This window comes from Solanum pennellii, chromosome 4 (genome assembly GCF_001406875.1).
Source record: "Solanum pennellii chromosome 4, SPENNV200".
Lineage (NCBI taxonomy): Eukaryota > Viridiplantae > Streptophyta > Magnoliopsida > Solanales > Solanaceae > Solanum > Solanum pennellii.
In genome coordinates this window covers 74,442,938-74,511,938 of record NC_028640.1, presented here as the reverse complement: position 1 = coordinate 74,511,938, position 69,001 = coordinate 74,442,938, and the positions used below count along the sequence as shown (strand labels likewise).

The window sequence follows — 69,001 nt, the reverse complement described above, 5'->3', positions numbered from 1 at the left end:
GATTCAAAATTTAGAGTTTATAATTTTTGAATTTTAGAACAAATAATTTTTTTGGGTTCTTACAAGATAACACTACATCAAAATAATTTGTAGCGGTAATTAATTGACGATAATAGTTCAATTGTCACTAAATATGTATTTTTAGCGGCAATAACACTTTTTATATATGTACCTAAAGTCTTTAATAACATTGAATCTAATAACACTTAACTAATGTCGATAAAGATTTTCATTAGCCCTCTTTATTAATGTGTTTATTTATTGTCGCTAAAAGTTATTTTATTGTAGTGTAATTTTTTTATATATTAAATAATTTCTTAATACAGATACAAAATTTTGCTTAGAACTATTGAATTATGACGAACTCGTAGCTCGAACCTAACTTCGTCCGTGCATGTTAGTGTCAGACTTAACATTTGATACTACAACAACGACAATGTAGCCAGTGTAATCCTACAAATAGGATCTGAAAAGGGTGATATATACCCTGATCACGCAGTTTGTGTAGGTAGAGAGGTTATTTTCGACAGACCATCAACTCAAGCAGAACTAATGGTATGATGAGAAACTAAAATCATCTACTCTACAAAAGACTGATTCCACTCAATATCCTTCTTCAATAGTGCAAATATAACAATGCAAACACAACTTTTGAACATGACCTAGTACATTAACAAGTTGAAAACTGAATCATCCTGCAAACATTCTAGTTTCTATAAAATGTGAATTTCGAACGATTTCATAAGGCATACAACACCAAATTCCAAAGGTAGAAAACAAGAACATGTTTGTACCTATGGCTTTATAAATATTCCTCTTCCTTCCTCCTCCTTCCTCCCAACCAACCAACACACACGCACGCGTTGTTTCACCACTTCACCTTTTCTCAAGCCTAGAATAGAAACACACATTACAAACTACTACTAGCAAATACAAGTTTACATACCAAAGCGCGCTTTTTATTCATGATCTATCTCTTAGTTGGGCTTAAAGAACCTGAGTTTAAGTCCATTAGTGACCATACTCCAAATTCCTCCTATCGAAAAAGCCAAGCTAAAAGCAACTCCTAACCATCCAAGGATCCAGTTGAAATACCAATTAAAGCTGTACTTTGTAGGCTTCTTTATGAGAACCCACATGAAGCAAGGATAAGCAAATGTTACCGGAAGTGTGAGTCCTCCTAACAATCCTGCAAGACTTGACAGGAACGGAAGTGCCACTCCGATAAAGAATGAAACAAATCCGAAAAATATTCTGAAACCAGAACGGACCCAAATTGAGCATGGTTTGTTGGTGCGGCTAGTGTATCCAGCTTCAAAACTGTCAAATGCTGGCATTGAGTATATTTGGAAGCTACTCAAGCAGTTGAATACGACTAAGAGAAATGTCATGGCGAGAAGTCCTCTTGGAATATCGTGAATGTGGAAGGCGTATAGTGCACTTAGCATTCCTCCAGATGGCATCTGTAAGGAATTAATAAGCGAGCGATCAAATCAGGAGATAATAAGGAAAACACATATAGTCTGAACAGAGGAGTACACTGTTCTATCAAGGATATATGGCCCGTGGAAACAAATGCAAAACGAAAAAAGGCTTGTGGATAGTCAAGTAGCAAGAGTACTACCAAAACATATACTCCCTCCGTCACAATATAAGTGTCTTAGTTTGACTAGGCACAAAGTTTAAGCAATAAACGGAGACTTTTGAATCGTATGGTCTTAAATTAAAGATGTATGTAGTCCTTTAAATCTTGTGGTTTTAAACCAAGTCAAGTTGATTATTGGAATCGAAAAACTTACTTAATATAGAAAGAGACATTCTTTTTTTGGACAGACCAAAAAGGAGGACGAAGGAAGTATTATCATACTTTAGAAAAGCTTTTTCAAACGCAAAAATGAATTATATCTTGTACTGTCAAAATAATGTGACTGAATTCAGTAGTTATGATTTGGTCGGCGGAAATAACAGAAAGATAGCTATACTTACAAGGCTTCCATAAGCCCAGAAGCCTCCAATGGCAATAGGGAACAGGCACAAGGCTATGAAGAAATAAGCAACTTTTGCTCCCTTCCACATTGGCACATGAGCTGGGTGCTTGAACGTTGACGGCATTGTTGACTGCAAATATGATAGAGAAGATATTAGTTGATGTCTTTACAATTGCAAAACGGAAATGTTTCGTGTGGTTTGCACATGACGGAAAAACGGGTAAGAAAAATTACCTGAATTTCAAGAACTAAATTGTGTCCTCTAAAGGTAAATGCTATAATACCCATGGCGTTCAAGACCGAAAAGAGAGAAGCTGAATAAGAAGGCAAAGAAATGGGTTCATATGAAATGGAAGGTGGTCGTGGTTGGCTAACAGAAAGGACCCATGCCATAGTGGCGTATGTGATGGCTGTCACTGCTCCAACGAGGGAGAGTCCAGCGATGGAGTTCAGGTTCGGGAGCTGGGACAGAACAATGCAGAGGGAAGTGAAAACCAGATACCACTCCACAGTTGTTAAAGGATTCGATGAACAGAGAGGACCACAAACAATTTGAAAGAACAGCTTCATGGTTTCTCCTCCTACGAGAATCAATGCTGTTGCGGTTCCTGCAGATAGGTAAACAGTAGGGAAGAGAGCAAGCCAAACACCCAGTCTTTCACCTGAAAAAATGTAAAATGAATACAATAATGTTATAGCAATTAAAGTGAACTATTTAAGATTTCAACCAAACTTTGTTCATTTCCTTTTTCTTCAACGGAAAATAGGAGTTATACAACTCTATCAGCTTTTCATGCATCTTGCTCATTACCAATAATTAAGCACTCTCTCCGTTTAAAATTATATAACGGTGGCTTACCAAACACGAAGTTTAAGATGTTCATTGTGACTTAGGTGGTGTATTAGTGGTAGTCAAATAAATATTCATCTATTTCAATTTGTTATCCTGGTTTTCACTTGACACAGAATTTAAGAAAGTAAAGAAACTTCTGAATATTGCGGTCTTAAACTAAAGATAAGCAGAATGTACCAAAATGTCATTTAATCTTGTGGTCTTAAACATATCATGTTATCATATGGAAGTAACTGATTTTCTTACCAAATGCTGCTTGCGCAAGTTCCACATATCTATTGTATCTTTTTCCAGGTACTGCTTCATGCAGCTGAACAAGGATCCATAAAGTATAGAGTTGCCAGAAATAAGCTATAGTTAAGGAAATTATTCCCCAGCTCCTGCATCCATAGGAAAGTTAATCGCCTTATGTTACTTTCAGAAGACTCAAATTTAAGAGTATCTGGTATATGTTGGCACGAGATTAATAAAATGGAAACTTTAGGACATCGAGCGAACGATCAGTTATTTACGACGTACACTTCAGATAATAAAAAGGTAACTTGGCTATTAAACATACAACAGTGATATGATTTGGTGGAAAATTCAGTAGCAAAATATCTCTCTCCAATTACTGAAGATGGAACATACTGTAATAAATGTACAATAGTCCACTTTGAAATTCCAGTTGCATTTAGTATTAGATCTTAAAGTCAAAGTGATAGGTCAAAATCATCAAAAGCAATTTCTGGACCAACTGTTGACTAAATTATAGTGCCAAGAATGTAACAAAAGGAGTGTGTGATAGCTACAACACAAGACTAAAAAGAAAGATATCTCAATCAAAATAGACGAGGAAAATCCTTATATATGTATTGAATAAATGACATTGCTTTTCAAAAATATCAATTTCGTGCCGAGGGTCTATTAAAAACAATCTCTCTACCTCCCAAGGTAGGGGTAAGATGTATCTTTAGTTAATATTTAAAGTAAAAAATATCTTTAGGTAAATGTACAGAACTTAAATACTTTGATGTACCATGGGACCATCTTTCTTAAATGATGTGGAAATGCAAAAGGAAAATGGAACAAAAGGTAATAGGCAGTCTTATTTCTCAATATATGATAATGAAAAATGAGAGAGGACCTAGGAGATGTATTTTAATGAAAAGGCAAAGTAGTATGAATGCCAACAATTAGTACAACTATCTTCTATACAAATTTCATTTGAAATCAATGATGAAAGTTGAGAAAAGTGAGTCCATAGAGACAGATTTAGAAGATTTCTTGTCGGTCCACAAAGCGCGATAATTTTCTTAAATAAGATATCAATAGATGGAGGGGTCCGTTTAGATGAGTGCAGTATAGTCAATCAAAGTCCCCATTTTCAAAGACAACTGATATGCATTTAAAAAAGCAGTACTTAGAGGTCACAAATAGCTGAAAGATCAAGACTTTCGAGAATGGCGGTTGGCTTTGAGAAATTTTATGAAGCAATAATGGTTTTCCTAACTAAAGTAAATCCCCAATTAGCAGAAAGAGTTCTTCAAAGTTCAAACCAAGATAAACAAAGAGTCATAGACAAACCAGAATAACTCCAAAATTTGCTGAAAGCATGCATCTTTTGTAACCAAATTCTAATAGAATTTTTACTTATTAAAACAATAAATTTCACAAAGAAATGTGAAAAAGATCAAAACTTTTACCATTAACACTATCAACAACAAGAATAACAAGCACCAAGCAGATGGAAAAGAGAGTTCTTTAAACCAACAAAGCAGAAACTTTACAGAAACACCAGAATAAGCCCAATTATTTTCTAAAAAAGCAGTCAAAAGCAGGTAGCTTTTCAATCAAAATTTGAATATAAATCTTACATGTAGATCATATAACAATAAATTCCACAAACAAATGTTAAAAAAGATCCAATCTTTAACCATAACACAATCAACAATAGCTCATCAAACCAACAAAGCAGAATTTTTATAAAACAGTCAAAAGCAAGCAAATTTGAATGTGACTCTTACATATATATCACACTACAACAAATTCCACAAGAAAATGTAAACAAGATTCAATCTTTAACCAAAACAGCATCAAGAATAGCAATAACAAATTAAACACCAAGTAAATGAAACAGAGTAAAGGGAGGGTAACACTACCATCCAAGAAAAGAGAAAGCAACAGGCAAGACCAAAGCTTGAAACCCAATACCAGCATTAAGATTATGAAAAGCAGCATAATGAGCATTGCCATTTCTAGATTCAGTAATTGGAAGCCAAGCATCTTGAGGGTTAAGCTTAGTCAAATGCCCAACTTCTTCCAAATAACCCTTCATATTAACCAACACCCTTTTCATTGGAGTCCCAATAGGGCTCAAAAACCTAGGTGAAATAAATGACGTTGGTGTCCATGACTTAGCATCTTTTGATGCACCAGTAGATGTATGTCCTCCACCACCCCTTGGTGATCTTTGACCTGACGGTGTTAGAATCTCAGGTGTTGATGCACGCGGTGTTGCTGGTATTGAAATAAGCTCTGTTTCTGGTCTTTCCTCCATCAATGGCAAAATACTAAAATTTGTTGGAAAAAACTGAAAATGGACTAATGGGGTTATGGCTTTATGAGTCCTTTTTTCTTTTTGTTGTTTAGTTTGTGTTGTTTAGCTCACTGGGGCTTTGGTTTTGGCTTGTTCTTGTCAGAGTTAATCAAGCAAGAAAAAAGGGTTTTTTTCAAAGAATATATAGAATGAGACTGAGCTGCACCACATGCAATGTGTGTGAAATTGTGCAAACAGTCAAGGTGAAGTTTGAGTCTTGGCCATTGATGGAGCAGCAATCTCGAGGAGGTTTTGGGTACTCACAGATGGTTGTTTGAGAACAGAGAAAGGGGTATTTGAGTGAGGTTTTGAGAGTGAGACTGAACAAATGACTTAAACAAATATTTAAAGCTGTTAATACACTGAGGTTTTCACATTCCAAATTTTTTTTTATCAAGTACGACTTTATATTATACTCTCTTTTCGTTTAGCGGTTTACTATATTGAAAATAGTTATCTAATAATATTTATTTACTTTGAAAAATTAAGAAATATTTTACAATATCTAAAGGGTATTATAGTAATACTGCTTATGTTATTTAATGTTTTGATAAAATATGTATCAAGTCAATAATAAACGAATATTATCAGACATAAAAAGTTTTATATATGTTGAAGTGGAAGTGGAAGTGTAAGTGGAGTTCATATCTCTAAAGAGAGTAACAATGATGAAATGAAATAATTGCTAGCATGCTACTAAGTGTTTGAATTTGGTCAAATGGTAAGAGAGATCAATCCATTGCTAAAAGTGAATATAAAAACAATAATAAATTTTTTCAATGTAATTTTACGAATAAAAATATAAAAAAATTAATATATTCTTTTATTATTCAATTAATAAAGAAATGGCAAAAAAATAGCTAAAAGTGAATATTAACACATCAGGAACTTGAGAAAAGATATAACGCACTATCAATCAAAAGCAACATTCTTCTATTTTGAAACCTAATTAATTCAAATTTTAGTTATTAAATTTCACTTGAGAGAGTAAAGCATTTTTATTTTGAAATATACTTCTTTTTTTTTGCATATGGGCGTGAATAATTGAGGACAAGAATGTAAGCCAGAAAATTAATGTTTTCTTCACTATACTACTGTTACTTTGACTGGGTGGGGTAACTGATGCCCCACTTTTTACCCATATTTTCTTTTTAAAAATATTTAATTACAGTGAATCATATCCAACTATAATTAAACAAAAATATATATTTATTAATTTATAATTTTGTGATAAATTTTTTGTGAACATACCTCTTTCTATTCCATAATGCACTAAAAAATTAGGATAATAAATTGAACATTACTTTCCACTTTTGTTGTTTTAGTTTTTGTCAAACTTTTCTACAAAATAATAATATTTTGAGTAAAATCATTACTATGAGCAATTAAATTTATTACCTAAAAAATGTAAATGAAGGGGTAAATATAGAAAAATTTTAATCTGTTATTTTGAATTTAAACAATTTACTTGTTTCGAACAATGAAAAATTCTCAAAAGTTCAATTAATGTGAAGTAACCGGAGTATTTATTGTGTTGGTGTTATCATTCGGTGCAAAGAAGTACTTATATTTTTTCATCCACGTGAATAAAACCATTCTCATTTCCATGAAGATATTTATTAAGAATGTAATTCCAGAAATAAAAAAGAATTTTAAAATTTATAATTAATCTTATTAATGAACATTTGGTTCCAACATAGGTTGTGGTGCGAAATCATTTTATTTTTAATCAGAGATTCGAATTCACCCTTAAAGATTTCAGATTCAAATCCTAAATATAGTCACCCTAAATAAACCTATAATGTACTATGCGTATTTGATCGGGGCTCCAATGTCCTTGCAAGTTTCTTACTAAGATTAACACTTATTATTGTTACGATGCATAGTTCATCCATTTCGAAATCCAAAAAAGATCAAGAAACCATGCATCTTTTATCTTTAAAATATTGCATAATCTTTTAGGTATTAGCTCCAATTTCCCTTGGTCCAATATGATATAATTTCAAGGAATATCATCATATATTATGTCATTAGAAGATTAATTTGCCAACAAAATTAACATATTTACTATCAACACAATATCATCATATGTTATGTCAAAAGAAGATTACTTTTCCCAGGAAAAGTACATAATTTAGTTACATGTTATGCTTTTGAAATAAGTTATCTTTAACTTTTATTTATTAATAATCGAACTTCTAAATATTTATCAAGATATATAAAATATAAAGACAAGTACAAAATAGGGGAAATGAACCAAATTAGAGAATACATTCGTTAGTGGAGTCGTAATGATTTTGTGTGTTAATTAATTAATTGTTGCACAAAAAAAATGGTCCCGACAACACTGGCAACAGTGTGCAATCTATATTTGATCTCATTGTTTCTTGTGATCTTTTCACTTTCTTTAATAAAAAAAATATAGTCTCCCACTATATAATTATTCTGAAAATATGCTTATAAATAGCATCAGTTTATGTGAAATACTCATATGAATTTTTTTTATCAAACTTAAAAGATAAAATGAAATGTATGATTCAGAATGAGCTAGAGATATTTGTCACGAACAAAACTAACTTTTAATGGTAATAAATAGAAACATTAATAAAGAGTGTTAATGTTTTTACATGCATTAGTTAAGTGTTATTAGATTTTGTGTCGCTAAAGACTATAGGAACATATATAAATAATGTCAATTGCTACTAAAAATATATATATTAGAGATAATTAAGCTATCATCGTTAATCAATGACTGCAGTATGTGATAATGAATAAGTCAAAAGTAAAAGGATGTCATAAAACTACAAATGAGAAGCTGAAGATTTTCTCATCGCAGTAGCAATAATATCCAGCAAGAGACTATTCAACCAATTGAAAATCTAATTATATATGTTTAGAGAATAATAACCCCTAATTAAGGTTTAGATGCTAAAATCTTTCAAAAGGATCGAGAATGGGACATTTAATTATAACTAATGTAATTGAAGTTAAATACTAAAATGATGAATAAAACATCTCACGTTAACAGCGTTCAGAAAGGACCACATCTCAAAGGTGTGATGTAGACAGTTTAACCTAATGCAAATATTGACGAATGTTTCCACTGGTACGTAATAAATTTGATCCCTACACATATTATTGTGAGGACCATAGTTGAAGACAAGAGTAGATGTGATTTGATTTTCTCTGGTTCGACTAAATGCAATTCAAACATTGGATTATATTCTTAACATACACTTAATATAAAGGTAAGAAAATTGACATAAAGTGATACTTATGGAGCCCTCATTTATCTCACGCCATGGAACACAAAAGTGAAGTCTACATAATGAATCTTGAATTATGATTTATGCTGCAACGTAACCCCACTATATATGAAAGTTTCTTCAATAAAAGTTACTTTAGAAGGTTTCGATTTTCAAATACTGCAAAAAAATATAGCAGACAAATAGCTATCATATCAAATGATATGACTAGATTTTTGGGACAAGCTTGCAATTCGAAGGATTACTATGTTTTTCTTTATTATTAGTGGTTAAAAGATTAATAAATTAACAATAAAGCTGAAAAAAATAATAGATGTGAATTTCTTGAAGCCGATTAGTGGACCATTTAGTTTAGTTGCTAAAGAAATTTTGATTAGCCGAAAGAAGGAGCTCAGAATTATTGCTTGAAAAAAAATTATAATTTAGTTGTTTCGGAACTAATATGAGTATATGAGGCTTAATTTCAATTACATAAATATACAACTTATTTTATTATACTTTTAAAATTTCCTATCATTTGAAAACATTATTAAATCATTACTTTACGTGATGTATCAGTTGGATACATCACTTTACGCGATGTATCAGTCGGATACATCACTTTACGGGATGTATGTAATGTATCGAGATGTTAATTTACGTCATCTATCAGTCGAATATATCACTTTACGTGATTTATCAGGACATAAGCGATGTATCAGACATTGAGTAATGTATTTGAAACCAAGATGTGATGTATCAGGACGTTGAAGGATGTATTTGGAACTGGGACGTGATGTATCGAAATGTTTTGGGATGTACTCGAAATCGGGATGCGATGTATTTTTGGATATATCTGGATTCCATCAAATTTAAGAGCTTCTTTCAATTTGAAAGAGTAAAAATAAAACATAATCAGCTCTTAACACTATGAGATTTGCATAAAATCTACGATAATAATTTGAAAAAATGGGTTGGCAATGTGAAAATTGACTGTCGGGTGCAATTGCTACATAGGCCCAAAAAAAAAAGAAGCCCTGCGTCACACCTATCCATTGGGCCCAGCATTTTTACCTAATTAGACCAAATTTAAGCAGAAGAAGAGAGGATAAAGCTCGGCCCACGTATAAACATGGGCTTCACAACATATACATCCGAGGTGTATAAGTAATTGAAAAAAGGAAATTTGTATATAATAGCAAACTATTAATTTAAATTAAATGTTATAAATATACACTGATTTAATTGTGCCCTTAGCAAACTATAACTATTTTCGCCACTCCCCTTGGTGGAATCTCGCTCGCCACTCTCGTTTGGTGGCAGTATCGCTCGCTCTCTCGCTTTTTATACAAACACAAATGTATAAAATGCGTTAGTGTTTGTATAAAGTGAGAGGAAATTGTATAAATACATATATTTTCATTTCCCTCTCTCCCCTCTCTCAGACCTCGCTCGCCACTCTCCCTAATATCGTTCGTCACTCTCACCTCTCTCGCTTATACAAACAGAAACGAAATGTATAAATTGCGTTTCTGTTTGTATAAAGCGAGAGAAAATTGTATATACACATGCAAATACATATATTTTCATTTCCCTCTCTCCCCTCTCTCAGACCTCGCTCGCCACTCTCCCTAATATCGTTCGTCACTCTCACCTCTCTCGCTTATACAAACAGAAACGAAATGTATAAATTGCGTTTCTGTTTGTATAAAGCGAGAGAAAATTGTATATACACATGCAAATACATATATTTTCGTCCTATACACTTATAATTATACTATAAAAATACTCCCCTGTCCAGTTTCTTTTCTTTCTCTCTTTTTCATTTTATACAAATTCAAATTGTATATTATTTCTCTCTTTCTCGTTTTATATAATTTAATTCAATTGTATATTTCCTGCCCAAGTCTCTTTTGCCTTTCTCTCTTTCTCATTTTATACAAAATCATTTTGTTTATAATCGTCCTATACACTTATAATTATACAATACAAATATTTTTCTACCCAAGTCTCTTTTGTCTTTCTCTCTTTCTCGTTTTATACAAATTCAAATTGTAAATAATTTCACTCTTTCTCGTTTTATATAATTTGCTTCAATTGTATATGTATAGCGAAATATACATATATATGTTTGCTATGGAGCGCAATTATGCAAATATTGTTCTAGCATACAAATATGAATTTTGTGTTGTTATATGTGAAAGTTGCCCTTGAAAAAATTACTAAAATACACGCCTTATGTTTTTCTTATTTCAAATGTCCTCTTCTATTTCTAAAAAAACCTCTAAAATATTTTATTTCTTTGATATATCCAAGCTACATATTATTGTATCCTGTTTATTTTATAATGTATCCGAGCTACATATTATGTATCTAGTTTGTGTTATAATGTATTCGAGATACCCTTTAATGTATTCAAGCTGCTAATGTATCGGTTTGTGTTACTTTTTAAGAAATTAATGTTTTTTCAAACTAAAAAGGGAATGATTGTAATTTCATGTTAAAACTATGTGATTACTGTAAAATTTACGTAGTAATTAAGTACTCCCTCCGTCCAAAAATGTTTGTCATATTATGTTTATCGAAAGTCAATTTGACTAATTTTCAAAGGTAAATTAGATCACATTAATTCGATATTTTAAACAAAAAAATTAGATATTCTAAAACTATATGAAAAGTACAATAAATTATAATTTTTTGCATATTAATATGATGAAAAAACACATCTTAAAATGTTAGTTAAAATTTTTATAGTTTAACTCTAAAAATAGAAATCATAACAAATAATATCGGAAGAAGGGAGTAGTATATACTTGATATTTTGATCATGCTATAAACTAGGTGACTAAAGAATATATTTACCTAAGTTTCCCAAATTTTTGTATTCACCGACGCATTTATTAGCTCCTTTTTATTTTCATTAATTATTTTTTCTCTTCACCTTTTGAAACATTACAGCCAAGTAATATTTTTAATCAAAATTCATTAAGCTCTCTAAAACTTCGAATGCATAAATATGGTAGTTTCGTTACCAATTCTAAAGCCAGGATATAATGTGTATCACAATATAATTTATTTTTTTTACTTAATCAAGTATCTACGGATTAATTATTATTGCATTCATAGTTTGATAATGTGAAAAGAAGATATGGAATTATACACACTGTCTCTAATGATAATGACATTGACATAGTCAATTGAAAAATATGTCAAAGCATTATATCTTGAATATTATTTCAATTTTATTGATTTTCGTCATTATCCTTGTAAATATTAATTTATATAGATTTTCTTCCACCAAACTTAAGAGTATTCTATGCCTTTTTATTTATATATAAAAAAGTGTTTTTTCCCCAATCAATTACACTAATTATGTATTATTAAATTTAACTTTATTCAATTATACATATAATTGTTTATGAAATCAATAAATACTAAATCTTTGTCGAATTTTTTCTGATTGAACAAATCAAATCAACTCATAAAAAGTAAAATTACGAGAACACAAAATATAATAAAATAACAGATACATTGTGTTTGCCCACCAAATAGACTTGTACACCTCTTTCAAATAATATATCGTAAATTTTTAAAAATAATTCTTAAAAATGGTGATTATTTTAAAAGCTTAACTTATCATTTTAAATATTGTAATTCAGACATTAATAAAGATAGAATAACAAAAGAACTTCTTTTTGATATATTGTTTTAAAATAAAGTACGATAAATAATTTGAGATTGTGATAGATTATAGCCAAATAATAAGACAATGAAATTCAAAAGTATGGTTTGACTCTGACAATATTTTGGTTTTATTCCATTATTAAATTACTGGCTGATGTGTGTGCTTCCATCACTACTTCATTATTAAGCACTCATACTTCTAAAAAAAATAATTATTTATCTTATCCACTTTATATGATAGTAATAATATATTTTTATTTTATAGCTATTTTTTATATCTTACATTTAAGCGAATAAATATTCACATAAAATTAAATGTTGAAAAAAAAATTGCTTAATATATTTTGATTTATATAAATTAATTTTTGATAATGAATTTGTCTAAATATATAATAATTCAAATCTAACTCACCAATTACATGAATTGATGAACTGACATTTTAAATCTTTCTTAATTCTATGTTAAATTTGAAAAAAAAATATAATAATTACATTTTATTCATTTAAAGAGAAAAAAACGTTTAAAGATTGACTAAATTATAAAATAAATCAATCAGATTGCAATATGATATTAATAAGTGCCTGTCTCTAGATTTGTATTGATCAACTGAAATTGTTTTTCTTGTATATTTTCTTTTATTTATTTATTTTCTTTACTACTTACTAACATTATTTTTGTTTAGGTTCCTATATTTTTTATTTACGTAAAATTATAATATTTTTTTTCTTAAGTTCTCTAAGATGAAGAAGCTGGTACCACGTGCAATGAAGTTAATTTATAGGAGTTGACCATTTATAATTGTATATAATTAGAGAAATTCAATTTTTTGTTAAGTATTTTGAATAGGTCAAAACATATTTTAATTTTTAATTAGGAAATAAGAAATAAGCTTGCCAACTACTTACTAAAGAAAATAAATAATTTAGTGTCTGCCAACTCAAATCTTGATACATGACTGGCAACATTTTTCGTATTTGTCAAAAACAAAAACTATATTATTGTAAAATAATAGCCTAAAAATTTAGTCAAAAGTGGAGATAAAGTCAGACAATTAATTTACCAATAGAGGAGTACAAATTGGTGGTACGAATAAGAATTGCGATGGAATGACAAATATTTTTTTGATTGAAATTTTAATTATGATAAAGTAAAGTACTTTTTTTAAATCTTTAATTGAAATTTTGATCGCGAAGGAATGATAATATTTTTTAAACTTTTAATTAAGATTTTGATCATGATAAAGTACTGATTGCTGAGTAAGTTTTTATTTTTTATGAAGATTTTGGATTAAGTTTCTTTAGATAAGAGATTTATGTTAGAAAATGCTTCGTTCCCTAAAAATATTCATTGAAGTGGTATGTTTGGATAATTTTAGTTTTCTAAGTTAAAATTGAACTTTCGAAAATTTTATTGGAGATGCATATTACCTTCCAACTGCAACTTCAAAATGAAAAAAAGTTTCAAATTCAAATTAGAATTTTATTCTCATTTCATAAATATTGCAGTATAGTATCTTATAAATTTATTTATTTATATAAAAAAACATTTTTATTTGCAAGTGCAGATCACAAATTTATCTCGAATATCTAGTTTTTATATATTTATAAAGAAATTAAAATATTAAATATTATCTTTTTAAAAAATAAAGTGATCAAGAAAAGTTTTTTTCCAAAATTAATTTGAAATATCAAAGTATTATTCGATATTTTTAAAGATCAAACACATCTTAAATGAAGGTCTAAATCATTCTACATTGGAAAAATATATTACTAATAACCCTCAAATTAAGAAAAATATTTAGAAAAAAAAGAAACATGAAATTACATCAAATTATAATAATCTTAATAAATAACATCACTAATAAGCACTGAAATTGATAATATCAAGAAAAAAATTATTACAATTTACACATTATAAATTTAAATTAATCGAACTTTAAAACGAGTATCGTACAACACATTTTTTTTTTATAAAAAAAAAGCAATTGGCTACCTTTTTTTCTTCCTCAAATTGTGTATATTCCAAAGTTATGGCATAAAATATAAGAGGAGAAGCACACAAGAAACCCACACACAACTACCTAGTGGTTACTAACTAAATAAAAGTATAAGAAGATTGCTATTTCATTAAGAACTTGCCCCCTTTTAGAAACATATTTCCCAAACTGCCATTATTGATTTATCTGTATTTAATCGCCTTTTTCATTTTCACTAATTGAAAAACAATCACTTTTAACACGACGATTTATTTAAAAGTAAAAATTTTCAGTGATAATTCGGATTAATTGGAAATCAATTTCTATCATTCTACCACTACTTAAGTCTTAGATTTTAATTTGAAATAATAGAAGAATTTTAAAGAAAAATAAAACTCCAAATTATTATTTACATTAAAATTTTCATCGATTTGTCATCTTATTTCACAAAAATTAGTTTTACCTGAACGCCGGTTAAAGCTAAACAGAAAGTGGACAAGAACCCGCAGGTGAGGGAGTGGTATTTTCGTAGTTATTGTAACAAACAAGGGCAGTTTTCTACACAACAAATAGCCGCCCACTATTATTACCCGAAACCCTTGTCAAAATTTTCGACTTCTTACTTTCCTGGCATCTGAATACCCTCCGCTTTTTCTACGGCGAGTTCTCGCCGGCCGTCGTCGAGAGCAAAATCATCGTTTCCCTTTTCCGTTCACTTAATACCCTTTTGAGAAACCCTAATTTTGATCCGATTCTTTCAGTTTACCGTTCAATTCTTTACCTCATTCCGTTGACCTAACTTTTCAATTCACCGATTTCTTTTCCAATTCTCTGATTTCATAAATCCCGATGGCATTTCTTCGCTTCTTGTAAGGTTTTTACAGCCCTCCCCGTTAGTTTCCGAACCCACAATTCTCTACATCTTGCTCGGTTTATTACAATTTGTAGTTATGGCGATCCGGTTCACAGTCACCTATTCCGGCTACTTAGCCCAAAACCTAGCTTCATCGGCTTCTTCGAAAGTCGTGGGTTGCAGGTTTTTTCACGAATGTACTGTCCGATCTCGAATTTTCCATCCACCAGCTCAAAAACCCGAATCAAATTGCTCCGATTTCCGCCGGACAAAACCGAAACCACGACCGGTGAGTAATACTTACTCTTCCCGGTCGTTTTCGTCCAGTTCAGCGTGTTCTTCGTTTGCTTCTGAGCTTTTTGGCGGAAGTTCGAATTCACCTTTGGTTGTTGGATTGATTTCGCTGATGAGGTCTTCTTCTGGGTCTTGTACCATGAATGCGTTGGGGATTTCGCCTTTGAAAGCGTCTTCGTTTCTTCCATTTCTTCAGGGCTCGAAATGGCTTCCTTGTAATGAGCCCAGTATTGGGTCCTCGGGGAGTTCCGAGGTGGATAAAGGTGGAACTGAAACTAGGTGTAGTGAAAGTTTTGTTCGGTCGGAGCCTTTGTCCAATGAAATGAAGGTTTCCAAGAGCCGTTGGGTGTCAAAGTTGTTGAACATCTGTTCTGATGATGCAAAGGCTGCTTTTACAGCTTTGAGTGTTAGCATAATGTTTAAGTCATCTTTGGCTGAGCCAAGATCAATTCCATCTGCTTCCATGTCCCCTACTCTGGATAAGGGTGACCGTATAATGGCTGAAAAGGTATATTTAATTCTCCCTTTTTTCTGAAGTTTGTTGATATAGCTTGAAGACGTAGAGATAATGGCAAGTAGCTTGATGAGTATATTACTGTTTTTCATTGGCAAATAACTGGCCTGAATATGTGATGGATGCTTACCAAGATATTTGATGTCTTGAAAATCTAGTATTTTCCTATTCAGTTTTCAGAGTCTTACTAGAATTATTTGATCTGATGGCACTTTTTAACTGAAACATGAAACATAGTCAATTGGTTGATTGAATATGTTATCCAACCTGAGCCTAATTGCTTACTAGTTTATTTGGTCTATCAATGTTTTTGCGAAAACATCTTTTCGTTTCCTTGCACCATAATAATTGTTTTAGACGGTTGATGTCTTCCTTCTCCATTTTTGTTGTCAATGATGTTGTTTGGACTTCAGAAATGTTGGATGAATGGCCATTGTATTATGACAAATTCAATCTTTTATTGAGCTGATTTCTTTAATTAAGAAGTCTGTCTTGCATCCAACTTTTTGAGAGTACAAGTAGTGCTAAGCAATCAATTGTCCTTATTTAGGAAAGAAAGCTCATTATGCTTATGATTAGTTCTATCTTTATATCTTGATTCCATTCATGCAACATACGCGTTTACTGCAATTGTTAGTGAAACTTTGACATGTAGGGATTCTATACAATAAAGATTCTTTATGTCCTGATTGTTTACACTTCTTACTGATTATTATGCTTCCTGTTGCATTCAGGTTTCATATTTTTTTCGGCAACCTGACATTTCAGACATAGTGATATTTAAAGCACCACCAATCCTTCAGGTACGCCAGAGTTGTCTAGATTGCTAGTAGTGTGAGATTTTTACTCTGCACATGCATTTATCAACAGGCAGTTTTCTGTATCTTGCAGCATATTTTTGGTTGTAGTGCTGGAGACGTCTTCATTAAAAGAGTTGTTGCATTAGCTGGGGATTATATTGAAGTAAGTTCTTCTTCTCTTACCATGTTTTGCAAGTAGCTTTGTCAAATGTGCTATATCTTATTCAAGGATTACACTTTATGCAGGTGCGTGAGGGTAAACTGTTTTTGAATGGTGTTGCTCAAGATGAAGATTTCATTTTAGAGCCTATTGCCTATGAAATGGAACCAGTGGTAAAGCATATATTTTGTCTATATGCAAGGATGTGTATATGATGTGATCTCTTCAAAGATCTAATACACTGCTTTGTCATTTTATAGCTTGTTCCTGAAGGCTGTGTGTTCGTGATGGGGGACAATCGCAATAATAGCTATGACTCTCACAACTGGTGAGCATTGAAAGATCTAATTTATTTTTTAAATAGAGAAGTAACAATTTACTGCTGAGGAAGAGCTGCTGTAGTAATGTTCAACCTTGTCTTCTGCCTATGGCCTCCCCTGAAACCAAGCCTTCCATTAAATACATTTAAAACATTCCCTTGTTTGTGAGTGTGGTAATCCCATTGGGATCACTTGTCCATGGTGGGTTAGGAAGCTGAAACAATAAGAACCAAGAAACAGTGGTGTCTCATGTTCTCCACAGGAACCCTTCATAGTTGGAATAACGAAAAAGAACCCTTAAATCATTTGTGTTCTTGTTTGTTTATCTCTGTGCAGAATTTTGATCTCATCTTTACTGTCTAATTTCTCAGGGGTCCACTTCCCGTTGCAAACATTGTCGGTAGGTCAGTATTCAGATATTGGCCCCCATCCAGGGTGTCGGACACCCTGCATGGATCAGTAATGGAGAAGAGAGTAGTTGCAGTTTCTTGACCCTGTCTAAGATGGAGGTGTTCTACTGACTTCTTTCATCTCTTTATTCTTTTACTGATCATTCTCTGCCTTCTGGCTCATTGGATCAGCTGTATAATCTTTCCCATCCCAGCTGCTGTTGTTCGACCCACAATTTGAACAACTTTGAGGATGGATTATCTTAATCCGCCTGTGTGATTGTTTTTCTCAAGGGGCCCTATATTGTGTTTTTCTGCAATTTTATGTAGTGCAAAGTCTCAGAGATAAAGCTGATCATTGGAATTAGCAAACTCAGTTGTCATGATCTGAAGAACTGGAACATTTTCCCTTTCTCCTAAACCGTGGAGTGGAGAACCAGATTAGGGAGACACGATGGTGTATCCAACAAAGTTTCAGCTGTAAATCGTGACACAATATTCTGAGGCTGAACATGTTTAATATTTGCTTGTATTCCTGCTGAATGTAGTGAATTATGAAGTATGGTCTCTATGTAACAATTTTCTTCAGTGTTAGAAGTGTTTATGAACGTAAGATGTCGCATATATTGTTTTGAATTTCGAAGGCAATTAGCCTCAAAGATTTTGTTATCCTTTTGGGATGAGTTTTATTTGCTTCTTTAGCGCTGCCCTTGTATCTTTTTGGTTATTCCAAATTCCATTATCTATGACTGAGCTCTAATAATATAGTGAAACGAAAGTTCTATAAAATAATTGTAAGCCAGTAATGTTACATACTTAAATGTCATGCAAACAGTCCAACAAGATAAGTGGGCAGATACATGAATGCTTATATGGCTGTGATAGACATCAAATACACGTAAAGTTGATGACCTATTGTGTCGATCTTAGACCTCTTCCTCACTCAAATTTAAGTGTGTAATCTATTTTTCGGGACAAATTTAGGAGGTTTTGATGTTTTTTTCCAAGTTTAAGATGACGATAAAATATGTAATTGAATGAAAAATAGGATAGACATAACATTTGGCTATATATTGAATTGCTTTTTTTTTAAAATGAAAATAGCAATTTCAAGTCATTACGGGTAAAAATGAAGAAATTTCTCAAAAAAAAAAGAAGGTAGAACAAAAAGTTGAAATTTGTTGACGTAATTAGTACTTCTATTAAAATAAAACTTAAATGAAGCTACATCAATAATAATAAAGAATCACATTTCTTAACTTATTGACTTGGTACTACGCATAATTCATGATGTACAATTATGTAATGCAGTGTCCCAAATAGTCATTTTCCTTCTTCCTTCGCAGATCTAATTGTTCTCTGCAGAAAAAGCGAAGCTTGTTAATCCCATCGCCATTGCGGAGGAAACTTAGAGACTGACAATGATCCATATCCTTTCTTCTTCTACTACTACAAGTACTTTTCTCATACTCTTTTTGGTCCTTTTCACTCTGTCTCCATTTCCAGTTTCGATTGCCACTTCATCTACCGTACCTTTCAACATCTCCCACTTCCTTTATCCAAGAATCAACTACGAGGAATATCCCCAATCTTCACCTAATCCTCCTTCATTTCTAGAGGTTTTGTTCAATTACCTAACTGGGTTTTTCCTAATTGCTGTTATTGTTCTGATTCTCTAATGGGTTTTGCCTATTTTCTGTTATTTGCTCTGTTTCTCTAATGAGGTTGGCCTAATTACTGTTATTGGTTCTGATTCTCTGATTGGGTTTGCCTAATTCCTGTTATTTGTGCTGTTTCTCTAATGGGGTTGCCGTTTGCCTAATTGTTGTTAATTTTCTGATTCTTCAATGGATTTTGCTTTAATTACTGCTAGTTGTTCTGTTTCTCTAATGGGTTTTGCTTAAAGTTCTGTTTTTTGTTCTGTTTCTCTTATTTATGGTTCTATTTGTTTATGTTATCCAGGACGTGTTAAAGGGAATTGCTGAGCGAGAGAAATGGGATTTGCAGCACTTGAGAGTTTCCAAGTTGGATGTGAAGAAATCAAAGTTTGGGACTTTGAGGAGGTATGAGTTTCGGGTCAGAATTGGGAAGACGGAATTGGTATTCATGATGGCAGATGAAGTATCTCAGTGGAAAGGCCTTCACTTTCCTAACAAGAATGAATCCAACTTCGAGTCTTTGGTCAAAGAGATTGGTTCCAAAGCCACTCTTGATGTCCTAAAAATCCAAGGGCCATTCGAATTATATGCTACTGGAGATGATTACCTGTCCTTGACCTTACCCGTATGTTCCCCAAATCTTTTAATATTGCTTTTGTTTGTTGCAGTACATTTTGCAAGTTACACCAGATGGTTTTTCTGTAGATGGTCTTTGCTTCCTATCTAATTTTGTTTACTGCGCTGCATTTAAGTCTTGGATTTGGATATAATTAGCTGCATACACCTGGAAGGAGTTCTGTTGCATCCAAATCAGCTCGTGTTTTATGCATGTAGTTGAAATTTTCTAAATACATATGCACAATAAGGCAGCATCCGTTGTCACAAAGAATAGTGTGTAGCTGCTTTATCTATTTAGTCGATTTTTTTTAAATGTATACATGCACCAAGGTTTCACCCGTCATCATAAAGGAGTAGCGGGTAGCACCCAGTTCAGTTGTAGTTCTATGTGTATAGTATAAAAGTGTGAACTTGCACCCACTTTTAAGAAAGGAGTGGTGGTACTTAACACCCGCTGACTTGAAATCACAGATCCACCTCAGATTGGTTGCAAATATTTAGATTGTATTGTAATTGAACTGTGGAACTATCCTGAAGATGTAATATTTGGTTGTTGATCCTTATGTTGGAGTGCCTGGTGAAATAGACAGTTAAATGAAGCAAATCTTCGCCCATGACACTAGTCCCCGCCAGGCGTATTTTCTGCATTTGTTAAATCAAATGACTCTTTGCATATCAAGGTATTACTGGCCAAAACTTCGGAGTGCTTAAGTTCCGCATATTTATGGAGTGCTAACCCACTTGATGTTTCAGTTGACTTATTTGATCTCTAGAAAGGAAGCTGCAATTATATCAGCAGAAGTTGTTATATGCTGATGCAGTTTAGTCCAAAATAGAGCTGCTGCATATGCAAGGAACTTCTTTAGGTGCAGCTTTTCTAGAACTTCGACTCTTGCACAGGGAGAGAACATCAAATTTGTTGTCGCATTGTATATTTGTTCAATGCATTGCCTGTGTATTAGGGAGAAAATGTTAAACTAGCATATGTTCTCCATGAAGGATCTTCTATGTATTATGTTTCTCTGTGTATATGAATATTATCATGTTGTGAAAATCTTTTCTCTGTGCCTGGACATGTTGACATATGTAGCCTGTTTGGATGTTGATGTTTGACATATTCTCTTTAAATGGATATAGATTTGTGCTTTGATCTCTTCTTGCTAGTTTGCAGCTAGTTGCTTAAATGTGATCCGTCATGAGTTGATGCATTATGTGTTATATTCTAGTACTGGAAGTGAGATTTTACTAATCATTATGTGTTTTCGTGGTAGGCTAACACATTTTGTTAATTACCTTTTTAACAGCTGAATTCTTCTTATACTGGGTTGAAAAAGATCCTTGTTGATGAGGGCATCACTGTAGAAGTTAAAGGTGCTGATGAAATATCAATGTTCAACATCTCTGATTTGCTTAAATTAGTAAATGGAAGCATGTTGACCAAGTCAGGAAGCGGTCAATTTAGATATATGTTGCAATCGTCCTGCATACCACTACTTCCCGTACATGTAAAGGGACCTGCTTCAGTACTTGCCTATATCACCAGAAACCCCGACTTAAGAATTGAAACTGCGTTTGTATCCAGAAGATCTATCAAGTTGCTTTCTGAAAAATGTTATACAAGGCATATCTACGGAAAGTGGAGCTCGTACAATGATTTTCTGAGCCAGAAGATAGCATTGCTGGAAAAGGTTCTAAGGAGGTTTCTTGGTGGAAAAACCAGTCAAATTGGACGTTACAATCTCTTAAAAGTGAAAGTTAAAGACTTGACCCTTTTCCGCTTCCAGTTAGAGCTGGAAAGAGGTATTCAAAACAACGACACATATTGGACTACTTTGGGGGAGTGGAGAACAAGGCCAGCTGTTGAACATTCATGGTTTGAAGTAACAGCAAGGTTTGAGGCTGATATCTTGAAGCCACGTCTGATTAAGAAGGTCAGCCCTTTTATTGAAGTAGATTCATCGTCTTGGAGTAATTTGATGTCAAATATGTCCTTTACCAAAATTTCTTCTTTTCTTGTCCCACCAGAGCCCTTAACATTGGATGTTAGATGGTAGGGATTATATCTAGTCCTGGCCTGCTGTAATTTAGATTCTTTTCTTCCTTACTGTGAAAATTGAAAATGGTTACGTAATTTGTACATCATATCCTTTGTATATTGGAAGTCGTTGGAAAGGAATTATTTATGAAACAGTGGTTGAAAAGGAACGAGTTACCCTGCTTTATAAATCTGAAGAAGTGACAATTATTCGAGATTGAAGATGAGTTACCCAGCTTTATGAAAGTTCATCACTTGCTCTCCAAATACTAAATGAATGCATAGATTAAGAGGTTCATGTGAATTTCCCTAATTACATGAACTAGCTAAAGGAACCTCTAAAATGGTAGTCTCCTCTTTACCTATGTCCCAAGTTCACATCAGATAATCCTTGCTCTACTAGCCTTTAATTTGTGCTCTCTAACCTATCTTTTAAGGGAAATGTTAAGTGGGAGGGATTGGCCCTTAGGATAGAGCCAACGTGTCTTTGAGAGTCTGCAATTGGCTTGTGGTCCAGTTAACAAGGTCCTGCATCATGATCTGGTGTTTGCTCCATTCATCCTGGGTTACTAGCAGATGAGGATGTGATGCTGCTTATTTATGTGCGAGAACTTAAATTCTGTCAGTAGAAAACCCAGATTTTAAAGTATGCAATTTAGGATGTTAACTGTCCAAGTACCCTTGATTTTTAGCACGTTTACTTTGTCTGTGGGATTGCCGACACAATCCACTTTGTCACAGTCCTTATTCTTTTACGACCAGTTAATTGCTTAAAGTTTAACTTAGCTACTTTGTCCTAGTTCTGGTATTTCAAATAGGGGGTACAGAAGAAGAAAGAATGCATTGTAAGATGAAGTTCTTTCAGTTTCAGTGACAACTAAGTAACAAGACATTTAAAACTAATTATAGCAAGGAGTGGTTTAGCAATGCATAGATTAGAATGGTTGGAATATATTACATTCTGCTGCAACAGGGTACTTACATCAATTAACAGTTCAAGTCTCAAACTTACATGCCAGAATTTATTCTCCTAGAGATATATATGGTTTGCACCTTGGAATATTTGATCAACTAAAACCAATGATGCAGGATTACTTGGACTATATGTGATATGTTCACAACCACAATATTATTATATGATATGATTTGGATCAAACATCAGTAATTCCCTTGGCCTTCTCATCAGTGATATGATCTTCTTGCTTCAGTTCTGGCTTCTTATACTTGTACCAAGAAGCGCATAGTAAGTAGAAACCAAAGTTAAGCACACTGACTCCTGCTAGCAACCAATAGAAGTAGTCGAGCTTGTCTCTGTTCAGATTGTTATTAGCTAACCAGCCACCACTCACCTTGTTAATTACACTCACCACTATTGAGCTTGTGAAGTACCCAAATGCCATCGAAGACCAAGAAATGGCCATACTCAGTGATTTTAAGCCTGATGTGCTCTCTGCATAGAAGAAATTCATCAATCCCACTATTGTAAATATTTGAGCCATTGCAGCTATTACAAATTGGTATCCTAGCCAGAACACGCTCATAGGTAATGGACTGGCTGAGTCAACCATGTTATGCTTAATGGAAACTGATTTCCTGTGACTTTCTACAACTGCAGCCACTGCCATAGAAACTGCTGAAAGTACTTGTCCAACACCTATTCGTTGAAGTTGTCGAATCCCTGAAGGGATCCCTGTGAATTTTCTTGCTATTGGAACAAAGATACGATCATAGACCGGGATCAGGAAGAGTTGGAACAATTGAGGAATTACAGGTATGGAAGGTCCTGGGATTTCAAAGTTTTGGATTTTCCTGTTCATTGTCATGCTTTGTTGGATAGTGAAGGTCTGGAATTGAGCCATACAAGTGTTCATGAAGACAGTGCTCAGTATAATTGGGAGCATTCTGACTACAATCTTTGTTTCTTCAACTTGTGAGATAGTACAGAGGCTCCATGGTCCATGGGCACTCGTTGTAGATGCTTCTTGGTTGTTCCTCAGTATGGCTGCCCTGTCCAAAAATCTGTACATAGTATGGGGATTTGGTTAAGTAAAGCAGTATGCCAACAAGAAACTGAAACTAAAAAGGTGTTATTAAGTACTTGAATTGATCAGTCCTTTGAAGAATCTCAGTTCCATTTTCAGGTTCTCCACTTCTGATCTGATGTAAATCATCTTTGTTCTGTGGTAATGGGAGATTTCTGTTTCTAAAAGCTGCAACAAAAACCTGTGGTATGCGCATCAGAGGGCTTCCTTTAGGAACATTGCATCTGTAAAACTGCTTTCCCATGGTCAAGAGTAGGATTGACAAACCAACTGCTACAGAGCAGATACCAAATGACCAATCCCATCCCTGATTGTCACTTATCCAGACTAAAACTGTAATACCAAGTATGGCTCCAATGGTGTTGTAGAACAGTAGCCAATTGAAGTAACTTGATAGCTTAGCAGCCTCTTTGGGATCCTTTTCATCAAATTGATCAGCACCTAATGATGGCAAAGCCGCTTTGACTCCACTGTTTCCAAGTGCTATCAGATAAACACCTCCATACAAGATTGCCAATTGACCTGCATCTGCAGATTCACATCGATCGTTTTGGCTTAAAGGTACATCCTTGCAGGGAAATGGTCTCAGTTGGCTGAAATGCGCTTGAACTCCTAGCAGTGCAAATCCCTAAGATTGAAAGAATTATCAAAGTCAATTCTTGATCCTGCATGGACATATGAAATATCTGTTGTTTTTGTTTTCTTGCATAACCAAGAAGATGTAAAAAATAAACAAGTACCAAAACTTTAATGATGCCAAACAGAACACAAGTCTTGAATCTAGAGAAGTAAGTATCTGAGAGAAAGGCTCCAAATAATGAGAGCAAGAATGCTGTTCCCATGAAGTTTGTGACAGTATTAGCAGATTTTGTTAAGCTGAAGTTCATGTACCCATTGAAGTAAATCACCAGACTCACACCATTTGAAATCAAAGCCATGGTATTGATCCCCGCCATAGCTGCATGATCAGAACTTCAAAGTTAAAGATCAATGGTGGAGCCAGGAATTTTAACCCCTAACCATCATCACATATATTAGTTTTTTTTCGACGAATAGTCTTCAATTGAATCTCCCTCCTAAAGAAAGTTAAACAATTAGATACTTGACTTACCATAGACAAAAAGAGCTGCTCTAGTTCCCCCCTTGCTTTGAAGTTTGTTTTCTTCAGTCTTGACATTTCTGCAAATTCCCTGCAATAATTATCAAATAAAACTATTTACTATTTGGCCAAACATTTCATAACTATGGAAAATACAATACTTATATAACATATGCTAAAAACATACAATTACAAAGGCAGCTTACCATTTCTATTATAGATTCTTATTTGCAATCCAAACTTAAATGTGACAAATTATCTGGTATATATATATCTATGTTTTGGCAAACTCAACTTGAGAGTAGTTTTCCGTTAGCTTCTTGTCTTGTAATAAATAAAGGAAAAATCTCACATAAATAAACTACTAATAATAATGTTGAACTTTTTAGGTAGCCTCTACTTTTGTTCAATTTTCTTTTTCTCATGCAAAATCATTGTAACGAAACTTTCATCAAGCAATTTATTTTGAATATCTTATCTTTGCAAAATAATATCCAAGCACTCAACAAAAAAAGTAAAAAAAAGATTCAATAAAAAGGAGGAAACGTTAAAGGAAAAAGCAAAACACAAAAAGTAAAAGGAAATTAAACATTTTTCTAATCTAAATGGCACGATAAAACCCATGATTGATTATCATTAATTAATTTGATTCAACGAAAATGAAGATGAAGTATAACAAGACGAAATATATCATTAGTTGATTTGATTATCGTATAGTTTTGAATAGTTAAATCTTTTATTTAAAATATCGAATTAATGTAATATAATTTTAACTTTAAAAATTAGTTAAACTTACTTTTGAATAGTACTACATAACAATTAAAAATGGTCCGAGAGAGTAATTAAGAATGCTTGAAAGGAAGTGTTTGGTCGATCCAAACATCATTATCATCAAAGAGAGCATTGACAAGCTGATCCTGAGTTAGCCCCTTAGGGGTTGCTGTATTAACCATTATTCTCTAATGAGTTTTATGATTCTATTTGTATGTGTTAAAAAGATATTTTCCAACAGGATTACTTGGACACTGTAATATGTTCACAATCACACATTTTATTATATGACATAATTTGGATCAAACATCATGAAGATTCATATATTCTAAACAACACACATTTCAGTTTTTCCCTTAGGCTTCTCATCAGAGATAGGACCTTCTTGGTTCAGTTCTCTCTTCTTATACTTGTACCAAGAAGCACATAGTAAGTAGAAGCCAAAGTTCAGCACACTAACTCCTGCGAGCAACCAGTAAAAGTAGTCGAGCTTGTCTCTGTTCAAGTTGTTATTACCTAACCAGCCACCACTCACCTTGTTAACTACACTCACTACTACTGAGCTTGTGAAGTACCCGAATGCCAGTGAACACCATGTAATCGCCATACTCAGTGATTTCATGCCTGATGTGCTCTCTGCGTAGAAGAAATCCAACAGCCCTATCAATGTAAGTACTTCAGCTATGGAAAATATTACAAATTGAAATCCAAGCCAGAACACACTCATAGGTATCTGACTGGATGAGTCAACCATGTTATGCTCAATGGCAACTGATTTCCGGTGACTTTCTACAACTGCAGCCACTGCCATAGATACTACTGAAAATACTAGTCCAACACCTATACGCTGCAGTTGTCGAATCCCAGAAGGGATCCCTGTGAACTTTCTTGCTATCGGAACAAAGATACGATCATAGACTGGGATCATGATGAGTTGGAATACTTGAGGAATTACAGGTATGGAAGGCCCTGGGATTTCAAAGTTTCGGATTTTTCTGTTCATTGTCATGCTTTGTTGGATAGTGAAAGTCTGGAGTTGAGCCATACAAGTGTTCATGAAGACAGTGCTCAGTATAATTGGGAGCATTCTGACTACAATCTTTGTTTCTTCAACTTGTGAGATAGTACAAAGGCTCCATGGTCCATGAGCACTTGATGTAGATGCTTCGTGGTTGTTCCTCGGTATGGCTGCCCTGTCCAAGCATCTGTACATATTGTGGAAAATTTGGTTAAGTAACACAACGTACATGTCAACAGGAAACTGAAACGAAAAAAGGTGTTATTAAATACTTGAATTGATCAGTCCTTTGAATAATCTCTATTCCATTTTCAGCTTCTTCACTTCTGATCTGATGTAAATCTTCTTTGTTTTGTGGTAGTGGGAGATTTCTGTTTCTAAAAGCTGCAACAAGAACCTGCGAAATACGCATCAGAGGGCTTCCTTTAGGAACATTGTTTCTGTAGAACTGTTTTCCCATGGTCAAGAGTAGGGTTGACAAACCAATTGCTACAGAACAGATACCAAATGACCAATCCCATCCCTGATTGTCACCTATCCAAACAAACAATGTAACTCCAAGCATGGCTCCGATGGTGATGAAGAACAGTAGCCAATTGAAGTAACTTGATAGCTTAGCAGCCCCTTTGGGACCCTTTTCATCAAATTGATCAGCACCTAATGATGGCAAAGCCGCTTTGACTCCACTGTTTCCAAATGCTACCAGATAAACACCTCCATACAAGATAGCCAATTGGCCTGCATCTGCAGATTCACATCGATCGTTTTGGCTTAAAGGTACATCCTTGCAGGGAAATGGTCTCAGTTGACTGAAATGCGCTTGAACTCCTAGTAGTGCAAATCCCTAACATTGAAAGAATAATCGAAGTCAATTCTTGATCCTGCATGGACCTTTGAAATATATGTTTTTCTCTTTCATAGCGAAGATGTATAAATAAACAAGTACCAAAACTTGAATGATGCTAAATAGGACACAAGTCTTGAATCTGGAGAAGTAAGTATCTGAGAGAAAAGCTCCAAATAATGAGAGCAAAAACGCTGTTCCCATGAAGTTTGTCACAGTGTTGGCAGATTTCGTTAAGCTGAAGTTCATATACCCAGAGAAGTAAGTCACCAGGCTCACACCCTTTGAAATAAAAGCCATGGTATCGATCCCCGCCACAACTGCACAATCAGATATCAGAATATCAAAAATCCATACTCAAAATCAGTGGCAGAGTCAGGATTTCTTACTAGTGGTTCGGTTAAGAAGTCTCACATTGGTAGAGGGATGGGGAATTTGCCTCCTTATATGGACTTGGACAAATCTTCCCTCATGAGTTAGTTATTGGGGGTCGAATTAGGCTTAGGTGTCACATCTTTACACGCAAAACAAATTTCAAAAGACCATGAGCAAGAAGACAAACGAGAAACACACTAAAAGAGACAAACTTAACAAGGTTCGGTCAATCAACAACCTCAACCAATTCGCTCAGAATACCAAATTCATATGTTATATCTTTGCAATTATAATTGGGGTTGAGTTAGGTCCATATGTTATATCTTTATAGTTTCAAACCTACAACTCAAAGCATGCTATATTACAGTTTCAATTGAGGTTGAGTTAGGCCATGTTCTAACCTGACCACTAGAATATAAAAGTTCCCCTAACATTTAATCTCACCAGACCATCCTTCGTCTAAGGTGGCTCCGCCCGTACTATTCCATATATAAGCATAAGAGAGTTAAACAATTATATACTTGAAATATGCTTTACCATAGACAAAAAGAGCTGCTCTAGTTCCCCCCTTCTTTTGAAGTTGCTTTTCTTCAGTCTTGACATTTCTGCAAATCCCCTGCAACAATTATCAAAATAAAACTATTTATATTTTAGCCAAACATTTCTTAATTTTGAAAAATACTAATACTTCATATTCTAAAAACATATAATTGCTAATTTAACATACCATTTAGATTGTAAGCTTCTCTTTTGCTAAGCCAAACAATTTGTTTTAGCTTCTGTCATATAAATAGACTACTAACACTAATTATGTTGAGTATCTTCTTTTGGTACATTGGAAAATACTTAATTAAGTTTTTAAAAAATCTTTCATAATGTTAGTTGTATCCAGAAAATCACATTAATTATTTGTTAGTTGTTTTTGTGGTACCATCACTCAAAACAACTCTATAATTAACAAAGTAGTTGATACTAATATTCCGTGCAGAAATCATTGTTATGTAGATTTCACAAATCAATTAACGCACTCAACAAAAAAAAGTAGTGATAAATAAAAAGAGTAAATGGAAGAAACGAATAGAGAAAAAGCAATACACAAAAAAGAAAAAAAAATCAAACAGTAAAACCCAATTATTTGATTGAAAATGACGGGTGGTTTGATATGCTGGACAAGTATAAATAGTTTTAAAGATAAGAATTTAATATAGCCTTATTCTTTAGTAGTTATGGAATAATAGTATTGAAATTAATTATCCCGAAATAAAATAATAAAAATGACAAAAACACTCATAAGGTGAAAGATACTTATGTATATAACTTTTTAAAAAATTTGCAAATACATACTTTTTTAATACAAAAAGATCAAGTAGTCAATAAAAAATATCTCAAAATAACATATCCAAATATAACTAATTACAACATAACTCGTCTTTGGAAATATAATAGTAATGATTTTATAACTAATATTATTACCTAATTAGTGGTGAATCATGTGACTTATATTTTTTCCCTCCTCATCCTTGTTTTAGGGCACAAACTGTGCTTAATTGCGACGCAATTTTGATGTTGAAAATGACATTTATAAACTCAGAAACCATTAAGAATGATTTTAATAGTATTGTCCTTAGCTATAGCCTATGGTTCAAATAATGATTGTTAATGGGAAATATCATAACCTTTTGGAAGTTTGATCAGTTCTACGGAGCCAGGATTTTGAATATGAAAAAGTGAACACACAAAAATTTAACAGGATTTAACATTACTGTATATATAAAAACTAGTTTTAACGACTATATAATATTTATTTGACGAAAACATTCACATAAACCACTTGAAGCCCTAAAACATTTGCAAGTTTGTGGTTTACAATACCTTTCAACTGTTTGTTTTCTTTTTTTCCTTTCGAGTCTTTATGATCAAACACGGGAGAGATTCATGATTTAAGTTTTATGGTTCAATCCTAGCTTACGTCTAAACTTTGTGTCGAAAATACTGAGTTTCTGGTGAAAGTATTTAGTGTAGTAGAATATAGTCCATGAACAATGCAGGAAGCATAAAATTTCATATGATTATGTGCTCTCAGGGCACATATTATTAACACTAAATCAACCAACATTATTATGTAAAATTTCTAAACTATGCTCATTTCATCTTCTGGATTCATATCTATCTTCTTGTATTTATACCAAGAAGCACAGAGTAAATAAAACCCGAAATTTAGCACACTTAATCCTGCTAGCAACCAATAAAAGTAATCAAGCTTGTCTTTGTTCAAGTTGTTGTTAGCTAACCATCCACCACTTACTTTGTTCGCTATACTCACTACTATTGAGCTTGTGTAGTATCCAATTGCCAGTGAAGACCAAGAAATCGCGGTACTTAGTGCTTTCATGCTTGATGAGCTCTCTGAATAGAAGAAATCAAGTAATCCCACTAATGTGAACATATCGGCTAGACCAAAGATTGCGTATTGGTAGCCTAACCAGAATACACTCATTGGCAATGGAGCAGCGGATTCAACCATGTTGTGCTTAATTGCAATTGATTTCCGGTGTTTTTCTACAATCGCAGCTACTGCCATTGATACGGATGAAAGTACTAGGCCAATACCTATACGTTGCAGCTGTCGAATCCCTGTTGGAATCCCTGTGAATTTCCTTGCTATTGGAATGAAAACACGTTCGTAGATAGGGATTAGGATGATCATAAAAAGCAGGGGAATTGCAGGAATTGAAGCCCCTGGAACTTCAAACTTGTGGATTTTTCTATCCATTGTTGTGCTTTGTTGGATGGTGAAAGTTTGGAGCTGAGCCAAACATGTGTTCATGAAGACAGTACTTAATATAATTGGAAGCATTCTGATTACAATTTTCGTCTCTTCAACTTGTGTGACAGTACAAAGTTTCCATGGTCCATGTGCATTTGATGTGGATGCCTCCTGATCAGTCCTGTTTATCGCTGCCCGATCCAAAAACCTGAAAATATTTTAGGGATTCTATCATTTATGCTATATAAATGTAACTTGAGAAACTGTAAAATGTGTTAACATACTTGAATTGTTCAGTTTTTCGAAGAATCTCAGTATGATATCTAGCTTCCTTGTCCTGAATCTCGTGTAACTCGTGTTCATTCTCTGGCAAACAAAGATTTCTGTTTCTAAGTGCTACAACAAATACCTGCATGATACGCGTAAGGGGGCTTCCTTTTGTGACATTGTTTCTATACAATGATTTTCCCAATGTTAGAAACAGAACTGCAAAGCCTACTACAATACTGCAGACAGCAAAAGACCAATCCCATCCTTGATTCTCACTTATCCACACGACAAACGTGACACCAAACAAGGCACCAGTGGTGAGAAAGAACATAAGCCAATTGAAATAGCTTGATAGTTTAGCAGCCTCTTTAGGGTCTTTCTCATCGTACTGATCAGCTCCTAAAGGCGGTGCTGCTGCTTTAACTCCACTTGTCCCAATTGCAACTAGATAAAGTCCCGCGTACAAGATTGCCAATTGACCTTTATTTGCAGACTCACATTGGTTCATTTGGCTCAAAGGTACATCTTTACAAGGAAACGGTCTTAGTTGCCTGAAATGTGCTTGCACTGCTAGAAGTGCATACCCCTGAAAAGTGAAACATCCACTTAAGAGTCTGTTTTGACTTAGCTGATTAAAAGTAAGCGTTGAAACTGATAATAAGCAGGGGGTGGCGGGATGGAAGGTTAACTTACAACGACTTCAATGCAGCCAAACAGAACACAAGTCTTGAACCTGGACAAATAAGTGTCTGAAAGGAAGGCACCGAATAATGATAGGAAGAATGCTGTTCCCATGAAGTTTGTAACAGCAGTAGCTGATTCTGTTATGCTGAAGTTCATAAATCCATAAAAGTAAGTCACCAAGCTCACACCAGTTGCAAAGAAAGCCATGACATCGATTCCCGCGATAACTGCATGGTTAAAAAAATTACCAAATATTATCAACACTCTGAAAACTAGTTGTTCATATTACATCAAGTTAGCCTTTGTTTTTACCATATGCAAATAAAGCTGCTCTATTTCCCCCTAGCCTTGGTGGTTGTTTGGGTTCAGTCTTGACATCTCTCCACATTCCCTGCATACAAGTGAACACAAAACTAATTAGCCATAAGTTCCATGCATGATTTTGAGCTATGTTGTCCGGACTTTTCAAAAATGTCAACATGTGCGTGTCAGATCCTCTAAAAGCATTGTATTTGGAGAGTCCGAGCAACGTAGATTTTGAGTCGTTCGAAGATTTCTCTAGGAGTGCTTACCATTTTGATGTTGGAGTGTTCCTTCAAGCACAAAAATGTGAAATATGAATATTGCTAGTTTGAAAGGTTTCTATGAATGTTTTTAGTATATTAGTATTATAACTCTTCCTTTATATAGTAGAATGAAAAGATATAATCTTTCACATAGGACAAGAAAAGATATAAATGGAATCAAACTGCATCTTCATATTTGAGAATTAACTAATGAGTTTGTATAAGATAAACAAACACCTTAATCACGGAGTACTGTTTGACTAAGTTTATAAGCTGATCAAACTGATGTATAAGAGCTTCATATGGCTTATATACGAGTCTGGTCATTAGTTAGTTACCGTTAATTCATGACTTTTCAGCTTATACACACTTTTAGTTTGACCAAAACATTTACTATTTCATTCTTAATAATCCAGAAACTCTAGTGAAAAATAACATCCCAAATACTAGTTTATTTTTTCATTCATTTGCAACATGGAGTTAATCAAACAAAATGATTGTAGACATTTCTATTCTCATTTGGTCAAATGGTATCTTAATCTGAGCAACGGGACACTAAGTATCAGATTAACATTTGGTCCAAATTTGTTTTTTTTTCTACCGTAAAACCTTAAGCATGATTATGTCAACAGTGTTAATCCCCTATTAGAATTGATTTGAAAAAGATTAAAGTCAGTGTAAGCAAATTATTAGGTCAACTGGACTCTGATGCTGAATTGTAACTAAGCATTTTGACACTCACTTTAGGACAAAGACTAACATTATAATGTTAGAGATACATAGATGGCAACATATATATATACTTAAAAATAATTTGACCGTTGGTTTTTAAAGGAAAATCAACGCCAAATCATCGGCTTTGCATTCGTTGCTTATTTACTTGGAATTGAATTGAGATATTTTCTTGGACAATTCCACAACTCGATCACACATGCTCTTTAATGAAATATTTTCGTAGTTTTTATGTTTTTTTAGTTGTTTTACACTGTAGATTTGAACTTAAGAATGTACAAAAAGAAGATAAAAATTGTAAACAGGGGAAATTTGTTGATAGTTAACACTATATTGCCGGTTTTTGTCTTCTACCAAAGGCATAAAACTCTTGAAGGTGCACTGGAATATTTAAGAATGAAGCTCAACTTGATCAATTTTTAAACAATAAATATTCAAAAGTTGACTGCAGTATACATATTAAAAGATAATTTAAGATGGAAGTGTTAAAAGACAGAAACGTTTTAACTAAAACTGAAGTATCTCAGAGTTTGGTGAAACTGATGAATCAAAGTCGTCAGCTATTTTCTATTTTCTGCCGTTTTGATACTCACCTCATTGAGTATTTACACCAAACTGATTCAACTTACTATGATTAAGTGTTTTAATAAAGTAAAAACGTTCATTAATTAACCATGATTAAGTAAGGTACGTGCATGTACAAACATAAATTTGATATGGAAAATGCCGGTTTAAGAATCTGATTTTTTCAAAGTATCAGTTTCAGAGAGATTGGAGAAAATAAATCAAGGCTTGAGTGAATAGCAAGCGCCTGAACGTTTTGAATAATTTTTTAAAATTAAATATTAATTTTTATGTTTAAGGTGCTGACATATTTTGTTTTTCCTGCTCTATTTGATGCATTCTACATCCCAAAGTTCAAATTCTCATACACTGCGATGAAACAAGTTATAAGAACAATGATGGAAATGGGATTGACTCTTCCTTTTGATAAACACTGCATAGAGCTCACTGAGATTGTGAAACGTGAGGGGCCATTCTTTGTTAACAGGATAACACAAAAGGCAATTATCGAAGTAAATGAGAAGGGTACTGAGGCAGCAGCTGTTACTGAGGGATCAGATGATGACATGGAATGTTCGAAGTATGAGGCACCAAGATTTGTAGCCGATCACCCTTTCTTGTTCATGATAAGGGAAGAGGCTTCAAGATGGGTGCTTTTCACTGGAGCTGTACTAGATCCATCAAATGATCATTCATCAAGTGATTTGGATGATTAGTTTCTTATATTAGTATTTGTTTAAGAACTTTAAGGTTTTATGTTTAAATTTAAGTGATGAATTGTGACCTTTAAAGCTGATGGCAAGTGTCTAGGTATTGGTAAGAAAGTATTTTTAGATAGTTAAAATGATACAATAATTCCAATACAACCGGAAATAAATTTCGTTAATGATTTCTGTAAAGAATATTTCAACTCTTGTTCAGTAACACTTGCTTCAACTAATAGTTAGAAGTAAATTTTTGTCAACTTTAATTTGAAAAAATAGTTTCTCCGTTCCAATTTATGTGGCATAGATGGTTCATACTTCATATATATCAAAATATCAGTATTGTTGCTGCATTGGTTTGATGTAAACATCGAAGAGTATTGTTGCGCTGGTTTGATGTAAACATCAAATGCAAGTAAGACTAGATCTAATGATGAGAAAATATGTTCCAGTTATGTGTTTATGAATTTTATTAATTACTTTCTAGAGTTAAGAGTGCTAAAAAGTATACCAAATAAGATTTTAAGGTTTTCATGTTAACTAAACAAGTTTTCTCTGAAGAAGTTAAATGTGATTCGAACCTGGTGTTCTCTCCTCTGTCAATTCAAATAATTCTTGGCTTAATCGCCTCCGGCTCAAACGAACCAACTAAGAACCAACTACTCTGTTTCCTTAAGTCCAAATCCATTGATGAACTTAATTCTCTGTATTCTCATATTGTCAACAACGTTTTTGCTGATGGAATTCCCATTGGCGGTCCGACTTTTTGTCCGTTGCTAATGGTGCTTGGATCGACCAATCAACGCCTTTTAAACCTGCTTTGAAGGAGATTGTGAAGAAGGTTTACAAGGCTACTTCAAAATCTGTTGATTTTCAGAACAATGTTAGTCCTTCAGCTTGTTTAAATGGTTGCTACATAATGTATTGTTTTATCCTGTATTATATTGTACTGTGTTGTATTGTTTGTTGTGAATAGTCGCAAAAAAAATCGATTTGACTGTATCCATTATATAATGGAGTGAGAAAAACGTGAGGTAATTTCGTCAATCTAGCCAAGCTTAGGTGGACAGAGTCAGGGAGGTAGCCATTACTTGTTGGAATAGTTGAGGAGCGTGTAAGCCGGCTTGACCGTGTATTCCATTGAATGGAAATTAATTTTTAGATATTTGTAGATTGATATGGACATGAATTAAGCATAATTAATACTGATAATTCATGTAGTCAATATCAATTAATATTTAGATTATACTGTTGTTAATCCATCAAACTGACTATGAAGTTGTACTTTTTGTTGAATGTTAGTTATAAGATTTTTGAGTATATATATATGTGTGTGCGCGCGCTAATTCTTATCATACTCTGTTTGTCTTCATCTCAAAGCCTACTGAGGTTGTCAGTGAAGTCAATCAATGGGCTAAAAAGAAAACAAATGGCCTCATTGAGGAGATCCTACCTCATCGAGCAGTAGACAATATGACAAGGCTTGTTTTGGTCAATGCACTCTATTTTAAAGCAGTATGGAATGAGAAGTTCAATGCTTTTAAAACGAAAAACCATAAATTCCATCTCGTCAATGGAAGATCTGTTCGAGCACCCTTCATGACTAGCTTGAAGAAGCAATACATTAGAGTCTTCAAGGGCTTTAAAGTGTTGCTGCTTCCCTATAAAAGGGGCATAGACACCACATCAGAAGTTAAGCATGTATTTTATTCTCCCTGATGCACATGACGGATTACCAAATTTACTCGACAAAATCACTTCAAAACCTGGATTCTTAGATCACCACACTCCGTCTAGAAAAGTCAGTGTGGCCAAGTTTCTTATCCCTAAGTTCAAAATATCTTTTGGATTCGAAGCTTCTAAGGTTCTAATGGGACTCGGCCTCACATTACCTTTTATTGGTGGTCTCACTGAGATGGTGGACGTGGATGAGCCTCTGGCAGTTTCACAAGTTTTTCACAAGTCGTTTATTGAAGTAAACGAGGAAGGTACAGAAGCTGCTGCTGTTACTGCTATGATGCTGGAGGGTGCCGGTTGCTCAATGAATGTTGAAAAGGAGATAGACTTTATTGCTGATCATCCCTTCTTGTTCCTAGTGAAAGATGAGACTGCTGGTGCTGTTTTGTTCATGGGGACTCTGTTGAATCCTCTTGCTGTTTAGCATGTTGCTTCACTACTTCCATTCGTCAATTCTAGTTAGTTACATTGATGTTACCTTTTATTTTAGAATGAATCTTACTATCTTAACACAGAAGTTGTGTACGTCTCAGTTTGTCACTTGTTATAGTATTCGATTGGTATATGAGTATTGGTCATGTAATTTTACTCGTGATTTCTTGTTATTTAGAAAATAAAGGAGTGGAAAACGAGTGATGCTACCGATATGAAAGAGAGAACATTTCACTTATTTGACAGGAACTTTAACAATTCATGTTATACCAGTAGACCATAAATAAAAAAGAACAAGAAGTATCTGCTTAATTTTCAAGCTACATGCTTATCCAATCAATAAATAACAACATATTGACTCTACTTAGCTTGTTGAAAGTGAGTGTTACGTGTATGAATGCAATCTTCTGAGAATCAAGATTAATAATCAGTCATTTTCTTTATTCGCCATTTCTCGATTCTATGGAATTGATTCAAATACAAAATTCCACATGTTAAGTAATAGTGATTGTTATTTTAGTGTATAAATTCTTCCAAAGCTTTCACCTTTGATATCGTGTGTGGTGCCATATACCCGTCATGGGACTAACTCACTCTCGCTCTCATCATTCTCATTCTTATTCGTCTAGTTCTTTCCATGATCAACATATGAGTGAATCAATCACCACCCAAACGGATGTTTCTTTCATTCTCGCAAAGCATGTCTTTTCCAAAGAGATTAAAGGCGATACCATCCTAGTGTTCTCTCCTCTCTCGATTCAAATGGTACTAGGCCTGATTGCTGCAGGCTCAAAGGGGAAAACTAAGGATCAACTACTCTGTTTCCTCAAGTCCAAATCCGTCGATGAACTCAATTCTCTGTATTCTCATCTTGTCAATATCGTCTTTGTTGATGGAAGCCCCAATGGAGGTCCACGTTTGTCCGTTGCTAATAGTGTTTGGATCGATCAAACACTGCCTTTTAAGCCTTCTTTTAAAAAGGTTGTGGATAACATTTACAAGGCTGCTTCAAATTCTGTTGATTTTCAGAACAAGGTAGGCCTTTTTGTAATTTGTTTCATTGAAATTCCACTTTGTTAAGTTAAGCATAGTGCTAATTCTGTCGTAAAATCTGTTTGTTTTACTAATTGATTAAGGCTACTGAAGTTGCCAATCAAGTCAATCACTGGGCTAAAATGAAGACAAATGATCTCATCAAAGAGATTCTTCCTCATGGTACAGTAAACAATATGACAAGGCTCATCTTTGCAAACGCGCTATATTTTAAAGGAGTGTGGAACGACAAGTTCAATGCTTCAGAAACAAAAGACTATGAATTCCATCTCCTCAGAGGAGGGTCTATTAAAGCACCTTTCATGACCAGTAATAAGAAGCAGTATGCAGTAGCCTTTGATGGCTTTAAAGTATTGGTACTTCATTACAAACAAGGTAGAGACACTACGCGTCATTTCTGTATGTATCTATTTTTGCCAGATGCTCGTGATGGACTACCAGCTTTAGTAGACAAAATCAATTCAGAACCAGGATTTTAAAACCACCATGTTCCGTTTGAAAAGGCTAAAATGCGCAAGTTACTTATCCCAAAATTCAAAACAACTTTTGGTTTTGAAGCTTCTAAGGTTCTAAAGGGACTTGGTGTCACTTCCCCTTTCACTAGTGGTGGCCTCACTGAGATGGTAGATTCCGCGTTAGGTGGCAGGTTGTTTGTTTCACAGATTTTTCACAAGTCGTTCATTGAGGTAAACGAAGAAGGAACCGAAGCTGCAGCTGTTACAGCTAGTGTAGTAATGACTAAGTCCTTGATAATTGAGAAGGAAATCGACTTTGTTGCTGACCATCCATTCCTTTTCCTTATAAGAGACGACGCTACTGGTGTTGTGTTGTTCATAGGGAGTGTGCTGAATCCTCTAGCTGGTTAATTAGAGGTGTTACGTATCTAATGATTCTGTATTTGCAACTTAGTTTTAGGTAACAGAATGACACTAAATCTTAAGTACATGTTTAATGGATGGAGCTTTCATAATTCTTATTTAATCAGAAGAAGTAAACACTATTACTTAAAGGTAATATGTCATTTTCTCTTTATTGTGCTCATTCTTCTTTAGATATTATATACATTAACATCCACCTGGACCTGACAGTGATTTGATCAAAACAACTTAATGAAAAATAACACAAAAGCCTGTTGACTAAATGAGTTAATTTATCACTCAACTAATAGTTATATCTCGGAAAATCACTTTTTTGAAAAAAAATTGAAAAAAGTTGGAATTCAGAAAGAAATGTGACTTTCTGATAATAACTATTACTTGTGTGACTCAAAACCGGAATAGAGATACAAAATGTCACCATTAAGTGTTTTGAAGTCAACCCCTGGTGGGACATGCTCTACTTTCCTTCTCCGCGTCAATTTGGTGTTATTTCCATCTAACAGTTTTACTTAAGAAACAATCAATTGTACAATTAATAAATATTGAGAATATAATAATTGCTTTTGTTGTGGAAAGTCAGTGCTATGTGTTCCTTTCATTGATTTCTTCCTGTGTATGAATGTGATCTTCAGAGAAATTAAAAGTCTTTATTTGTTGTTATGTGTTTTACTGAATCAAATTCAAATGCAAAACCCCACCTGTTAAGTAACAGTTTAGTATATAAATTCTTGCAAACCTTTCAACTTTGTGATCATTCATTCTACTCACTAAGCCTCCTTCTTCTTCTTCTTGTTCGCGTGCAAATATGGATCTTCGAGAGTCAACCACCAGCCAGACGGATGTTTCTTTCATGCTTGCTAAGCATGTTTTCTCCAACGCGGTTAAAGGCGATACCAACCTGGTGCTCTCTCCTCTTTCAATTCAAATAGTTCTTGGCCTTATTGCTGCTGGCTCTAGTGGACCTACTCAGGATCAGCTACTCTCTTTCCTCAAGTCCAGTTCCATTGATGAACTCAACTCTCTTTATTCACATATTTCCAGTTTCGTCTTTGCTGATGGCAGCCCCAATGGAGGTCCGCGATTGTCCGTTGCTAATGGTATTTGGATCGATCAAACGCTGCCTTTAAAGCCTTCTTTCAAACAGGTTGTGGATAATGTTTACAAGGCTGCTTCAGAATATGTTGATTTTCAAAACAAGGTTAGGCCTTTATTAATTTCGTACTCTCTCCGCTTCAATTTCTTTCTCGTACTTTTTAAGCCTCCAAAAGAAGGGAGCCTTGGTGTGGCTAGTAAAGTTGTTGTCATGTGACTAGGAGGTCATCGATCAAGCTGTGAAAATAATTTCTTGCAGAAATGCTAGATACAACTGCATGAAATAGACTTATGGTCTAGCCAGTAGCCTTTCACTGTACCACGCACATCAGGGGAGCTTAGTGCACCGATTTCCCTTTTATAAGCCTCCAAACGTTAATGACTGCAATTACTAATATGTAATGTCTAATTCTATCATTCCATGTTTGTCTTGCCAATTTGATTAAGGCTGCCGAAGTTGTCGATCAAGTCAATCAATGGACTAAAATGAAGACAAATGGTCTCATCGAAGAGATTCTTGATCGTGATGCAGTGGACAACATGACGAGGCTGATCTTGGCTAATGCACTATATTTCAAAGGAGAATGGAATGAGAAGTTCGATGCTTCAGAAACAAAAGACCACGAGTTCCATCTCCTCGATGGATTGCCTGTTCGAGTACCCTTCATGACTAGCAAGAAGAAGCAGTACATAGCAGGATTTAATGACTTTAAAGTGTTGAAGTTTCCCTATAAACAGGGCACAGATACACGTTGCTTCTCAATGTATTTCATTCTCCCAGATGCACATGATGGATTGCCCGCTTTATTTGACAAAATCAGTACAGAACCTGGATTCTTAACTCACAACGTTCCATTTAGAAAAGTTAGGGTGGGCAAGTTTCTTATTCCTAAATTCAAAATAACTTTCGAGTTTGAAGCTTCCGACATTCTAAAGGGACTTGGCCTAACGTTACCTTTCTGCGGTGGTGGTCTCACTGAGATGGTTGATTCCACTTTACCTGAGAATCTATCTGTTTCAAAAGTTTTTCACAAGTCTTTCATTGAGATAAATGAGGAAGGCACCGAAGCTGCAGCTGTTACAGCTGGTGTAGTAATGGCCATGTCTCTTAGAATTGAGAAAGAAATCGACTTTGTTGCTGACCATCCATTCCTGTTCCTTATAAGAGACGACGCTACTGGTGTTGTGTTGTTCATAGGGAGCGTGCTGAATCCTCTTTCTGGTTAATAAGACCATATTGCATGATTATATACAACTTTGTAAAGAAGGACAGTTCACAGTTTCCTCACTTGTGTTTCTGTTTGATGAGAGATGCTATGTATCTAAATAACCAGTTTCCTGATTTGTGTATTAGTTTGATGAGATCTTCTACTGTCTTTTGCACCTTATGTAATTGACTCTTCTATGGTTAATATGTATGTTTATTTCGACATGATATAGAGTTTAAGAAAAACTTGAAAGAGTGAACTCTAGATTTGAATTTCATTTATGTCCATAACTGATTTACTTGCTTTTCCTACATAATCTTTTCATTTACTTGTAACATGTATGCATAGAACTTTCTTTGTTTAAAAAAAAATTGGAATACAGATGAGTGCGATTTCTTGAGATAGTAACTGTTTATGAGTGACTCAAATCCTTAAATAGAGATGCAAAATGTCATTATTATTATGTGCTTCGGCAACAACAGGTTAACTCTGAAGTCAACCCCTGGTGGCACATGCTCTACTTTCCTTCTCCGTGTTATTTTGGTGTTGTTTCCGTCTAACAACTTCTGTTGGTCCCAATCAATCAACATTATTGACCATATAATAATTGATTTTTGTTGTGGAAAGTCAGTGCTAAGCGTTCCTTCCATTGATTACTTCCTGTGTACTGAATCAATTCTAATGCAAAACCCCACCTGTTAAGTAACAGTATAGTATATAAATTCTTGCAAACCTTTCAACTTTGTGATCATTCATTCTACTAACTAAGCCTCCTTCTTCTTTTTCTTCGAGTGCAAATATGGATCTTCATGAGTCATCACCTCACCAGCCAGACGGATATTTCTTTCGTGCTTGCTAACTATGTTTTCTCCAACGCAGTTAAAGGCGATACCAACCTGGTGCTTTCTCCTATCTCAATGCAAATAGTTCTTGGCCTTATTGCTGCTGGCTCTAATGGACCTACTCAGGATCAGCTTCTCTGTTTCCTCAAGTCCAATTCCATTGATGAACTCAACTCTCTTTATTCACATATTTCCAGTTTCGTCTTTGTTGATGGCAGCCCCAATGGAGGTCCACGATTGTCCGTTGCTAATGGCATTTGGATCGACCAAAGGCTTCCTTTTTAGCCTTCTTTCAAGCAGGTCGTGGATAATGCTTACAAGGCGGCTTCAGAGTATGTTGACTTTCAACATAAGGTTAGGCCTTATTCTTTCATACAAATATTAGTCTCTCCGCTTCAATTTGTTTGTCTTACTTTTTAAGCCTCCAAACGAAGGGAACCTTGGTGTGGCTGGTGAAGTTGTTGTCGTGTGACCAGAGGAGGTCATCAAATCAATCTGTGAAAACAGTTTCTTGCAGAAATGCAAGATACAACTGTGTGAATAGACTCTTATGGTCTAGCCTTTCACTGTACCACGCACATCAGGGGAGCCTAGTGCACCAATGTCCCTTTTATAAGCCTCCAAACGTTGTGTGATAAGAATACAAATGACTGCAATTACTAATATGAAATGTCTAATTCTATCGTTCCATGTTTGTCTTGCCAATTTGATTAAGGCTGCTGAAGTTGTCGATCAAGTCAATCAATGGACTAAAATGAAGACAAATGGTCTCATAGAAGAGATTCTTGATCGTGATGCAGTGGACAACATGACAAGGCTGATCTTGGCCAATGCACTATATTTCAAAGGAGAATGGAAAGAGAAGTTCGATGCTTCAGAAACAAAAGACCACGAGTTCCATCTCCTCGATGGGTTGCCTATTCGAGTACCCTTCATGACTAGCAAGAAGAAGAAGCACATAGCAGAATTTAATGGCTTTAAAGTATTGAGGCTTCCTTATAAACAGGGCAAAGATACGCGTTGCTTCTCAATGTACTTCATTCTTCCAGATGCACATGATGGATTGCCCGCTTTATTTGACAAAATCAGTACAGAACCTGGATTCTTAACTCACCACGTTCCATTTTAAAAAAGTTAGTGTAGGCAAGTTTCTTATCCCTAAATTCAAAATAACTTTCGAGTTTGAAGCTTCCGACATTCTAAAGGGACTTGGCCTCACGTTATCTTTCTGCGGTGGTGGTCTCACTGAGATGGTTGATTCCACTTCACCTGAGAATATCTCTGTTTCAAAAGTTTTTACAAGTCCTTTATTGAGGTAAATGAGGAAGGCACCGAAGCTGCAGCTGTTACGGTTACTCTAATAATGCCCATGTCTTTGTTTACTGAGAAGGAAATCGACTTTGTTGCTGATCATCCATTCCTGTTCTTTATAAAAGATGAATCTACTGGTGTCGTATTGTTCCTTGGAAGTGTGATGAATCCTCTAGATGGTTAGCCTACTCAAGCAACGAAGAAGAGTGAAGTGGTGAAAACACTCCAAACTTGGCGTCCCTGTGCCTAGTACTAATTAAAACACTCCTAAGCTTGACTAAAGGGACTCGGCCTCACATTACCTTTTACTGCCGGTCTCACTGAGATGGTGTGCGAGAATTTGCCTCTGGTAGTTACAGATGTATTTCACAAGTCGTTTATGGAAGTGAACGAGGAAGGTACAGAAGCTGCAGCTGTTACTATAGCTACGAATTCGTTTGGGTGCTCATTGAGGATGTTTAAAGAGGAGGAGATAGACTTTGTTGCTGATCATCCCTTCTTGTTCCTAGTGAAAGATGAGACTGCTGGTGCTGTTTTGTTCATGGGAGCTCTGTTGAATCCTCTTGTTGTTTAGCATGTTGCTTCACTACTTCCATTCGTCAATTTTTGTTAGTTACATTCATGTTTCCTTTCCAAACATTTTCTATTTTTTCTGGTCATTTAGCACGTTAAAATACTAATTTTTATCAACATGCCAAATAATTGCTCCAAAAATATGTACTCCACTATTATAATAATCAAACCAATATGCTCAAACTCAAATGTTTCGATAAACTAATTTAATTGAAGATAACATTATTCCTTTCTATAAACAATTTTCTTTTTTCCTTTTGATACCGTGGTACAAATTCCATACTTCTATGCTAAGTATTTGACTTTTAATACTATTTCAAACTTCATAACGTGTATCAACTGTACCATTTCTTTTTTGTTGACTCTTAAAATTCTTCACTCACAAAACTCAAAAATCTCCATAGCAATGGACCTTCAAGAATCAATCAGCAACCAAACAGGCGTATCCTTGACGCTAGCCAAACATGTTTTCTCCACTGAGGTTAAAGGGGACACCACGAACATGGTCTTCTCCCCTTTGTCGATCCATGTAGTGTTGGGTCTCATAGCAGCGGGTTCAAATGGCCCGACCCGTGACCAATTGCTCAGTTTCCTCAAATCGAAGTGTACTGATGAACTAAACTCTCTTTCTTCTCAGATTGTTGAGGTTGTCTTTGCTGATGGTAGCCCTAGTGGTGGGCCTCGACTTTCGGTTGCTAATAGCGTCTGGGTTGAACAGACTTTGCCTCTTAAGCATTCTTTCAAACAGATTGTGGACAATGTTTATAAGGCTACTTCTTCTTCTGTTGATTTTCAGAAAAAGGTTAGAGTTTTAACACCCCATTTTTATTTAGTTATTTTCTTTCAATTTTCAAATATAATTGGTTGATTCTGTTATGAAATGCTTGATGAGATAACTCTTATATGAGGAGATCTGTTGAATTTGAGTTTTGGAGTTGTTTATGGGGAAATTTTGATGTTATTCAGTTCCGAGTACTCTCTCCGTTTTAATTTATTTGTCTGTTTTAACTTGATACGGAGTTTAAGAAATAGTAACAAATGGTGGAAGATAAACCAGTAAACAAGGGAAATAAAATAACAAAAACTCCTAAAATGGTGGAACAAAAAATACAACCTATGCAATAAAACAAGTACTAACAAATGGTGAAGAAAGGAGCTTTTTGGAAGCTGTATGGTGAGAGCTTCAGCCAACTGGGTGGAACTAGGAAGTTGTTTTCTTGATGACCAACAAACTCAAGTAAGGCCAAGAAAACTAGCATAACCTGTGGTAGAATTTCGATCAGTGAGTTTGCCAGCCCAGTCAGGATCAGAAAACACCGAGAGATTTAGACTGGTGCTTGGAGCAATTCGAAGGCCATAGTTAGCAGTGCTTTTGAGATATGGAATGAGGCATTTAACAGTCTTCCAGTGAGCATCAGATGGAGTATGTGTAAATTGAGACAATTTGTTCACCTAGTAAGAAACATCAGGCCGAGTAAAAGACAAGAATTGCAACTTTCCACTTACTTTCCTTGTATTCGGTAGCATCAGGAGATGCAGGATCAGCCAAAGTAGTCCTGTTTTATATTTTGTTACATAAGAGATTCAGTTTGATTAATGTTTATGCTCGAGGGATTGTCATTTCTACTTTTAGCTAAGATAAGACTTTTAGTGAACTTCATATTTTTGACATTGGAAATTTAGCGGCTTCGGCTTTTATCTTTATTTGTACCTTTTCCTTTTAGCTGGAGACTGAACTATGAACAGATTGGGTATGCATTTACACTAGTGATAAACAGCAGGCCAATAAATGGTGTCTCATATATTTTCACTATGCTTATCATTCACTTTAATCTCAAATACTGATGTATCGCTACCCTCTTTGGAGATCGAAGAAGTTCTGCGTTCATTGCTTAAAAAACTGGCTATACTCTTCAAACATTTCTGTTTCTCTGCAGCCTTAGCATGGATAGTTTTACAGTTATACTGACCTATATTAACACTTAGTCACCCAGCAGTTGGAGCTAGACTCATATTAAAAGGATAGCATTGAAGTGAATATAAAATAAAAATAATCCTTTGAATTAATTCTTATTACAAAAGTTTGGATGGTTTGTAGGCTGTTGAGGTTGCCAATCAAGTGAATCAATGGGCTGCAAAGGAAACAAGTGGGCTTATTAAAGAAATACTTCCAGCTGACTCAGTTGACAGTTCAACAAGACTTGTGTTTGCAAATGCATTGTACTTTAAAGGAGCCTGGGATGAAAAGTTTGATGCATCAGTGACCAAGGAAAGTGAGTTCCACCTTCTAAATGGGACATCTATTCAAGTGCCCTTCATGACTAGCAAGACGAAGCAATATGTAAAAGCTTTTGATGGTTTCAAGGTGTTGGGCCTTCCGTATAAACAAGGTGAGGATAGACGCCGTTTCTCCATGTACTTCTTTCTGCCTGATGCCAATGATGGACTGCCAACTTTGGTAGACAAGGTCAGTTCTGAATCCCGATTCTTGGAGCGACACCTTCCATATCAAAAGGTTGGAGTTGGTGAATTCCGTATCCCCAAATTTAAAATATCATTTGGATTTGAAGCTTCTAACGTTCTGAAAGGGCTTGGCCTGGTATTACCTTTCTCTGGTGATGGCCTCACTGAGATGGTAGACTCCCCCGTTGGCAGTAACCTTTATGTTTCTAACATCTTCCACAAGTCCTTTATTGAGGTAAATGAAGAGGGAACAGAAGCTGCAGCTGCAACTGCTGGTGTTGTTAAACTAAGAGGATTGATGATGGAAGAGAAAGTAGACTTTGTTGCTGATCATCCATACCTCTTCCTGATTAGAGAAGATGCAACAGGCGTGGTACTGTTTGTTGGTAGTATGCTTAATCCTCTCGCAGAGTAAGTCGTATTCCACTATATTGAGGTTGATATATGTTGTTTGTATCTTCTTTGTATCCCTCAGACTACTTTAGTACCCTGAGTTAGCTCAAACCACCTTCTTGCCCTTCTATCTCAACCCATACTGTGAGTTCAATTTACCAACTGCTCTTTGTATGTTTGAAATTCAGTGTGACTTGTAATGCCCTACAGTGTACTATGAAATAATTGACATCAAAGGTCTGTCTAATACTTCAACTTAGATGTATAATATTAGTAAGTTTTGTTTTAATCATCAATGAAGTCCATAATTTAAACAAGAAAGGTACAGGACATATTACAGTCTTAAATATCCATTAAAAGAGCTTAATACATTCTTTCTGGCTTAACCTTTACTAGAGTTGATTTTGATATATAATGTATCACTACTTCAAATCAGGGACTCTGGGCTTCCTTTAAAATTTAACATCGATAGTCCGTTGCACTAATCTTTCATTGTGTGTGGGGTTTGAGAAAGATCTGAACTATATTTGAATCGTATCGTGATCACACAACGATAACTTTTTAGGAGTTGGCTTTTTTTTGTTGAAAAAAGTTAAAAATATGACCTATTATAATCGAGTGATCATCAGAGAAATCAATTCCAATTTTAGCATTACCTCCCTTCACTTCTTTAAACTTTATTGTAGTGAATTTTATTTGAAGATCTCTAGTGTGAACTATAAATATATGACAAAAGAGTCTATTTATGGAATTTGAGTGTCATTATATTATACCTTATAAAAGCAAATCAAATACCACACGACTTGAATTTAATTAATACAATTTGTGTGCATGTGTATGTGAGCAAAGGCCGGTGCCGACCTTTTAGTACAACTTTTGAAGCAAAATTTGTGTTTTGACTTTTAGCTGAATTTTCAATTATCCCATCAAATATTTGTCATTTAAAGAAATTTATAAACAATTTCATTCCCTTTCTTTGTCTTCTAAAACAAAACTTGCTAAAATCAAAAAAGTGAAAATTATAATGAATCTACTATTCTAGTCCTCCAAATTGAGAAGGAAAAAAAAAAGGTTATATACGATGTGTTTGGTGTCTTCTAAAAGTCATATTTTGATTTTTGAAAAAGACCTGCTATATAAATGAGTTCGGAGTCTAAAGGGTATAAAATATTAACAAAAATTTCAAAACGGTATATAAAGTTTTATATTAACCAAAACGGCAAAATCGCTGGTACAACAGCGATTTACTCCACCGGAAAAAGCAAAATCGCTGCCACCGCAGCGATTTTGCAAAATGTGAATTTTTTTTTAAAAAAAATCAAATCGCTATCCAGGCGATTTNATAGTGTCAAAGTCACATATTACATTTTTATTTTGTTATAAATTGATTGAATTGTAATTCACATACAAATGGTGTAATTGTTATAATTTGACTGAATTGCAATTCACATGCAAATAATATAATTTTTATTTTGTTAAAATTGATTGAATTGTAATTCACATGCAAATAATGTAATTTTTGTTTTGTTATAAATTGATTGAATACAATTCACGTGCAAATAGTGTCAACTCGGAATGTTACACTTTTACTTTGTTATAAATTGATTGAATTGCTCATTCAAATTGCATTGTAGTTTTTCAATTTTCCAATATAGATGGCTCGAGTTTAAGTTATAATCGAATATGATGTCTGCTAATAAAGTCACATACTTACTATCCGTTAGAACTTTTAACATGATAATAAATGTTTGATTCTAGTGGAGAATCTGATTAGATTTCTCAAATTCGATAACTTTTTATCTTTACATGAATTACCATTTCAAATACGTATGGAATATTCAAAATTAGAACTAAACGTAAAACTCCAATTGAGTAAACGGGTAATAGTTATATAATATATGATCAAATAATGTGAATAATAATTTATAAAAAGTGAGATCCAAAGTACAAATTATTCCAAGTACACCATACGAATACCACGTGCTGGCGTGAAGTTTCAAATCGTATTATTTACCCAATTTGGAGCTGTTTTTGTTGCAAATTTACAATTTAACGCCATTACTAACATTGTCATGAAATCAATAGGGAGAAGTGCTGGAAAATCGTCTAAATTTGACGTAAATTATTAGTTTCGTCTCTGAATAATTAACAGATTTAAAAATATATTTTTACTTAGCTAACTAAATCTAAATACATTTTCAATCATCTCCGATTTATCATATAACATAACAACTGATTTCAAATTCTTATATAACATGTGACTCTTAATAAAAAAAAATTAAAAAAGTACTAAACACATTAGTAATCTTGATGAGATTAGGATTTAGGAGTATAATACTCATATTGCAAGATTATAATTGACGTGTGTAATTTAAGTTCACTGATCATTTCATGTGTCGTATCAAATTTTTTAATGTGATTAATGCTAAGATATGTTTTGTGAATTTGATGGAAGAGTTTGGGTAATTAGGAGAAGATAAGTCTCTGTCTTTATTTGCTAATGGCAGACACTTAACAGGAAAAAAGTACTTAAATTAGCTCCTAATTTGTTTTCTTCTCATTTTCTTTGCCTTTAATTATTGCCCCTAGCCCTTACACCATCATCATTTCAATTCAAACTAGAATTATTCAAAAAAAAACAAAAAAAATTAAGAAAATGATGGGTTTTTTTTTATTGTGCGACTATTTTCTTCCATTAAAGCCCTTTCTATTGTCCTAATTAAAATTTATTTATATCAATTATTATTTTAGAGATCAAGCATAAATATCTCCTAAACTATAATGATGAAATTATTAGGTAAGATTTTATATTCTAAATTTTTTATTATTTATTAGAGAAGTATTGAGAACACCCTTAAAATTTAACGCAAAATATTAGTTTTGTTTCTCAATTGTTAACAGCTTTAAAATATTTTTTATTTAATTAACTAAATCTCTAATTTGCCACTTGACGTATCAAATGGTCTCAAAGTGTTGTGAAAGTCTGAAATTCTTAATAAAAACTAAAAGAATTATTGAAAATAACCATAAACATGACGAGAATTTTCGGGAGTATATATTCACTCAAGTCGCAAAATCGATTTAACTCAAATATGAAACTAATAATTTGCGTTAAAATTTTTTACAAGAATGTCAATGTCGTAAATAAGTGAAGAATCAAGGGTACTTAGAAAGTATGACATCGAAGTTCGTGGAACCCACGCGGGATGTCTCCTTCGTTCCCATGCTATGCGTTATGTTCCTCGAAAATAACAAATACCTTAACCAGTTTACGTTAAAAATGTAGTCTTTTTCCCTCCTCTTATCTCTTGTCAGAAATAAATAAAATTATATTATATAGTACTAAAATTTAAAAAAATAAAATAAAAAAATGGGGTGTCTATAATTTGCATGTTTCAGTACTTATTAATCTCAAAATCTGATCTTGAGTATTTAAATTCCATTTACTTACTATAGTAATTAATGCTAGTCATTTCAAGAAAAGGGAAAAAAGACTCAATTTTTAAGCTCAGATTTCATGTCGGTGCTGATTATTGAAAACTAACTAAGTTTAAAGATTCAACCTTTAGCCCTATCTTGTAGATTTTTTTGAGAGAAAATTATGGGGGAGACACATAATCATGAACACAACCACCAGCCACCGCCGCAACAGGCGGCGGCGCCACCAGCAATGCCACTTGGTTCAGCAAGAGGACCTATGTTTCCTCCGGCAGAGCAACTACTTCAGCTTCACTACTGCATACACTCAAATCCTTCTTGGCGTTAGTATTCTTTTTCATTTCTTTAATTTTAGCTATTTATAGTGGAATCTATATATGCCTTACTGAAAAGATAAAGAGGAAAAATTGACACTTTGTTTTGTTAAAGATTGTGTCTTTTTCATTCTTGGATTTGGGTGAATTTTATTATCTTAAAGTATTGGGATTGAAATTGATGTTTTTTCTTGTAAAGTTTTTGTTTTTAGTTTTTTGGTTGGGGTGAATTTTAAAATCTGGAAGTACTGCTTGTAATATTAATGTGTTTTTTTGTGCTGAAGAAGAATCTACTTGTAAAGTTAAAGATGAAAAAATTGACACCCGCCTTTTTGTGAAGTTTGTGTTTTCATTTTCATGGTTTGAGTGAATTTTAAAATCTAAAAGTATTCCTAAAGGTTCAACCTTTTTATGTTTTTTAAAATATGTTTCAGTTTTCTGATTGTTGGAGTTTGTGTGATAGTGTCATCTTTGAAAAAGTAAAGCTTCTTTCCAGCAGTCCTTCTGTTCCTGTTCTTTGGTATAAATTGATGCCAATTTTCCACATGGTCTAGCGTTGTTCGCTCTTATTGCGAGACAATCACAAAAACAGAAGAGGTTAAATTGTTCCGGTTATAGTAAGATTAACTGTCAGAATGATGAATTGCTGAAGAGCTAAGTCTCCCTTCCGACGGGGAGAATTGATAACTTGGAGGTTTCCTCAAGCGGGATAGAATGGGATTGATCACATATACGCCAATAATGTTGCCAAATTGAGCTAATCCCCATACCGTGATCCTATAGTCCTATATTGACGTCGGTTCCCAAGCTTTACTCCCATTACTCACTCAACTCATTTTTGTCATCAATAGTTAATGTGAGCTATGTATTCAGTGAAGATTCCATTTCATGTGCAATAGTAGAATCAGATAAGCCTGTTGGAAGTTTTCTTCTTTTGCATGGGATGTGACGTTGCATGGTTGGATCTACACTTTCTGCTGCACTTTGGTCGCAAATTTTAATATGGCGCGTTGAGTACTATACAGACAAACAAATTTAAAGCTATTCAGATGAGCCAAAGATTAGATAGATGAAAGGCCGCTACCTTCCAAAAAGAGGAGAGGATGAGGGAGGCACTTTCTGAAACGACGTAGGCCATCTTAATTAGCTTAATCGCTTCTAAGGGTAGTGGGATTCGATGATAATGAGGAAAAGGAAGAGTCTTTGCAGACATTATCGATTAAAATTCATTATAGCTTCTAAATCGTCCGAGACATGTAATGGTCACTTTTTCATGTGAGTCAATTGGTGCTTATGCTTTTTGACTATCGTCAGGTGAAGGAATTGGAATCATAGTAGCATGGTGATTTTAGAAAGCTCCCCGCTCCTCCAATGTTTGGAGTTGAGATTGCTCTGACCGCCGAGTTAAATTCTTTTGTTTCTAGTATTGAGTTGTAACATGTTCTCTTTTTCTCTTGGGGGAGCTGTCTATCATCGGAAGACTTAAATCAAACTGTTTATGGGGAGTTGAGTGGTGTCAAGCTTCTTTCTTAAGATGCAGAATGTATAATGGAAGGCTTTCCATAAATGTGAAATTTGCATTCATACAATATATAATTTTCCAACCAAAAGGAGTTTCAGTCTCTCCATGGAATGACTGAATTCTCATAACGACAAAAGATCCTCTTAACCATTGCTAGATTGCCTCGACATCAACTGTTATTTAGCTGAAGGACAATTCTTGTATTTTACCATCCGGAGGAATATACTTTGATAGAACAAAGGTTTCCCTATTGAGCAATAAGATCTGGTTTGTAGTTGCCTTGTTTATGCTGCATATGGCCCACTTGAGCAATCACTTCTCTGATTATTCGCCTTGTTCCTGTAAATTGGAATTTTTACTTTGTTATCACATAAAGAAATAAAAGAATTTCGGAAAATTGTGGCCGTAACAATTTCATGATCTAACTTATCCTCCCATAAAATGATTGTATGATTTGAAGTTTTCACCACCTGTAAATGAGTTGCTGATTCTGAAACCTGACTATGTTATTGGTCTTTTTCTCTAATCAGTTGCATGATTCTAAATTTTGCAGCACAAACTGTTTTGCTGGCTTTTCAACACTACATAGTTATGCTTGGAACAACAGTAATGATTGCCACCGTGCTGGTACCTCAGATGGGTGGGGGTCCGGTATATCTCTACCATTTCCCTTGTTTGTATTGGAGTTACCTTTTCGATGTAATATTGACATTGTGAGCTCTTTATCTTTATGAGCAGGGTGACAAAGCTCGAGTTATCCAGTCTTTACTTTTCACTTCAGGAGTGAATACTCTTCTGCAAACGCTTTTTGGCACAAGACTTCCCACTGTGATGGGTCCGTCATTTGCTTACATCATATCAGCTCTGTCGGTCATTAACGATCTCTCGGACAGTAATTTCAGGAGTGAGCATGAGGTAATAAAATTTATTGTTTTGGTATTACCTCTATTACTTGTATAATGTATTTTATGGAGACCTATCATTTTTCTTTTATCGCACCTTTAGTAGGTCCATCCCCCTATTTCAGTGATTAGACACTGTTGAAGAATAATTTGATGTTGTAGTAAACCAAATTTTTTTCAGACTTGATATTATTAGTTTATTCATTTCATGTCTAAATAGGATTTGTAGTCAGAATTATACAGAAGGTTTTTATATTAGAAATACGGATATTGCTAGTTATTTTCATAATGCAGAGAGTAGTGGAGAATGGAAGAGAACTCAAAGAAATGTATTGAGTTTATGAATAAATTATCTTCCGTCAAATTAGTAGCAGAGCTTCTACGATTTTGATAGAGAATCAAAAACCTTGCACTGTTGGTGGACGGTACTAGCCAATATGTGTTGACCGTCTGGCCAAGGATTATGTTGGTGAACTCATAGACAATAGTCATCAAAGAGTTAGATTATTTATAGGCAGGTTCAAGAATTATGTTGACGAACTCTTGTCTGGTCTTGTTCTAATTTTCCTAAGATCATTGATTACTCTTAAAGCATAAATTCATTTAAATCATACGTCACCTTACCTTTAATACTCTAATATTAATTCTTTGATATTGTATGGTGGATTTTGACTTTCGCATTTCAGATTATACTGATAAAAGATCCAATTTAAGTCGATCAAAGATTTAAATAAAAAAAAGTGGATATCTAAAGCAATCTGCTGATAATGCAAAACTTTCATTTCTTTGTATTCCTTGATCTTAGTGGGGAAATCTCATCTGAAAAATATAGTTTTCCTTTACTTGTGCAAAAGAGAGGTTAATGGAAAGCAGTACAGTATAAGACAAGATATTCTCATATACAAAAGTGCTAATAACATCGTAGTCGTATCAATTTAAGTTAAGCAAGCCCTTATTTGGGGGATAAGCTTAATATTTTACATGACTGAGCGACCAGATGACTACTTTTTGTTGGGTAAGTAGCTTGTTCCGAGATAGGTACTTTGTTTATAGAGGATATTCAAAGACAAGATGTTCTCCCGTACAAAGAAAGGCTGATAGGTACTTCACTTGTAATTTGAGCAGAAGCATCATAGTGGAAGACAAGATTATACGCAGAAACACTGATGAAATTTAAATCTCATTTAAGAGTTAGGATAAGTCAAAGCCACAGTTTGAAGAATCAAAAAAGACATTGCGTCTTAAAAGGCTTTTAATGCATGTTCTTGGAATTACAGAGTGCATGAATCTTACAGTTGAAGCATGCTACTTCCATGGATCTACCTCTCGTGATGAAACAGAAAAATTAATTTAATCTGCTTCTCACATTCACCATGTCCCTATTGATTAAGCACCCTGGTTTCAGATTTTGGCTTTACTTCCTCTGTGTTTTACCTCAAAGTTTGGGGCTTTGTGTTGTTAATGTGAAGTATGTTGTCAATGCTCATACAGTGGGTAATTGCAGATGATATCTCTGATGTATTACCCTGATATTGTTGTTTGTAGAGATTCGAGCACACTATGAGAGCTATTCAAGGGTCACTTATAGTGTCGTCCTTTATCAACATAATACTTGGATATGGCCAAGCGTGGGGAAATCTTACAAGGTAAGTTGTGTTTTCTGCTTCTGAATACTTGTTACAAGAACCATTAGTTTTGGTTTTGAACTTCGGAATCGTCTTTCCATTGCCTTCCCATTATGTTTCATCGTTGTATTACTTTTCCTGTTGAAAGAATGACATGTCATCCTCCTACTTCTCTGCAGGTTTTTCAGTCCTGTTGTCATTACGCCACTTGTCTGTGTTGTAGGTCTTGGTTTGTTTGGTAGGGGTTTTCCTCAGGTATTACCCCAAATGTCTATCTAAAATCTTCATTGCTCAAAGAGTTGCATAAACATCATCCAGTTTTCCTTATGATGCTATAATTTGATCAGGTGGGTGATTGTATAGAGATTGGCCTTCCCATGTTAATTCTACTTGTCATTTCTCAGCAGGTAATATATGATTTCATTGACTGTATTTTCGATTTTCTTTTGCTTTACTGGAAGATTGTAATGTTGGTCAAGTCATCTGCAGTATATGCAACGTGTTCATCCAGTTGCCCAATCCATACTTGAAAGGTTTGCTTTGCTACTCTGCATTGGGTTTATCTGGGCTTTTGCTGCTATTCTTACTGTTGCCGGTGCTTACAACCATGTGAAGGAGCAAACTAAGATGAACTGCCGAATTGACCATTCGTTCCTCTTGTCATCGGCTCCATGGTACTCAGCTGGACTAAATAATGACAATGTCTTCAGCTTTCTGTCTTCTTCTGACATGTATGTTTTGCTGCGTGTAGGATCAAAGTTCCTTACCCTTTTCAGTGGGGGACTCCTATATTCAGAGCTAGCAATGTCTTTGGAATGATGGGTGCTGCACTTGTATCAGCAGCAGAGGTTCACTTTTAATTTTAAATTTTGTTCATTCCCCTTTGTATTAAATTTTCTTTTAGTAACACGAGTTTTAGTATTTGGTTCCGCTAACAAATTATGGGTTTAGAGAGAACCACACCCCATGATTGCTTTCTGCTATAATCACTTGGTTTCCTTTCCCTCTAGCTAATTAGTTCACCTTAAAGTCTTATGTGTATATTCTTCTTGATCTTGCATTGATCCGAACCTGAATTGTTTGTGGCATTCACTAAGTTGTTATGATCTCTTTCAAATTTACCTCAAATATTTATTTGCAGTCAACAGCAACTTTTTATGCTGCATCAAGGCTTGCAGGGGCGACACCCCCTCCGGCGCATGTTGTGAGTAGAAGCATTGGCTTACAGGTGCGACATCCACCAAGTGATTCAGCAATGCCTTTTCACTTGAGCACAATTTTTCTTCTAATTTAGCCCCTCCAATTAACTCTTCATTAGAAAGTTGTTCAGTTGTGCTTTGCTTCTTATCCAGGGTATAGGACAGCTCTTTGACGGGTTCTTTGGTGCTATTGTTGGTACTACTGCATCTGTGTAAGGGTTTTGATCAATTTGGTTGATATATAGTATCAACGGCATGCTTCTCAGTTAGATTTAGTTTATCTTGTTCTAAGTCTTTTACACTACATACCATCCGAGAACTCAGGTGTAGGCTACAGCCTAAAGCTACTTAAGTTTTAATATTGTGGCGCTTCATTCCTAATTTACGCATCATACAAAACTGCAGTGAAAATGTCGGCCTTCTGGGACTAACTCGTGTTGGGAGTAGAAGAGTTGTTCAGATTTCTACTGCTTTCATGATCTTCTTCTCCATATTTGGTATTGACATTCTCTCTCCCTCCATTTCTCCGCCACCCTGTCCCTTTCTTTCTTCATCTCAAACTATGTTTTACGACTAGCAGTGACTAACATAAGTTGTTATTATCTAGGAAAATTCGGAGCATTCTTTGCTCAAATTCCTTTGCCCATATTTGCAGCTATCTACTGCATCTTATACGGTATAGTAGGTAAGTGATTTCTCCCTTAGCAGCTTGTTAATCTTCGCGTCATCTTATTAACAATAACTAAAGAAGGGATATGTTTTCTGCAGCTGCTATTGGTATTTCCTTCATCCAATTTGCGAACAAAAACTCCATGCGGAATATATACGTGCTCGGTGTCTCTCTATTCCTCGGTATATCTATACCTCAATACTTTGTGATGAACACAGATATTGCTGGTCATGGACCTGTTAGAACTCCAGCTGGATGGGTAAGAACCATTACTCTCACATGATCCCTCGTTTTTAATTTTGCGATATGCATTTGACAGTAGATTTTAGGATAATAAGTTGTACTTGCAATTACCTAATGAATCTTTTACACCATCATTGACAACCTAAAACTTGAAACTTGACCGATGTTTTTTGCAGTTCAATGACATATTGAACACAATATTCTCTTCACCTCCTACTGTTGCAACGATTGTCGGGACAGTAGTAGACAACACACTCGAAGCAAGACACTCATATGACGATAGAGGTATTCCGTGGTTGGTTCCTTTCCAGAGGAGGAAAGGAGATAGCAGAAATGAGGAGTTTTATAGTTACCCTCTTAGAATTAATGAGTACATCCCAAGTAGATTTCTGTGATAACTTATACATCCATGTATATGACTGTATCAAAGCTGTATGACAAAATTTCTTTTTAGCTCTCAACTTTAGTCCATTGTTTGTTTGTTTTTTCATTTCAATTCTTGTCACATGAAATTTTTGAACATCAAACATTTAAAGCCTGCAAGTTTTGATGATGCATAACCAGTAGGATTAAGTTTTAATTTATATTTCTCATGTTATTAACCAACGTTTATACTGTGGATTTATGTCAGTATAATTGTACTACATAATTATAGCGAGACGTTGACTAGAATGGCTCTTGGATACGTAGGTAGGTAGACTTCACCTGTGGGATTATACTGTGTTTGTTGTTGTGAGGCATTAGAATTGTCTTAGCTACAATTTCATTCAATTCCTTCGCTTGCTATTATAAAACTTTTTTAAGGATATCTCGAGAAGTCTATGAAGATCGAATTAAATCTAATGAGAATGTGGTTCCTTTGTCAACTTACCTTATGAAAATGAAGTCATATAAGAGTGGTTAACTAAAATGACATTTGTGCTCTATGTTTATGGGTCAAAAATTCTTTGAAAGCAATATGCTGGATGTGAACACTACCAAATTTTGGTGGAAAATTTATCAAATTCATTGAACAAACCTCACTTCTTTCCCAATCATCTCAAGAAGAAAAAACAAGCAAAAGGTCCCCACATTTAATTTACTAAATCTTTTTGAATTCCATGAACCTCATTAAATAGTGTCTTTACTTACTTAATTTCAGTGATCATGATAACTTATTAGCACTTAGCAGGGTCCACACGTTTACTTCAACTCTCATTTTCTGCTTCATGATGAAAAAAAAACTGCTTAAAATTTTAAGTTTATAAATTTTGAATCATACCTCTTATCATTGAATTTCTTACGATGGATTCAGAATTTAAATGTTGCTCGAGTTATAGCAGATAACTCGCCCTAGTCTTGGCTTACCTTTTGTAATTTTGCTTCCAGCATTATGGTAAAGTAAAAGGAAAGATCAGCTATTGAGAAGTAATCCATCTATATATTTACATGTAGCTATATATATTATTTACAAGAGATATAAGGAACCCCATGTAAAGGGGAAAATACAGAACTGGAAAATTAACTGAACCTTGCTATATTTACACAAAAGAAGCCCAACGTAAGGGAATTGAAAACTTTGATTACTGAGATAGCCAGTCAAGAGTATGGCACTCCTCGGCAACCTGTACACAGAGACCTGGTACAGCCTTCTCAACGTCTTTCCATTGACAAAAAACTTCATCGTCACAGATAACACAGCGTAATGATTCAAGAAAGGATAGAGCGCTAGGCAAACTGTCGATTTGAGGGCACTCCCTCATATCGATCTTCTCTAAGTTTCTACAGCAACCAATTGCTTCAGGGAGACATCTCAAACCAACACATTGTGAAATGTCAAGGTACTTCAGCTTTACCAAATGACCGATTCCCGGGGGAAGCCTTTTCAGATGTGGGCAGGCATATATCCTTAAAACTTGTACAGTTTGTAATTCACCTAAATCAGATGGAAGTTCATAAAGACTATCACAATTAGTGATACTCAGGCTGTTGAGCTTATGCAACCGGCAAATGCTTGATGGTAGCTTGTTGAAGTTGATGCAGTGATCCATTGTGAACTCCGAGAGCTGTGGGAACAAACCAGGGAGGTCTACATCTGACTCATCTAAGCTGTTTTTCATGTCACAAAGCACTAGAGATATCTTTCGCAGGTTATTGAGAGGATTTGTGGAGTCAGATAAGTGAGTGATGGATATCTTCTCGAACCAAAGGCTTCTCAAGTTGGTTAAATGACTGAATACAGACATGTTATGAAGAACGGCATTGCCAGCACTATAGTTTATGATTATCAATGCCCTTAGCTTTGGCATGTTCTCCAGAAAAGGAGGCAAGAAGTATTCAGATGAGGCAAAGTTGAGAATCAGTACTTCAACTTTCGGGCAATCCATTCTGAACCAGTCCATTTCTCTCATTTCATCTACATTACAGAGAAATATTTATGTTTATATCACAAGAGAAACTTTTCATTACTAAGCAATCAGCATTAACCAAGGATCTAATACCTGTATGCACAGAGATAACTCGTGCATGGAAAGGTTCGTCCACATTTCTTTCCCATTCTCTTGGGAAGCTTGTGTCTCTTCGCGGCATAACCAATCGCTTTCTCTTATTTATATCATCACGGTTGCTCATATGAATTGCTAGGTCTCGTAATACATCATGCTGAAACACCGATATCTCATAGTAACTTGTATACATGTCTCCGGCTCTGCCACATGAATAACACATTGAAGACTATCAACATATTGATTTTTTCCATAAACAATCACCTTCTAACAAAAATTAAAAGATTGTTTGAAGAGATTTGAATCCACCACTTACCGTGCATCTTTGACTAGATTTAGGAGATTTTTGTCTGAAAGTTCAACAAGAATGTGAAAAGCCTCCTCCTCATCAATATCATGTAGCTCCACCCACATGTTAATTAGAACATCGAGAGGAATCCTCTTGTCTTCTGGGAAAGCACCCAAGTCCAGGAAACACTCTCGCACCTTCTCAGGCAAACAGTCAATACTCAATTTCATTCGCTCAAGCAACTGCAGTTCATGAGACTCACAGACAGGTTGGCATCGTGATAATCTGTTTTTTGCACTTGTCCATAACATCTCAGGTTTTCCCTTCAATGAAGATCCAATGACCTTAAGAGCCAAAGGAAGCCCTTCACATTCATCCACGATCTAAAAAGTCCAAGAAGCTTTAGTTAGCTTAACTCAAGTATAACAAGAAGTTTTTTGCAAAGAAAAATTAACATGCTGCCAAAAACATACACTAATACCTCTTTGACAAGCTTTTGGCTGAAACCACGCGGAAAGGAATTGTGTCCAAAAGCAAAATGGCAAAATAAGGACATAGCTTCATCTTCCCTTAACAGCTCTAAATCATAAACACAGTCAATGATCGATGGAGGAAACTTGATGCGCGATACAACTAGGATCTTGCATCCGGGGATCTTGAAAACTAGTGGCTCTAGAACAGATGCAGACCACAAATCATCAAGAATCAAGAGTACCGGGGATGCAGATTTCGTATTCCATTGGTACTGTAGGTTCCACTGGGGAAACATCTCCCCGTATCCATAACCATGGAGATTACACCCTGATATCTTTTCCCAAATCATTTTCCTTAATTGCTCCACATTTGGAGATTGAGAGACAGTAAAAAAGAAAATCTTGTCCTTGAAATAACCTGGAAAAACATGGCCCAGATACCATACCATTATTTAAAGAAAAGGTTTTTTTAAGACCAATTTAAACTGTACTCCAATCAAAACTTTTTATGAGTCATTTACATACAAAATTGATCTCTATTAGAATTCAACTGATAAATAGAGATAATAGCTAATAAAGTTTTCAACTTTTATCCACTGTTTCATACGCAACAGAAGAGTAAAAACAAAAAACTCGATCATCAGCAACGCAACATAGGAGTTGATTTCACAGATGGTCACTCAACTAATAGTTTATATCTAACAAAGTGACTTTCTGTGCATCAGAATCAAGAAGGAAAAGTGATTTTCTGAGATAATAACTATAAGTTGAGTAACCATTCAAGAATTCAACCCCGCAAAAAGCTAAAATACTCTACATGAGAAACTTTTCTGGGATTAATTACTTACTTTTAACTTGATCATCTTTACAAATCTCTTTAGCCAAGGTAGTTTTGCCACTACCCCCAATTCCACAAATCTCAAACACACCCCTATCTTGTTCACCCATCAGCATCTCCTTCACCTTCCTCTTCCCCAATTCAATCCCAGCACCTAAATTTACAAAACTATCCTCAAACCATTTCTCATCTTCTTCCATTCTTTTCACAGCTTCCCCTAAACACCCTCCTCCTCCACCACTTCTATCGTCAACTCCGATTTTTATAGCTTTAAGCCTATGCTCAAGCACATCAAATCTCTGCTCCATATTAAACCTAACATGATGAACATCAGCTAGTACATGAGCTTGCATTGTAACTTGCATGAACCTCGCTACTCTTTTCTCTAACCTCTCCATTTTCCTAGCCAACTGTAGGTTCCTGTTATTAATAAGGCATAATATAAATTTAAGTACTCATTTCTAACAATAACCCTAATTTGAGCAGGAAGAAGTTCAATTCATTGAAATTAGAGTCGAATGAGAAGGTGACACCTGTACATATTCCAACGGCCGGAGTGGAGAACTTTTCCGGCGAGTTCGTAGCCATCTCGGAGAAGCTTGGAGAAATCGTCGAGCTGAGTTTGCCGTATCTGTGGAAGTTCAACACCGGTTTGTTTGATTTCTTGGATGATTGGAAGAAGACCATTGATATTGTCAATGAGATTCTCTGCGCTTGAACGGCATAAAGTGGATTTTTTAACTATCAACAGCAGGTATTTTATGAGTTCGGTGGTAATCTCGCCGGCGAAAAAGTCCGTCACCGCCATGTTTGGAGACTTCGAACTGTTTTTTCACATTCTGTTTGAAGAAGTTGAAGTTTTGAGTGATGTTATTATGCTAAGGAAGTACCATGTCAAATGACAAACTTAACCCTCTCAATTTTTTTTTTTAATTATATATTTTGTGTAATTACAATAACAATATATAAAAACAAAAATTAAAGGTCAAATACGTAAACAGATTCCTAAACTTATTGGTTTTTCCCTCAGATAATTCAACTACGTCATTTTTCTATTTATTATTGAACCAAATATAATTTGTTTCTTTAAAACACTATTGATTGATTTTGATCGGCTTTTCTATTGTAAATACCTTCAATTGTGTTAGAATTATAATAATTTTGATTAAATGAATGAAGACAAACCGTGTTAGCCTCATTTGTTTTCTAATGTGTTCAAATGACTTTAAAACACAATTATTCTCGAACATTTTCATTATCAATTGGACTAATGAGTTGTGGAACAACATATGTATCATCTATCAATATCCCTCACAAATTTGGTTCCACATCAGACAACGGTGTTTGTTCAAACGGAATAAATTATGAGAAATCTATAATTCAATAGGAAAATGACGTAGTTGAGATACCTGGAGGAAAAAACTCAATAAATTTAGAAATCTGCTTATATATTTGGCCAAAATAAAAACAAGACTACTCCTATAAGAATATGTTAAGCCCTTTTTTCGTTTAAATTAAACAATATAAGAAAAACAACAATTGTTTACTGATTTCACGTAAAATAATGAACTCTCCTGGATTGTACTAACTTATTTATGTTTAATTTGATATAACGATTAAAAAAAAAATAATCGTAATATATCATTTTTAATTATTATAAATTATTTAAATGATGAAAATGATCAGTACTCAAAAATAGATATAAAATAGTATTTACTTTTGGTTATTTAACTGAACAAGTATTTATTTTGTCTTAACAATAATCATATATTACTAAAAGCATGAACAAAAAAAATTGAAAGTTGAATTACGATTTTACCCCTATTATAAATTTAAATGTTATAAATCATTTGATTATTTAATTTAAATATTAAATTCTATTATTTTAATTAAAATGTTGATGACCTTTACACTTCCTTAGGTTAATTCCTAATTAAAATATCTATTCTCTATAATTTATATGTATAAAATAATAAATAAATAATATCTCTCTCTATATATCCATTCATATTTATTTTTTCTCTTTTTTTTGAGATTTTAAATGTCTAAATAGTTTAGTTAATATTTTATTCTCTATCTATAATTACTATACTTAAATTAAATTATATTAAATTGACTAGGAAAAAACTCCCTCTCCCACGTCTGGATATGAGTATTTCATTAAGTCTTCTTATACAAATTATTCTAACTTTTCATCTTCTCTTTATGAGTTATGACATTAATAGTCTTTCCTCTCTCTAAATCAATTGTAGAGGTAAAATTATTGTCACCTTTCATAATTCCTATAAATCTCTAACTAATGGAGGAATATTTTTTGTTCACCAATTGCTTTCTTTTGATGAGATTATTTCAAAATTTTCAGGTACTATTTAATTTTTTTTTAAAATAATAAGATTTTGATAATGATATTTTGTATCTTACTTTCATGATAATGACTATTTTTCAACTGGCTTATTATTTTAAGAAATTCTTAAATTTATTTGGAATCTGATCTTTGTATATTGTATTTTGCCATGTTCTCGTATATTGTTTTATTCTTGTGTTAGTTTCTATTCTTATGTTATTTTTTTAATTTAAATTTTAAATTTAAATTTCTCAATTATATTGATGAGATGAATTTCATTGTGTAGAATTTCATTTTTTCTAAGAATATCAATTTTTCTAATTCATAATGTATCATCTTACGAATTATCATAATATACATTATTCTACTTCTTTTATTAATGTGAATTTTAGAGACACGTACAAAAAAATTATGATTATTGATGGAGTAACTCGTTCTTCGTATTGAGATTTTAGTAGCTTTAGTTAATGATTATTCATGCATGATTCTGCTTGATATCTTGTTTGTTGACAATTTATATTTACTTCTCTTTTAATCTTATTTTTTTATTTAATTTATTTCTTAATTGATGAGCTAATTTTTAAAGATTGAGATACTTTCAAATTGATGTATGTTCAAATAGTTTACGTTATCTATGTATATCATGTTGTGGATTTGTCAAAATATGTGGTATTCAACTTTCCTATTAATGTGAAATTTGGGAGAAGACATCAATTAAAAGATTTATGATTTCATATTCATCTATTTTTTCAATTCTTTGTCCTTCATTGCCTATTATTTCTGTAGAAATTTTTTTTTTTTTTTTTTATATTTTTAACATACAAAATTTAAAATTTCATGTTACAAATCCTTCGTGGTAAATAGCACTAAAGTGAAGTTTATACAATAATGACTTAGCCTTTTTCAATGTAGCTTTTTTGTTATCTTTTATTTATTTTTTATTCTATTTTAGGTACTTACATTCTTACTAATTAACCATAACAAGAAAAATCTAAAGGTAGTATTTCCAAAATAATTGAAGAATTAAAAAATATTGTTAAGAAATTCCTAAGCATAGGATCTTAATATATTTCTTTTATTTCAAATAATTTTTCTAAATAAGAGGTTCCAAGGCTAATAATTGTGTATTTTAAAAAAAAATTATATATTTTTCTTAGCAAGATCACTAATTGCATTTGCATCAGAAATTGACATGTCATAAGCATTTATTTATTTGTATTACTTTAAGTATATATTATAAGACTATATTAAAAAGTGTTAGAATTTATAATTCTTTAATTTATTTGAAGATTGAAACTAAAATGTTATTTTAAAAGATCATGAAACTAATAATTTTTTTCATACCGCATGAAGCATGGCAATGTGTAGTAGCTAATAATAAATATAGTAATAATAATAACAACAAAAACAAAAAATTTTACATGATTAGTCAACTTTTCTTCTTCTCATAACATTTTCCGTAACTCCTCTTATAAACAATGTAATTTATGTTGAGAAAGTATTATTCTTTATGATAAATAAAGAAATTTTATAATTTAAAAGGGTGCAAATTTGCAAATTAGCGAGACACATTATTTGTTTTAAATATTCATATTCATAACTCATATCTAATTACATATTCAATTTTTATACTTATGATATCCATAGCTCTCATCTCTTCATATTTATAGTTTCTAAATATTTAATCTAAAATTTTAAGATATCTTTTGGTATTCCTTCATTTCTTATTATATAAATTCAGTCTTTTCATTTCAGATCTCCTAACAAGGTTATCAATTTTATTCTATAGTTAAAGTAGACGAAGAAGACTCTTGATTTTGATATGATATTGGAGAAAGAGTCGATAAGAACTCGGAATATTATGTACTAATATTGTATTATTTTTTCATTTATATTATTATCGATCAACGTCTTATGAAGCATGTATACATTGTATTTTTTTTCTTTCTCTATTTTTTGTATTTTTTTCTCTATTAGACTTCTTAATTTAGTTTTCTATGAATATTTTATTGTCGTAAGTCTAAATACTTATTTGAGCTCAAATTAGCCACTTGTGACTTTATTGAAATATTGCTAACTATTAACCAAAGTTCAAAAGTTATAGTAGGTTGCTTAAAAAGAATTAATTTAAAACATCAAAATATGCCCTTTATTTGGTGTTTTTTAATTATATTATTAAAGATTTATTTATGATTTTTGTATTATATTATTCATTACATGTTGTTCACATATATGTTTTCATAGCATTTTAGTCGTTCTAACATGTCTATAAAAATTCAAATGGAACAAACGTGCAAAGCACGTGTCCAGAAACTAGTATAATTAATACATCTGAGTTGGTTACCAAAGTCTGATAATGACCATTCTGTTAAATTTCTTAAGAATGTTTTTGGACTAATCCTTTTTAATTACTTTCTTTTGTTATTGGCATGTACTATGTTGCTTCATTGTGTAAGGAACAAGATTAGTACATCTTACCTAAAAATCAACATTATAATAAAGTCTCTAAACCTACTATCCGATTTAAATTAAGTTACAAATTCATCTAATAAAGTCTATGTTTCAATTATTTTATCTGATTGTATTTCACTTCTCGAGAGTCGAACGACATAAGTCATCAACTCGAGCATAATTGAGTCCAGTCCAAGTCTATGAGCAAATTAACAATAGTTGAGCATAATGGAGTCTAGTCCACCAGAAGAAAAACAAGTAAACAAGAGAGTTGTAGTATAAAGTTCAAAAAAAAATCAGAAATTAAAGAAGGTTCTCATGGCCCATTGGATGGGGGGGGGGGCTAATGTGTAAGGAAATTACAACGTTAAAAATTGAATTTTTATCAATAATATAAAAGTTTATATAGTCAATCAATTACGCTATCAAAATTTCTCGACAAATATCATAACATTATTCAATAGATATTTGATAGATGCTAGTTTGTTTTTTTTGAAAAAAAAAAACAAAATTAGTGTTAGGTAGATCTCCTTGTACAAGGAAGACTTATTATATTAATATTTATAATATAAATTATTTTATTTTATATTCACTGAAAAATGACAGTTCTAAATATTTTTCACATAACTTAATGGAGCTGTTTTGTAAGTACAGAAACAACCTACACAACACGGTTATTTGGGCCCATAATATCAATTGTCATTATCTTATTTAACAACAATCTGTAATTTTGCATAATTTTTTTTTTACTATAATTAAATAATTTCGGATGACTTCTCCTTTTTAATCTCCAGTTCAGCACAATAAATTCAATATTTATTACTAATTCAAAACTCAAAAAAGTCTAATCATATCACTAATCATAAATTATTATCTCCTAGAATTTAAGATATTGGCACGATTGAGCTTGAAAATTAAGTCCACATTCAAAACGCAAAAGTCCAAAAATCCTAATGACGCTTATGTCTTTTTTAAAATAAATAGTTTATTGATTTGAAAAATCGATTTATTAAAATTCAAGATGTACTTTTTTATCTATTAAATATTGTAGCGAAAAATAAAACGATATGATTGAGAACATAGACTTTGTGTCTCACCTTTATTTGAACTACTAACTAACTAATTGTCAATCCACTACAGAAGGAAACTACGTTTACAAATGGTTGTACTATGAAAATGAAACATGGAAGTAAAAGGTAAGCAAATATATTGATAATCTTTCGTTGAGCGATAAGTGTTGACATAGCCTACTAAATAAATTAGACTCCAGTTATTTATGTGGATCAATTCGAATTTATATACATTTTTAAATCGTTGCATCTCATTATAATAATCATGCATCGCGAGTTAGTATTCATGCATCACGAGAATATATTCATGCATCGCGGGAAGATATTCATGCCCCGCAGAAAATCAGGCATCGTGGGAAGATATATTCATGTCTCGCAAAAAATCAGACATCACAAGAAGATATTCATGCCCCACAGAAAATCAGGCGTTGTGGGAAGATAATCATGCATCGCGAGTTGATATTCATGCACCGAGAAGATATTCATGCATCGCGAGTTGATATTCATGCACCGAGAAGATATTCATGCATCGCGAGTTGATATTCATGCACCGAGAAGATATTCATGCATCGCGAGTTGATATTCATGCACCGAGAAGATATTCATGCATCGCGAGTTGATATTCATGCATCGCGAGAAGATATTCATGCATTGCGAAAAATCATGCATCATGAGTTGATATTCATGTATCGAGAAAAGTCATGCATCGCGAAAAAAAGTCATGCATTGCAAGAGAAAACTCATGCATCGCGGGAAGAAGTTTGTTTTTAAAAAAGAGATTATTTATTATCTGTTTTCGTTAAATTGAATAATTTATTTAGATATTTTTTGAAATTTAAATTGTAATCATTAGCAATATATTTCTTTTAAGTATGGCCTCGACTATTTTCTTTTAATATCTATATTAGGATACTAAAAATAGAGCAAAGTAAATATTTTCTTCGTCCACGATTAATTGTTATAGTTATTTTTTTAAGAGTCACATTACTTTCTCCATCCACAATTGTTCAGGTATAGTAAAAATAGATGTACAAGATTAATTGTCAATTTAAACAATCAAGAAATATTAATCATTTTTTTTCAATTATACCCTTAATGACAGTGTACTTCAATTAAAAGTTGCGTAGACTTTTGATATTCTTGGTATAGTAGAGTTATATTAGTCAAATTACACCTTATATTGAATTTTCCTTGAGGGGTGTGCATGACCTTAACCTAACAAATAATTGTGAACGGATGGAGTATAAGAACTTTGACCAACCTTTTATAATGTATATTTTTATCATATTGATATGCCAAAAATTGGAATTTATAATACTTTTTGTATTTTTTTTTAATATAATAATTTAAAAAATATATCAAATTAACGTAATTTAATTTATCTTTAAAAATCAGTCAAATTAATTTTTTAAGAGTGATTATCGCCTTTCTTAAAAATCAATTGAAATTGGGTAAACCGACCCGGTCAACACGGCTATCAGTGGGCCCATTTTATTTGAGGCTGCTAATACTATTGCCCTATCCCAATTGCTCACTCATTTGTCTAAGATGGCCGACGTCCACCAATATTGGATTTTGAGATTATCATTTAAATTATATATATCATACGTAAATATTCATAAATTTACTCATATCGAAATAATATGTATAATGCGTAAATATTCATAAGTTTACTCATATCGAAATAATATGTATAATACATAATATTTATAAGTCTACTCATATTGAAATAATATTACGTAGAGTCTGAAGTTAAACTTTATAAAGCTTAAATTCCAGACAAAATGTTTATAATTTAAAATGACTTGAAGTTTAGGCACATGTAGTCATTGTCTGAATTTTTGCATGTGAATGTATTTAATTGTTTTTGCTTGAAAGTTCATGAACCATTTTTGACTGAATTTTACTCCGATATAATTTCAGATATTGTGTCTGAAGTTAATTGTGTAAAATAAATAAATAAAAATTGGTATAAGTTAAATAGTAGTGTCCAAATAAGATATTTTAAAAAATTATACATTCAAGATTTACGTTGGGACTTGATTGATTCAAATTCGTGTTAGGAAGGTTCATAACCATTTCCTATTAAAGGCGATTAGATCTATTCTAAACATTTGATATGTGTTATCTGATTAAAGATAAAAAGAAAATTATCACTTCACCACAAACTTTACGAGAGGAAAGGAAAAACATTAATATGTTATGCATCATGAAATTGTATATACTAGATTATATTTCTTCCTAAGATTAAAAATCTACGTAACTTTGAATTTGGTTGCAAGTATTTAATAATACATGCATTAAATTATACAACAAAAATTATATATGCAAGATAGAACACAAAATAAAAGTATCAAACAACATAATTACCCTTAAAATACGTGATATTTCATGTATTATTATTCACCACATAATTAAAGGATATATATATATATTAATTTATCCATTTGTCTATAATTGACAATTATTATTATTAATGATAATAATAATTGTCAATTTTAGACAAATGGATAAATTAACTTATCGTATATTGGCATACCATGACTTTTTATTCACTATATATTTGGACATATATTATGGACTTAAAAAGTTCAAATTGGACACGAAAGTCTATAAAAGTCATCCCAATAAAGACTCAAATGGTAGGTTCATTATTTTGTATTCCACTGATGAAGTGAAATTTTTTACTATAGAAGATGATATATGATGTCTAAACCTTTGCATTGAAAATTTTTACTGTATATTATGAATTCTCCT

General features: G+C 33.6%; 10 protein-coding genes and 3 pseudogenes across 13 annotated transcripts; 8 read left to right on the top strand and 5 right to left on the bottom strand.

Moving 5' to 3' along the window:
* Window positions 1–597: 597 nt before the first annotated feature.
* On the bottom strand, window positions 598–5,380 carry LOC107018286 (lysine histidine transporter-like 8). Its single transcript, XM_015218726.1, has 5 exons — window positions 4,983–5,380; window positions 3,088–3,221; window positions 2,223–2,650; window positions 1,987–2,118; window positions 598–1,463 (listed from the first exon to the last, which is right to left on the bottom strand). The coding sequence occupies exons 1-5, from the start codon at window positions 5,378–5,380 to the stop codon at window positions 978–980; spliced, it is 1,578 nt and encodes a 525-aa protein (XP_015074212.1). The 3' UTR covers window positions 598–977.
* A 9,548-nt stretch (window positions 5,381–14,928) lies between these two features.
* LOC107017651 (thylakoidal processing peptidase 1, chloroplastic-like) lies at window positions 14,929–18,355 on the top strand. 2 transcript variants are annotated; one of them, XM_015217851.2, is made up of 7 exons: window positions 15,275–15,979; window positions 16,720–16,788; window positions 16,877–16,948; window positions 17,032–17,118; window positions 17,206–17,273; window positions 17,637–17,774; window positions 17,985–18,355. In XM_015217851.2, the coding sequence occupies exons 1-6, from the start codon at window positions 15,275–15,277 to the stop codon at window positions 17,755–17,757; spliced, it is 1,122 nt and encodes a 373-aa protein (XP_015073337.1). In that variant the 3' UTR covers window positions 17,758–17,774; window positions 17,985–18,355. The 2 variants fall into 2 exon arrangements, with proteins under 2 accessions (XP_015073336.1, XP_015073337.1); XM_015217850.2 differs by having other exon boundaries at window positions 14,929–15,979; window positions 17,637–18,233.
* Window positions 18,356–18,927: 572 nt separating this feature from the next.
* Window positions 18,928–23,406, top strand: LOC107017650. Of its 2 annotated transcripts, XM_015217849.2 has the most exons (4): window positions 18,928–19,273; window positions 19,617–19,937; window positions 21,235–21,861; window positions 23,055–23,406. In XM_015217849.2, exons 1-4 carry the CDS (start codon window positions 19,076–19,078, stop codon window positions 23,073–23,075), a joined length of 1,167 nt encoding a protein of 388 aa, XP_015073335.1. In that variant the 5' UTR covers window positions 18,928–19,075; the 3' UTR covers window positions 23,076–23,406. The 2 variants fall into 2 exon arrangements, with proteins under 2 accessions (XP_015073335.1, XP_015073334.1); XM_015217848.2 differs by lacking the exon at window positions 23,055–23,406 and having other exon boundaries at window positions 18,929–19,273; window positions 21,235–22,156.
* On the bottom strand, window positions 23,098–25,436 carry LOC107017647 (protein NRT1/ PTR FAMILY 4.5-like). 2 transcript variants are annotated; one of them, XM_027916701.1, is made up of 4 exons: window positions 25,313–25,436; window positions 24,748–25,197; window positions 24,064–24,635; window positions 23,098–23,984 (listed from the first exon to the last, which is right to left on the bottom strand). In XM_027916701.1, the coding sequence occupies exons 2-4, from the start codon at window positions 24,961–24,963 to the stop codon at window positions 23,117–23,119; spliced, it is 1,656 nt and encodes a 551-aa protein (XP_027772502.1). In that variant the 5' UTR covers window positions 24,964–25,197; window positions 25,313–25,436; the 3' UTR covers window positions 23,098–23,116. The 2 variants fall into 2 exon arrangements, with proteins under 2 accessions (XP_027772502.1, XP_027772503.1); XM_027916702.1 differs by lacking the exon at window positions 25,313–25,436 and having other exon boundaries at window positions 24,748–25,229.
* Window positions 25,437–26,139: 703 nt separating this feature from the next.
* On the bottom strand, window positions 26,140–29,120 carry LOC107017646 (protein NRT1/ PTR FAMILY 4.5-like). Its single transcript, XM_015217845.2, has 5 exons — window positions 28,842–29,120; window positions 28,652–28,730; window positions 27,842–28,059; window positions 27,168–27,739; window positions 26,140–27,082 (listed from the first exon to the last, which is right to left on the bottom strand). Exons 1-5 carry the CDS (start codon window positions 28,842–28,844, stop codon window positions 26,206–26,208), a joined length of 1,749 nt encoding a protein of 582 aa, XP_015073331.1. The 5' UTR covers window positions 28,845–29,120; the 3' UTR covers window positions 26,140–26,205.
* A 1,125-nt stretch (window positions 29,121–30,245) lies between these two features.
* On the bottom strand, window positions 30,246–32,429 carry LOC107017055 (protein NRT1/ PTR FAMILY 4.5-like). Its single transcript, XM_015217335.1, has 5 exons — window positions 32,408–32,429; window positions 32,148–32,226; window positions 31,845–32,062; window positions 31,166–31,737; window positions 30,246–31,089 (listed from the first exon to the last, which is right to left on the bottom strand). Exons 1-5 carry the CDS (start codon window positions 32,408–32,410, stop codon window positions 30,246–30,248), a joined length of 1,716 nt encoding a protein of 571 aa, XP_015072821.1. The 5' UTR covers window positions 32,411–32,429.
* A 2,505-nt stretch (window positions 32,430–34,934) lies between these two features.
* Window positions 34,935–36,799, top strand: LOC107017054 (annotated as a pseudogene).
* Window positions 36,800–37,149: 350 nt separating this feature from the next.
* LOC107016129 lies at window positions 37,150–38,632 on the top strand (annotated as a pseudogene).
* Window positions 38,633–38,786: 154 nt separating this feature from the next.
* LOC107016130 (serpin-ZX-like) lies at window positions 38,787–41,025 on the top strand. Its single transcript, XM_015216617.2, has 2 exons — window positions 38,787–39,699; window positions 40,041–41,025. Exons 1-2 carry the CDS (start codon window positions 39,307–39,309, stop codon window positions 40,818–40,820), a joined length of 1,173 nt encoding a protein of 390 aa, XP_015072103.1. The 5' UTR covers window positions 38,787–39,306; the 3' UTR covers window positions 40,821–41,025.
* Window positions 41,026–41,257: 232 nt separating this feature from the next.
* Window positions 41,258–43,576, top strand: LOC107017053 (annotated as a pseudogene).
* Window positions 43,577–43,741: 165 nt separating this feature from the next.
* LOC107015585 (serpin-ZX-like) lies at window positions 43,742–46,675 on the top strand. Its single transcript, XM_015215899.2, has 2 exons — window positions 43,742–44,329; window positions 45,626–46,675. Exons 1-2 carry the CDS (start codon window positions 43,934–43,936, stop codon window positions 46,403–46,405), a joined length of 1,176 nt encoding a protein of 391 aa, XP_015071385.1. The 5' UTR covers window positions 43,742–43,933; the 3' UTR covers window positions 46,406–46,675.
* A 2,952-nt stretch (window positions 46,676–49,627) lies between these two features.
* Window positions 49,628–56,839, top strand: LOC107015617 (nucleobase-ascorbate transporter 3). Its single transcript, XM_015215944.1, has 14 exons — window positions 49,628–50,144; window positions 52,211–52,308; window positions 52,396–52,572; window positions 54,105–54,205; window positions 54,364–54,439; window positions 54,532–54,591; window positions 54,674–54,858; window positions 54,936–55,032; window positions 55,326–55,412; window positions 55,537–55,595; window positions 55,789–55,880; window positions 55,991–56,068; window positions 56,152–56,312; window positions 56,473–56,839. Exons 1-14 carry the CDS (start codon window positions 49,985–49,987, stop codon window positions 56,689–56,691), a joined length of 1,650 nt encoding a protein of 549 aa, XP_015071430.1. The 5' UTR covers window positions 49,628–49,984; the 3' UTR covers window positions 56,692–56,839.
* Window positions 56,840–57,694: 855 nt separating this feature from the next.
* LOC107018047 (probable disease resistance protein At4g33300) lies at window positions 57,695–61,187 on the bottom strand. Its single transcript, XM_015218406.2, has 6 exons — window positions 60,913–61,187; window positions 60,390–60,799; window positions 59,550–59,959; window positions 59,096–59,451; window positions 58,777–58,982; window positions 57,695–58,691 (listed from the first exon to the last, which is right to left on the bottom strand). Exons 1-6 carry the CDS (start codon window positions 61,185–61,187, stop codon window positions 57,859–57,861), a joined length of 2,490 nt encoding a protein of 829 aa, XP_015073892.1. The 3' UTR covers window positions 57,695–57,858.
* Window positions 61,188–69,001: the final 7,814 nt, after the last annotated feature.

Coding starts and splice junctions, on each gene's coding strand:
- LOC107015617 (XM_015215944.1), top strand. CDS start 49,985: ATGGGGGAGACACATAATCATGAACACAACCACCAGCCACCGCCGCAA. Junction 52,573..54,104: donor ATTTCAGGAGTGAGCATGAG/GTAATAAAATTT, acceptor TGTTGTTTGTAG/AGATTCGAGCACACTATGAG. Junction 55,033..55,325: donor CACTTGTATCAGCAGCAGAG/GTTCACTTTTAA, acceptor ATTTATTTGCAG/TCAACAGCAACTTTTTATGC.
- LOC107017647 (XM_027916701.1), bottom strand. CDS start 24,963: ATGGCGGGGATCAATACCATGGCTTTGATTTCAAATGGTGTGAGTCTG. Junction 24,636..24,747: donor TTGGCATCATTAAAGTTTTG/GTACTTGTTTAT, acceptor TTTCAATCTTAG/GGATTTGCACTGCTAGGAGT. Junction 23,985..24,063: donor CAAAGGACTGATCAATTCAA/GTACTTAATAAC, acceptor TACTATGTACAG/ATTTTTGGACAGGGCAGCCA.
- LOC107018286 (XM_015218726.1), bottom strand. CDS start 5,380: ATGGAGGAAAGACCAGAAACAGAGCTTATTTCAATACCAGCAACACCG. Junction 3,222..4,982: donor GCTTTCTCTTTTCTTGGATG/GTAGTGTTACCC, acceptor CTATGGATGCAG/GAGCTGGGGAATAATTTCCT. Junction 1,464..1,986: donor TCTGGGCTTATGGAAGCCTT/GTAAGTATAGCT, acceptor AATTCCTTACAG/ATGCCATCTGGAGGAATGCT.
- LOC107017646 (XM_015217845.2), bottom strand. Junction 28,060..28,651: donor AGCAGCTCTTTTTGTCTATG/GTAAAGCATATT, acceptor CTGATTGTGCAG/TTGTGGCGGGGATCGATACC. Junction 27,083..27,167: donor CAAAGGACTGATCAATTCAA/GTATTTAATAAC, acceptor CAATATGTACAG/ATGCTTGGACAGGGCAGCCA.
- LOC107018047 (XM_015218406.2), bottom strand. CDS start 61,187: ATGGCGGTGACGGACTTTTTCGCCGGCGAGATTACCACCGAACTCATA. Junction 59,452..59,549: donor GCCAAAAGCTTGTCAAAGAG/GTATTAGTGTAT, acceptor TGGACTTTTTAG/ATCGTGGATGAATGTGAAGG. Junction 58,692..58,776: donor AGTTATCTCTGTGCATACAG/GTATTAGATCCT, acceptor TCTGTAATGTAG/ATGAAATGAGAGAAATGGAC.
- LOC107017055 (XM_015217335.1), bottom strand. Junction 32,063..32,147: donor AGCAGCTTTATTTGCATATG/GTAAAAACAAAG, acceptor TTAACCATGCAG/TTATCGCGGGAATCGATGTC. Junction 31,090..31,165: donor CGAAAAACTGAACAATTCAA/GTATGTTAACAC, acceptor AAATATTTTCAG/GTTTTTGGATCGGGCAGCGA.
- LOC107015585 (XM_015215899.2), top strand. CDS start 43,934: ATGGACCTTCAAGAATCAATCAGCAACCAAACAGGCGTATCCTTGACG. Junction 44,330..45,625: donor CTGTTGATTTTCAGAAAAAG/GTTAGAGTTTTA, acceptor GATGGTTTGTAG/GCTGTTGAGGTTGCCAATCA.
- LOC107017651 (XM_015217851.2), top strand. CDS start 15,275: ATGGCGATCCGGTTCACAGTCACCTATTCCGGCTACTTAGCCCAAAAC. Junction 16,949..17,031: donor TAGCTGGGGATTATATTGAA/GTAAGTTCTTCT, acceptor CACTTTATGCAG/GTGCGTGAGGGTAAACTGTT. Junction 17,119..17,205: donor CCTATGAAATGGAACCAGTG/GTAAAGCATATA, acceptor GTCATTTTATAG/CTTGTTCCTGAAGGCTGTGT.
- LOC107016130 (XM_015216617.2), top strand. CDS start 39,307: ATGGATCTTCGAGAGTCAACCACCAGCCAGACGGATGTTTCTTTCATG. Junction 39,700..40,040: donor ATGTTGATTTTCAAAACAAG/GTTAGGCCTTTA, acceptor AATTTGATTAAG/GCTGCCGAAGTTGTCGATCA.
- LOC107017650 (XM_015217848.2), top strand. CDS start 19,076: ATGATCCATATCCTTTCTTCTTCTACTACTACAAGTACTTTTCTCATA. Junction 19,274..19,616: donor ATCCTCCTTCATTTCTAGAG/GTTTTGTTCAAT, acceptor TATGTTATCCAG/GACGTGTTAAAGGGAATTGC. Junction 19,938..21,234: donor ACCTGTCCTTGACCTTACCC/GTATGTTCCCCA, acceptor CCTTTTTAACAG/CTGAATTCTTCTTATACTGG.